Raw genomic sequence first — 68,754 nt, forward strand, 5'->3', positions numbered from 1 at the left:
ATCGGAATCTTCCCCAAAAATCCTGTCAGTCGAGCTCTTTACAAATGTACTATTTTCTATTGTTTGTTTAATCTTTAATAAGACCTCAATAAACACATCAAAGTTACAAATGCTGCACCAATCCATGTGTCAGACTCTCTCTCTTCCATCTGATCCTCACTCATAAACAAGACCCTGGAATAACTGTAGTCCTTCATTTCAGCAAAGTTGTTGTGGCTGTAGCTGCAGATTTGCAGGCGCAGACAGTCAGCACAACTACATCACCCTCGAGTGTGCGCAGGAGGTCCCACTTTGATTTGATGAAACCAGTAGAAATATCACAATTCTGCTGGATGACGAAAAGCTCAGATGCAAATGTTGGACACGGAGATTCTTTCCATGACAATACATTGGTTACATGGTTAACCTACCGCTGCTATGCTGATGACACTCAACAATTTCTTCACCATAAGCATTTTAAAAAGGAAAAACAAGAAGGTGCTTATTACATTCATTCTAAAACTCCCATTTGAAAAGAAAATATGCTCTCATGTCAAATCCTAGACAGGAGGAAAAAGGCATGACTGGCTTTTCCTTGACAAACTTTTTAAAAGTTGTGTACAAAAATGTCAGCAAAGTTCATTTGTGAAACTTATTTACTTGGTTTTGTGAAAAAAAAGGAATATCACAGATAATGCAGGATGAAAGGTGACAGAGAACAAAGTTGAAACTTCATATCAAACTTGTTTTATCATGATCTTTGCCAATAGTGTGATGTTAAATCATCCGAGGTCAGCTCTAATTTTGATCCAGTACAGTTTATCATTTACCAGGGTTTACAGTATCTAGAGGATACATGTGAGCAGGGTCAGAGTCAAGGTATACGAGGTAACTCCTCAACCTAGTTTCTGTCATATCTCTAGTGAGCAGGATGGTAACTGCTGCTGAAAGCTTTCCATTGAGTTTTTGTTGAAACTGTTGCAGAAAATTTCATTTTGCACACTTTTGTTCGCGGTGCTGTTGAATTGCATTACAGTCAGGATTTATTTGTCTCCTTTATTTATTACATTTTGATAGATCAGTGTATATATTGCTTTATTATCCCTCAGTCATTAGGTGCACTTAGGTGTAAGAATCAAATATGCATAATTGTTTAGAGCATCGGTCTTTTTTTGTTTTTTTGGTTGATTAGACAATTTTTTTATTTTTTTTCAAACATGAATCTGTCCATTATTTTAATAGTTCAGTATTGTATGCAAGATAACAGGTATGTTTATGCATGGCAGTGGCACTAATAGGCCATCACTCATTTTCATTTCCACATTTGTGTTTAAAATAAAAACGCCAATTTGAATAGCTTGTATATAAGGTGTGTTTCTAAATGTCAGTGGCACGGCCGCCCTGCTCACTGTACCTTTAAAATAAAAACATGAATATATGAACCTGTGTATTATTTGAATAGCTTAGTATTGAATGCACAATAACAAGGTATGTTTATACATGGCACTAGGCCCAGTTTAATATAAAATACAATTTTATACAATATACTGTATATAGTAGGGGGTCCCTGCTCCATCTCTCTATTAGTTTGGGGGTCCTTGGCCTGAAAAACGTTGAAGACCCCTGCTGTACAGCATACGAAACCCTGTGTCCCTGGACCATCGATAGTGCTATTCAAACATAACCAACAGCCATAAGTCATTGAAATGATGCATTTCAATTTGATGTTTTTAATTTACGTTAATTCTTGAGCCCATTTATCAGTTATTATTTTTCACTAGCTTTGTAATTACCAAGACAAATAATGTAAACTAACTATGTGGCAGTGCCTCCACTGGTGGGCTCTAAGGTATATATTGGACATGTTTCTGTGTAATGCGCTGAGCTAGTTCTAGCAACCTTTGGTTGAATGCAGGTAAACACTGTGGGCGACTGTGGCTAAGAGCAGGGCCGTTCTTCAATCAGAGGATTGGCGGTTCGATTCCCAGCTCCGGCTCTGCTAGTCGCCTGTTGATGTGTCCTTGAGCAAGACACTTAACCCCTAAAAATTTCTCCTGTACTTATGGTGTATGTAGATTCGATATTGTCTGATGATGATTTAGCTTGGGGAACAATCCTGTTTTTAACATTGTTTCTCATCTCCATCTTATATCCAAAGTTGCTAATCGGACTGTTAACAATGAGCAATGCACGAAAAAATAAGTCTTGATAAGATCCTGAATCCAAAACCGACAGACCGGATCGTGTTCATTCAAACTTTAACCTGCTTCAAACTCTATACAGACTTTGTCAATCAGTACCTGAAACAGGGCTTTTAAGGTAACACACGTGCAAACCTGTCTCGTTAAACTCAAACAACAATCAAAACAATTTGTTCTGAAAATTGACAACAGTGGTTTACTGATTTTTTTTTTTACTTTTCCATATCAGCCCCACCCTCAGGCTGGGTCATTTCTCTCATTGGGAGCTACAAAAGGCATATCTCATTACCCAAACACTCACAGAGGCAAAGGCAGCAGGACAGGAAACTTATTTTGTCAGTACACTGGCAAGGATATCTTTTCTTTTAAAGTCATGGGGATGTTAGATTTGTTTCTCCAGCCCTCCAGCTCTGTCTCCCTGTTAGGGGCTCTGCTGGTCCTGTTACTCGTCTACCTTGTCTCCTCCTCGAGCTTCAGCTCCCAGCAGGACAGGAAGGAACCTCCAGGGCCAAAACCACTTCCTATACTTGGGAACCTGCTGCAGCTTGATCTAAAGTTACTCTACAACACACTACTGAAGGTAAGAGCAGCTTCTTCTTTGGGGAGTTTGTTGTTTCTGCCTCCTAGTCAACTCTTTCTTCCGGTTTTCCTTCTGATGTTGGTGACTTATATCAGAAAATGCCATGACATTATGCTGTTGTTCTTAGCTTTCCAAGAAATATGGATCTGTGTTCACCGTCTATATGGGACCCACAAAAGTGGTGGTCCTGGCTGGATACAAGACGGTGAAGGAGGCACTCGTCAACTACGCCGATGAGTTTGGTGACAGAGAGCCACTACGAATACTAAATGAAATTAATAGAGGCCACGGTAAAGAAAGAAACAAGCTTTTACCACATTCATTCATTTTCTGTTTGACTCTCAGCAGATGTTTATTGACTGTACCCATTCCCAGTTTTACCTTAAAGACATGTTTAATCTCAGGGGTTTTGATGGCAAATGGTGAATCGTGGAAAGAGATGAGGCGCTTCGCCATAAGTAACCTGAGAGACTTTGGGATGGGCAAGAAGGCATGTGAGGACAAAATCATTGAGGAATGTGAACAACTTATTAAGGTGTTTAAGACATTCAAAGGTAAATCTTAAGCTATCGTAAGATACTTTTTTGGATGTTGAACCAAAACAAATCTGCTGTGATTTTGACTTGTTTTGCCTTGTTGCAGGAGAAGCTCTTGATACGACGCGAACAATGAACTATGCGGTCTCTAATATTATCTGCTCCATCGTTTATGGCAGCAGATTTGAATACGATGACCCAAAGTTTACGTCCATGGTAGATGGAATAAACAGAAGCATTGAACTATTGGGCTCTCCGTCGATACAGGTGCATCATTCCCTATTCAGCATAGCGATTTAATATTAAATACGTGACACTAAAACTGTCTTAATTGTATGAGAAAAGTAGTTACATTTCTTTCTCAACCGGTGAAAACATCATGTTATTTGAAACACTGGTATATATATCAGTATATGTATTTTAAAATACACATATATGTTTTTGACAGATGTACAACATGTTCCCATGGATCTGCAAATGGATTGTTAACCGAAGGGAAATCCGGAAGGCCGTCGCCTTCAATATGAAACAGAACTCTGAGCTGTTCAGTCGTTTGAAAGAGACACTCAACCCACAGATGTGCAGAGGATTTGTGGACGCCTTTCTGGTCCGAAAGCAAAATCTGGAGGTTGGCAAATGTATCATCTACTGATAGATTGATCTCAGTCAGAATCGATTTGTTTATGTCGAGTCCCGTGTAGTGCATATATTATCAAATAACTCAACATCTTTTTTAGTCAAAGGCCCCATATGATCTCAATTCATTTTAAATGAACACATTCAAAATGTAATATGTTGATGTTATTTATATGAATAACTGTGCTGATTCATCTATACTTGCAGGAATCTGGGATTACCAACAGTCACTTCCATGATGAAAACCTTATGATAACAGTTCTGAATCTGTTCGGTGCTGGTACTGACACGACCGGCACAACACTGAGATGGGGACTTCTGTTTATGGCCAAGTATCCAAAGATACAAGGTAATGACTTATAGATGTGCATGGCTCAAAGACTTAAAAACAAATGTTCCAAGCTATGTGCTTCATCAACACAAAAGTCATCTTCATGACAACAAGACAAAATCTATCACGAACACTGTACTTAGGCACAGCAGTGCTTTGAGCTTAATGCTATCAAAGGCAACGCTAAAGTGTAGTTTATGGTCGGAGTAGTGAAGCCAGCACGCCAGATAATTATGTAATCACGTTTACCGTTACAGGACATTCAACCTTCGTTTCTTTATAATGCTTTTAATACTTGACCTTTTTCTTTACAGGGCTTGTACAAAGGCAATACAGTAGTCCATGACAGTGAGATATGAGTTCACAGATAATTACAATCCCTCCTTGGCATTGTGGACGTTGGTTTACGGCGTTTTGCATAAACTCTTTTGTGCACCATCAGCGGAGGATCAAGCCAAGCGCGACTAATAAAGCTTAACATGCTGATGAAATGTAAGCGTCCATGTTTTGCCACGTCCACCGTCTTAGTTGGCACGATTGAAAAGTCAAGACGTGCCCAACGTTACTGCAATTCATCCTCAGGGGAGCATGAATGTCTTTACCAAATTGCTTTGCAATTCACCCAATATTTGGTGAGTCACTCAAAGTCAACTTCATGGTGGCACTTGTTAGATCTGGGGGTTCACGGGCCCTGTACGGGGCCACCTATTACACAGCTCTCTATTAAAAGATCGGCGAGCTGGTACTTCTGAGGAAACTCGCCTGACTCCGCTCACTACCGTTACTCCTGACGTCTACCCTGCTTCCTCTGGTAACGTGCACTCGGCCGAGGGGCCTCCTGGCCGGGAGCTTCTACCAGTCGCGTCAGTTATGGCAGCTTTCCTCCTTTGGATCCGGGCTCTTGGTAAATTGCCAAGTTTAGTTTTAACGGCTCGGATCTCTAAAACCGTAAGGGGTTGTTAAGTGGACTGGGAACCAGGATAACCATACAGAACTCGATTGTTATACACACAATAGATTTAACCTTTCACTGCCATGAGGAACATTTACTACTAGGTAAAATTAATATTCTGAGATATTTACTTTAAATCCAGATTATATATTTATTGCACTATAGTTTAGCAGGGGCACAGCAACAGCTCACACAAAATGATTACTTATTCAAAATAATACTGTTCATAGATTCGATTCATTATAATTTCTTTTGAATCATAAGGTTTTTATATACTCATCATTACGGTGCCGAGGCTCGGTGGAGCTGGATTGAAGAAATAATAAATCATTTTGGGGTTTTTAGTCGCTGAGGTCTGGCCGGAACATTCAGCTCCTCCTGCGTGGGACGACAAAGTCCGTTCAGCGATCCTTCAGGCTCAGTACAAAGTCTTTAGGGCTGCGTCCTTCTATCGTCCGGTTGTTAAAATCACACAGGGGGGAGAGAAAATCTCTGTCTTTTAATCCTTGATCACGAACTGCGGTCTTCTCTCCGTGAGCAAAGACGAAGTCCTCCGTTGCGGCTGTCGAACGAGGTCCAGTGGTCTCTGTTGAGCACTTGGAAGGCGTCCCGCGATGAATCCTGTCTTGCTTTTGCAAGTCACACTCTTTATAGCCCCTTTTGGGCTCTCTCCCCTTTTCCCCAACACTCCCTTTTTACTAGCACATGATTAACATTACTTCATTGCTTCTCTGCGTACGTGCTTGGTTACACCCAAATCTGGCCTCATCTCTAAGGCCCCCTCCCCCCACTTCTTCCTCATTTTGGTACTTTCCGTTATTCTCCTTACACATGTGAAACCCATTTTGACCTCAACAGCTGGGGTCCACATCCAAGTCTACTTCTTCTTTTTAGCATACTTCTTTTTTCAGCTCTTTACACTTACATTAGTGCTTCAGCACACACAGACTATTCGTTTTACTCAATCACGTTTACGGATACATCATTATTATCAGTTTATATTTGTTAAATCACTTCATATATTTTTGTAATACACACACTTTGCTTATAATGATTATTGGAATTTTACTTCCTTCTATAAGTATACGCTTTGTGTCCATTTTAGCCTGCTCTACATACCGATCATGTATTCCCTCTGTAAGGCAGTCTTCCTGGGATCTCAACCCCTTTTTGACACACTACAGGAAAAATCACCAAAGTCACTCAGATACTTTGTCTGGGAGCTAATGATCTGTACAAAACGTTTTGCCAATTCATCAAGTGAAAATCGAGATATTTCATTTTGAAAATGTGAAAAGTTTAAACTGCTGGTGGCGAGAGATGAAAACTCAGATGATTCCCAAAGTCGTTAGGCTTCATTGTCTGGGCACTATCTTGGCAACATAGCTAAAATACAACAGTAAGTAAGTAAAACAAAGATCATAATGTCGCTGACATAAAGGGGAGGCAAACTCTGAATTTGGATGACAATTTGGATGACAATGAAAGGATCAAAGTTTCTCATTTCATGTCCCAGACCAGGTCCAGGAGGAGCTGAGCCGGGTGATAGGAAGTCGTCAGGTGCAGGTTGAGGACAGGAAGAACCTGCCCTTCACTGACGCCGTCATCCACGAGACACAGAGACTGGCCAGCATCATCCCCGTTACATCGCACAGAACCAGCCAAGACGTCACCTTCCAGGGTCACTTCATCAAGAAGGTGGGACTGAAAACAGCACCGATGATGGAGGAACACACCTCATTTGGAAGAGCAAATTAAAGAGTAACTTCACACTTAAACATGTTTTTAAGCTAAATTATATAACTGCACTTTGATGGAACACATCAATGTTTGTGTTAATATTGACATTAATGTTAGCTAGTTAACGTTAGCTAGCTAACGTTAGCTTGCTAAGAATCTACTGCTATGTTAACCCTATGTTAACTACCCTATGTTAGCTACCCTATGTTAAAAGAAAATGGTTTCATTGAGGCTACTTCAGCTCACCATAGGGAAATATCAAAATGTCTTATCACACTTTTATTTTTGTCACTTTAACTGTACATTCTTTTCTTGTCCTGTTTGCTCCTGTTTTACAAAATAGAATAAAACAGAACGACAATTATTTCTGGGCTTCTATTTGTAGTTTGAAGAGAATGCTATGACTTAGCATGTAACAATTATTTTCAATGTCTATACCGTCTGCAGGGGACCACAGTGTTTCCTCTCATGTCATCAGTCCTGCATGATGAGAGTGAGTGGGAGAACCCACACAGCTTTCATCCTGCTCACTTCCTGGACAAAGATGGAAAGTTCATCAAGCGAGATGCCTTCATGCCTTTTTCTGCAGGTTTGTGAGCTGAGGGGAAACGTGTTGGTTAAGTGTTAGTTTACTTGCAGATGAACGGAAGACTTTTCATTTCTTCTCTCTCTCTCACACACACACAGGTCGCAGAGCTTGTCCCGGAGAGGGTCTGGCCAGGATGGAGCTCTTCATCTTCTTCACCAGCCTCCTGCAGAACTTTCGTTTCACTCCTCCACCTGGAGTTTCAGAGGATGAACTGGATCTGACTCCACGTATGGGCCTCACCCTCAACCCTTCACCCCATAAACTGTGTGCTGTCTCCTGTATTTGAGGAGGATGGGGGGGGGGGGGGGGGTGTGTCTTGGAACCAGTGGCATGAATTCAACTTTGTCAAATAACTTAAAAGTTTATATTGTAATTTGAGCAGCATTGTGGTGCAGACTGCAGATGTCGAGCCATTTGGCAAAAATGAGCTGTATTGCTATCAGCACATATGCTTTTCTAACTGCAGATAAAAAATCAGGTTGCTTGAAAACCAGTTAAAAGCACCCTGGTGTACCATATATTTGTGTTTGATAACCACATTTAAGGGACCACTGAAGAAACGTGTGTATATATATATATATATATATAGATATGTGAATATAATAAAATGTAATGCACTTGTCCTAACAATACAAAAATACAACAAAACAATAAGAAAAGAAAATATAGAAAAATAAATGTAAATATAAATATATATGTGATTTATTTTTACTCCCCAATATCTGCCCCAAAAATCCTGTCAGTCGAGCTCTTTACAAATGTACTATTTTCTATTGTTTGTTTAATCTTTATAATGAGCTACTGTTCCTCCCGGAGAAGGGTTGCCCGCACTGGGACCTGTCCATCACTATTGATGATACCGTGGTGACGCCAACTCAGACTGCGAAGAACCTGGGTGTGACCCTGGATGACCAACTGTCATTCTCAGCAAACATTTCATCCGTTACACGCTCCTGCAGATTCCTGCTCTACAACATCAGGAGGATTCGTCCCTTCCTCACTGACGAGACGGCGCAGGTTCTCATCCAGGCTCTTGTCATCTCCCGCCTGGACTACTGCAACTCTCTACTCGCCGGAGCCCCGGCGTCGGCCATCAGACCTCTGGAGCTTGTCCAGAAAGCTTCAGCTCGCCTGGTGTTCAATCGCCCCAAGTTCTCCCACACAACTTCCTTTCTCCGTTCTCTACACTGGCTACCTGTAAGAGCTCATCCAGTTTAAGACTCTGGTGCTAGCCTACAGGGCAGTGAAAGGAACAGCTCCTTCCTATCTCCAGGCCATGGTCAAGCCTTACACCCCCGCCCGACCACTTCGCTCTGCTGCCTCGGGGCAGTTGGTTGCCCCGTCGCTCAGAGGTCCCTGTGGCCGATTGACCCGGTCACGGCTGTTTTCTGTCCTGGCCCCACAGTTGTGGAATGAACTTCCCACTGACGTCAGGACAGCAGAATCGCTGCCCATCTTTCATCAGGCTGAAAACCCACCTCTTCAGGAAGTGCTACCCTGAGCCTTCCACTTAGCACTTATTGTATTCATACTAGCTTGTTGCACTAACTGTTTTTCTTTGTTTCTGCACTGTACTTTGGCTCTGAGTTATGCTCTTCTTCATGCTCTTAGATGCTTGTTTGGAAAAGGAAATGTACTTATGACTTCTGGTGACTAGTAGTTCTTTTGATTACCAATGTTGAATGCACTTATTGTAAGTCGCTTTGGATAAAAGCGTCTGCTAAATGACTGTAATGTAATGTAATGTAAACACATCAAAGTTACAAATGCTGCACCAATCCATGTGTCAGACTCTCTCTCTTCCATCTGATCCTCACTCATAAACAAGACTCTGGAATAACTGGAGTCCTTCATTTCAGCAAAGTTGTTGTGGCTGTAGCTACAGATTTGCAGGCGCAGACAGTCAGCACAACTACATCACCCTCGAGTGTGCGCAGGAGGTCCCACTTTGATTTGATGAAACCAGTAGAAATATCACAATTCTGCTGGATGACGAAAAGCCCAGATGCAAATGTTGGACACTGAGATTTTTTCCATGACAATACATTGGTTACATGGTTAACCTACCGCTGCTATGCTGATGACACTCAACAATTTCTTCACCATAAGCATTTTAAAAAGGAAAAACAAGAAGGTGCTTATTACATTCATTCTAAAACTCCCATTTGAAAAGAAAATATGCTCTCATGTCAAATCCTAGACAGGAGGAAAAAGGCATGACTGGCTTTTCCTTGACAAACTTTTTAAAAGTTGTGTACAAAAATGTCAGCAAAGTTCATTTGTGAAACTTATTTACTTGGTTTTGTGAAAAAAAGGAGTATCACAGATAATGCAGGATGAAAGGTGACAGAGAACAAAGTTGAAACTTCATATCAAACTTGTTTTATCATGATCTTTGCCAATAGTGTGATGTTAAATCATCCGAGGTAAGCTCTAATTTTGATCCAGTACAGTTTATCATTTACCAGGGTTTACAGTATCTAGAGGATACATGTGAACAGGGTCAGAGTCAAGGTATACGAGGTAACTCCTCAACCTAGTTTCTGTCATATCTCTAGTGAGCAGGATGGTAACTGCTGCTGAAAGCTTTCCATTGAGTTTTTGTTGAAACTGTTGCAGAAAATTTCATTTTGCACGCTTTTGTTCGCGGTGCTGTTGAATTGCATTACAGTCAGGATTTATTTGTCTCCTTTATTTATTACATTTTGATAGATCAATGTATATATTGCTTTATTATCCCTCAGTCATTAGGTGCACTTAGGTGTAAGAATCAAATATGCATAATTGTTTAGAGCATCGGTCTTTTTTTGTTTTTTTGGTTGATTAGACAATTATTATTTTTTTTTTTCAAACATGAATCTGTCCATTATTTTAATAGTTCAGTATTGTATGCAAGATAACAGGTATGTTTATGCATGGCAGTGGCACTAATAGGCCATCACTCATTTTCATTTCCACATTTATGTTTAAAATAAAAACGTCAATTTGAATACCTTGTATGCATGATTATCATGCAAGGTGTGTTTCTAAATGTCAGTGGCACGGCCGCCCTACTCACTGTACCTTTAAAATAAAAACATGAATATATGAACCTGTGTATTATTTGAATAGCTTAGTATTGAATGCACAATAACAAGGTATGTTTATACATGGCACTATAGGCCCAGGTTAATATAAAACTCAATTTTATACAATATACTGTATATAGTAGGGGGTCCCTGCTCCATCTCTCTGTCAGTTTGGGGGTCCTTGGCCTGAAAAACGTTGAAGACCCCTGCTGTACAGCATACGAAACCCTGTGTCCCTGGACCATCGATAGTGCTATTCAAACATAACCAACAGCCATAAGTCATTGAAATGATGCATTTCAATTTGATGTTTTTAATTTACGTTAATTCTTGAGCCCATTTATCAGTTATTATTTTTCACTAGCTTTGTAATTACCAAGACAAATAATGTAAACTAACTATGTGGCAGTGCCTCCACTGGTGGGCTCTAAGGTATATATTGGACATGTTTCTGTGTAATGCGCTGAGCTAGTTCTAGCAACCTTTGGTTGAATGCAGGTAAACACTGTGGGCGACTGTGGCTAAGAGCAGGGCCGTTCTTCAATCAGAGGATTGGCGACTCGATTCCCAGCTCGCATGTAGATGTGTCCTTGAGCAAGACACTTAACCCCCAAAAATTGCTACGGTGTTTGTATGTGATGAAAGCATCTGCTAAATGATTGTAATATAAACAATCTATGTGCAGATTCAATATTGTCCGATGATGATATAGCTTGGGGAATAATCCTGTTTTAAACATTGTTTCTCATCTCCAATTCCAGGCTTATCTCCAAAGTTGCTAATCGGACTGTTAACAATGAGCAATGCACGAAAAAATAAGTCTTGATAAGATCCTGAATCCAAAACTGACAGACCGGATCGTGTTCATTCAAACTTTAACCTGCTTCAAACTCTGTACAGACTTTGTCAATCAATACCTGAAACAGGGCTTTTAAGGTAACACACGTGCAAACAAAACACTTTTCTCTGAAAATTGACAACAGTGGTTTACTGATTTTATTACTTTTCCATATCAGCCCCACCCTCAGGCTGGGTCATTTCTCTCATTGGGAGCTACAAAAGGCATATCTCATTACCCAAACACTCACAGAGGCAAAGGCAGCAGGACAGGAAACTTATTTTGTCAGTACACTGGCAAAGGATACCTTTTCTTTTAAAGTCATGGGGATGTTAGATTTGTTTCTCCAGCCCTCCAGCTCTGTCTCCCTGTTAGGGACTCTGCTGGTCCTGTTACTCGTCTACCTTGTCTCCTCCTTGAGTTTCAGCTCCCAGCAGGACAGGAAGGAACCTCCAGGACCAAAACCTCTTCCCTTACTCGGGAACCTGCTGCAGCTTGACCTCAAGAGACCCTACAACACACTACTGAAGGTAAGAGCAGCTTCTTCTTAGGGGAGTTTGTTGTTTCTGCCTCTTAGTCAACTCTTTCATCCTGTTTTTCTTCTGATGTTGGTGACTTATATCAGAAAATGCCATGACATTATGCTGTTGTTCTTAGCTTTCCAAGAAATATGGATCTGTGTTCACCGTCTATATGGGACCCCAAAAAGTGGTGGTCCTGGCTGGATACAAGACGGTGAAGGAGGCACTTGTCAATCATGCTGATGTGTTTGGAGACAGAGATCAAATGCAAATTACACATGATGCTAATAACGGACATGGTAAAGAAAGCTTTTCCTAAATACTTTCATATTTACAGCCTTTGCCCACAATGTGCTAATTTGTTATCATATTTTGCTGAACAACTTTTTCTCAGGGGTTTTATGGTCCAACGGTGATTCGTGGAAAGATATGAGGCGCTTTGCTTTGACGAACCTGAGAGACTTTGGGATGGGCAAGAGGGCGGTCGAGGAAAAAATCATTGAGGAATGTGACCAACTCATTGAAGTGTTTAAGAACTATAAAGGTAAATGTCTTATCACAACCAACAGCATGACATAACATTTCATCAGTCCTCGTGATATTGATTTTTTTCCTCCTTGTTACAGGAGAAGCTTTTGACTCAACACAACCAGTGAACTACGCAGTCTCTAATATTATCTGCTCCATTGTGTACGGCAACAGATTTGAATATGATGACCCACATTTTACATCTCTGGTAGATCGAACAAACAGAATCATTGAACTTGTGGGCTCCCCGTCAATACAGGTCTCATTTCATTTGTATTAAGCTTAGACCTGTATTATTGTGAATTTACTATAGATAATACAGCTTAACTAAATTCAAGAAATAATATTACATACTGTTTTTTTATATGTATATACTGTATATACACATATATTTTTTTTCAACAGTTGTATAACCTGTTCCCATGGATTGGTAGATGGATTGCTGACAGGCAGGAACTCCAGATGTTTACTACCGCCAACAAGAACCAGAACTTACAGCTGTTCAGTCATCTGAAGGAGACCCTCAACCCACAAATGTGCAGAGGCTTTGTGGATGCTTTTCTAGTCCGAAAGCAAAATCTGGAGGTTTGGAAATGTATCATCACCTATCAAAATTAGTTATTATGGCCATTGCTATTAAGATGTAGGTTCAACGAAAGATGTTTGAACTAAAGTAGACAGTAGATTTTTGATTGACATGTTTGAGTGTGATGTAGTGTACAGTTTCAGATATGAAGCCTAAAATAGGGCATTATATGTAGAAATAGACTGTACATACACTCCATTTCTGTTAATGCTGGCTAGCAAGTTTTGTTGGTGTTACGGCCTATATAGTGTGCCTATAGGGGTACACCTTGGCAAAAGTTTAACAAAAACAAACAGAAAAACAATACTGAACTCCCTAACTAGTCACAAAAACAGGAGAACCCCTTCAAAGCTTCCATTAAGGTTGAACCCCAGGTATGGCAGCAGGTAGACCTGAAAGACAAACAGAGCTCTCTTCTAGAAAAGAGGCATCGTTAAGTCAGGGGGCGTAACACCCCCTTCCATTAAACACGCATAACTTTTAAAGTTATGTCACACTTTTTACACAAAGATAGAGATCGTGTGAAAATTACAACCTAGATAAAGTATCGGTAATAATGTTGTCAACCCCCTTCTTGTGTCTGATCTCAAGATTATATTCTTGTACCAGTAATGCCCAGCGCATCAGTTCCTGGTTGTGGTTGTGCATCCGGTTGAGGAACACCAAGGGGTTGTGGTCCGTATACACAACAGCAGATGAGCTCGAACCCACATAAATTTCGAAATGCTGCAAGGCAAGTAGCATAGCAAAGGTTTCCTTCTCAGTGGTTGAATAATTAAGCTGAGGACGCTTAAACTGAGTAGTAGGAGACCGGATGGCTGATCTTGTCTGCTCCCCTCTTGAAGCAGCACCGCTCCAGCTCCAGTAGCACTTGAATCCACCTCAATCTTGAAGGGCCTGGTGAAGTCAGGGGGCAGCAAATACAGGAGCGCTACAGAGAAGAGACTTGGCACATTCAAAGGCATGTTGACAGTCATAAATCCACACAAAAGGTTGATTTGGACTACACCTAGGAACCACCGAAGATTCCGTCCGGTGGTGGGTACAGGGTAGGACAGAATAGCATCCACCTTTGCAGTCACAGGATGCACTTGCCCAAGGCCAACCTACTTCCCCAGATAGGTCACGACCACCTTTCCGAAATCACATTTTGCCAGATTCACAGTCAGAGATGCTTGATGCGCTATCACCAGGCTGAAAGGTATACGTTCAACTGCTTTCTTGTCATAGTGCCGTTTCATATTGCTCTGGGAGGAGGAGAGAATCTTTTCAATGGTCCACGTACACTATCGCCAAACACCAGTTCAGCCGGGCTGAAACCAAGAGACTCCTTGCTTTGCTTCACGGGCAGCAAAGAGTGAGAATGGCAGACCGTCATCCCAAATTTCTGTCTCAAGGCAGTATTTACGCATCATTGCTTTTAGGGTCTGATGCCGTCGCTCTAGCACACCTTGTGACTGTGGATGGTATGGACTGGAGACACCATGCTCAATACCCAAAGGACTGTAAGATGCTGTTAAATACGTTGGACTGAAAATTGGTGCCGCTATCAGTTTGAACCACTCTGGGGAGACCAAGGGTTGTGAAGAATTTCAGCAAGGCTTTGGTTACCACCAGAGCAGTGATCTTGCGGAGATCACAACTGATTACCAGACTTTGATTTAGGTAATGGTCCAACACAATCAACGATCACACGCTCCAAATGTTCACCAACAGCAGGTGTGGGTTTGAGAGGAGCAGATGGTACCACTTGATTAGGCTTACCACCAATTTGGCAAACTCTACGTGTTCTACAGAACTTTGCTACGTCAGCCTTTAGACCTGGAGGATACGGTCATGCTATTTCCACCATGCTTTGATGCTACACTGTCTTTGTTCATTAGCAATATTTCTGTACATCTCTCTTATATGTTTAGCCTTGCAGCCATGACGACTTTTTATCTTTGAAAAACAAAAGATCCTTCAGTCTGTGAATCATGTAACGTAGCAAAGATTTTAATCATATTTGTTTGAATAACTGCACCGATTCATTACCTGCAGGAATCTGGGAATACCAACAGTCATTTCCACAATGACAACCTTATGCAGACCGTCATCAATCTCTTCACTGCTGGCACTGACACAACCGCAACCACGCTGAGATGGGGATTTCTGTTTATGGCCAAGAATCCAAAAATACAAGGCAAGGAGATAAAGTTCCCCACAATTTTCATACAACAAACCAACAAAAAAACATCTGATGTTTTCATGAACATCTTCATGAAAACTAAAACGTTTTCATCTTCCAGACCAGGTCCAAGAGGAGCTGAACAGGGTGATAGGAAGTCGTCGGGTGCAGGTTGAAGACAGGAAGAACCTGCCCTTCACCGACGCCGTCATCCACGAGACACAGAGACTGGGCAACATCCTCCCCACGGCACTTCCTCACAAAACGAGCCGAGACGTCACTTTCCAGAGTCACTTCATCAAGAAGGTCGAACTGAAAGAACGGCGTAGTATGCAGGACCCAACCTGTCAATACATATTATGACATAATGAAATAATAATATAAACCTAAGCTTTTTTTAATTTATGTGCCATTTTCTTTACTTAGTTGCATCGACTGGCCAACATTAAAGTATTGATGTCTCTTCAAACTTGAATTTGCTAACTTTAATTCCGGGTTAAACTTTATCTGGATTATCTGGATTTTTTTTGTAATCAGTAACAATGACACCTACTTTCGCAGAGGCGGAGCTGTCCGGCCCACTGGTGGCGCTGAATCCTGACGTCTTTGTAGTTTGAAAACAATACTATTGCTTAAAATATAGAAAACTTTTCAATTCATGTGTCGTCCACAGGGAACCATAGTGTATCCTTTCTTGATGTCAGTCCTGCATGATGAGAGTGAGTGGGAGAACCCACACAGCTTTCATCCTGCTCACTTCCTGGACAAAGACGGGAAGTTCATCAAGCGAGACGCCTTCATGCCTTTTTCTGCAGGTTTGTAAATTCATCCGTCTCTTCTTCATATTTGCATTTTGTTGCAGATGAAATGAACATTTCCATTCGTTCTCTCACACACACACAGGCCGCAGAGTTTGTCTCGGAGAGAGTTTGGCCAGGATGGAGCTCTTCATCTTCTTCACCAGCCTCCTGCAGAACTTTCGCTTCACTCCTCCACCTGGAGTCTCAGAGGATGAACTGGATCTGACTCCACGCACGGGCTTCACCCGCAACCCTTCACCCCATAAACTGTGTGCTGTTCCCTGCATGTGAGCAGCTGCCTGCTTGGCCCGCTGTCATTACTTCAACTCTGTTGCAATCAAGAGAGCAAATTCTAATTTGTACAGCATGTTCAACATCAAACACCAAAAATCAACTAAACAATTAAAGTCTGTCTTTTTGAAACTGTACAAATACTGTCAGCCTTCTCAGAACCGTGTGCTGAACGTGACGAGGTGGAGGGCTTGAAGATTTAAAAAGTACTTTAAAAGTACTGAAACAACAGCGATGTAATTAAGAAGAAAATTGCTCTAGAATCACTCACGTCACAGCAATGGAAATTCTTTATTGGCTACTTACTGTGTCCGCCTGCAGAGAACAAACATCTTGAAACTATTACAAAAACGGCTTTCATGTAACTTGAGATGCAAAATAATAAACAAGACCTCAAGATATCTGACCTTTGTGTGAAGTTGCCCAACAAAGTACAAAAGAAGAATAATGCCCACTGCCAGTGGTTTGTCCAGTCCATGAAGTGCTAACTTCTTGGTCGTAAGAAGATAGTCGTGGTTAATGTGTATTATATTATTTTTTTGGGGTCTTTTTTTTTATTACTCTATTTGGCAGTGGAGCTGAAGATTGGAAAGGTGTGAGAATTAGAGAGGGGGTCACCAAAGCACAAAGGGCCAGGGGTCGGACTCAAACCCACGGACTCAGCTTTATTACATGGGCTACTACCAGGAATTGAGTCACTTTTACTTTTGACAAGCTAAACACACACAATGGAGATCGATTTTCATTTGAATGTCTTTATTGGATATCACAGCGGTGCCGTTGAAACAAAATTACAACAAAATAAAAATGCCTCAACCAGCAAAATAACGTAAAAAAACAGGAAGTCAGTCCACCCCCGAACAATGCTGAAGCCCACCTTTTGATGCCACAATATGCTCACACAAAAAAGTGCAAATTCAAATATGGTAATTATTTTTTGTTGCAAAACATCTGGATATAATATACACAATAACAACTGCATTGTTCGGCAACTCTTTCTTTTTGCCAATAAACAAACAGGTTTTCTCGCCTACAAAGACGAAATTTATATCCATAAAAACTTGGATAGGGAACAACCATGCTGCCAATTCTGGTTAATGGGTTTTTGTCTTTTTAAAACCCTAAACTGACTAAGTGATAGAACACCGACTGTAACCATCAGTGTGCAGTCGAATAGAACAACCGTCAACACAAGCTAGAAACAATGTTTGATCAGAAGAACTGACGCACAAATCCAACAGTCCACTCCCTCACAGACAGACAACACTCTCGACAGCAGGATGTATGAATTTGTTTCATTTCCTCTGATTTATTTTTGGTTTGCTGACGTAGCTGTAGAGGCTGCTGGGACCATCGTCTGCTTCCGTCTTCACCAGAGTATTGACTGTAGAATACGTCACCTCCTCCTCTTTGATCTGGATGACACAAACCAGAGGTTTTACGTGATTCACGCCATTCCAGAATCATCTATATTTACAGAAAACAAAATGTACTGGACACCCACACCCATATGTTAATTACAAAATCATAAATAGTACTCTGGATGGGGTTGAAGTCAGGGCTCTGTGCTCAGGGTCACTGTCACGTTGAAACATTGTTGAAAGGGTCGACCCAAAAATGTAATCACACAATTCATGAGACAATAATTTGTCTCTTGCAACCATCACTAAAATGTGTTTTTAGTTATTATTCAAACTGCAAAACATTTATTTACAAAAAGAGTCCCAAAAAGGTTGCGTGAAGCGAGCCTATCTGGACCTAATTGAACCCCCTTTGGACACATTTAGTGACGTGTGTGCAACGTGTGCACAGACTAGTGTCCTTGGCTTGCATCCATGAAACCACCAAACATACCTTTGGCCCCTCATACATCTGTGCGTTAAGTAAATACCTTTTAGATCTGCTCTGCAGCACAAATGTAAGACTGTGTCTTTTCATCAGTAGGAACCCACAGCTGGATGAATAGAGGCGTATCAGATCACTCACCCTGATGTAAGGAGGGGCCTGTTGGTTAGCATGGCTGATGGTCACATAGGTCAGACTGCTCTCTGGCTCATCCTGAGTGCAAACAAAACAGCAGTTTTATAAAGTACAAAGTGCAAACTGTTTGTCTGTAGTGTTTCTCAACCTCATCTAAAGATACACATGAGAGCAACTTAACTTTTTAAAGTGGAGAGAAATAAACCTTCTACGTCAGCATTGCTGCAATATAACTTGTGGCCACCAGTGGCAGCACTGAGCACATAATATCGTCATTGTAATGTGCCACTTTTGGATTATACACAATAGGGTTAATAGAAACATCTCAGTGTAAGTAAGTCAATTTTTTTTACCAATCAATGTGAAGTCCTTGTGTAAAGCAAAGTTCACTTTTCTCTTTGGTGTTTTATTTTCTATGATTTTTGTGGATTTCATTTGACAAAAACAGAGTGAATACACTGATCTTGGGACACAGCTTGATTGGTATTTCTCTTGTGACTGTATCACATTAAAGAACATGTTGCTCACGGGGTGTTGGGTCGGTTTCTGAACATCTGGAACAAAAGAGAACATTTCAAAAGATAAGTCTTCAAATATCATCATTTTGTACATGATACAATTCATGATGTCATATCCAGCTGATGCCGTCGAGATACTCTCTCAACAGCGACGCGTTTACAGAGACTTTGCTCCAAGCTGATGGACAATGTTTTCCTCATGTCGAATTTTTAATATGAAGATGTCGGCCATATTATCTGCCCACAGAAGTATTTTTTATGATGCAAATGTAAAAGATGCACTACAGGAATGCACTACTGATTTTGTTTTCATGTTTTTCTTGTGTTGCAAATGGGCTACAACCACAGACTGTATGTAAGAAGTGGAGGTAGTCATCGTGACGTCACCTGAAGCTTTGAGTTCGGAGATTTGGCCGTTGCCATCTTGACTTTTTGCAACCGATGAACAGGAAGCGACCATATATGGACTGAGGAAGAGTGACGTAGAGTATACGTCTCTGGTACAGACCTGTCAATCAGCGTGTAGCCCCATCCCTAAAGCATCCCCTGCTTTATGGTCTGTTTGACTCTAAATGTTCCATAATGTACTAAATGAACATCATGCTGTATTGAAGAAGACTGTAAACTAGAGATTGAGACCATAAACTCATGTTTACAATGTTTACTGAGGGAATAAATCAAGAGAGAAGTAGAGTCATTTTAGACTAGACTTCTATACAACCAGAGGAGTCGCCCCCTGGTGGACACTAGAGAGAATGCAGCTTTAACACATGAAGCATCAGCTTCCCTCGGCAGAACCGGAGGTTGCCGCCTGGCTACAACTGCATTTCGTTGTGATTCCATGTGTTGCATAATGAGAATAAATGATCCTTGAATACCAAGGCCATGTAAAATACTTGTTTTTGATTGGCTGGCAGAAGTCCGTTGAAATTGGGTCACCTCGAGCAAAGCTCCAGTGAACAGTTATACTTTATTTTCTATATTAATACTGCAAGATATACTTCACAGTAGTAACAGTACTTACAGTATGCTTAATGCAAGGACAATTCTCTCTTAATTCTGTTCTTTCAAAGACTGATATAAGAATAATGGAGTAGAAGGACTATGATATCTACTTATTTTCATTGAATATTTTTTTTTTGAATCCCATATAATTAAGTGGAACGACTGTTAGTCACATATAACAAGAAATGACCATGCACTGATGAAAATGAATATCCATACATTTATCTTTAGCGGGCTCAATGTGACATCTTATCATATCATATCATATATCCTATGTGTATGACATCACTGACCCTCTGTCTCTTTGCCTCTCTTCCTGTATTTGATGAGAGCTGCAGCCACGACGACCAGGACGACCACCGCCCCGACCACGGCGACGATGACGATGATGAAGGTGTGATCAACGGCGGCGTCTGTGGTCAGAAATGTAACGCGTCACAAAATATGCAACTCGCTTGTTTGAAAATATAAGTAAACCCTTCCTCTTAAACCTCATCTGACGACTCATTAGTCGATGGTTGCGTAACTGATCAGATACCTGTGAAGCCAGGTGTGTATTCGGCCTCTATCGCCACACGGCCGTCATCAACGAACTGGCAGGTGTACCTCCTGTTGTGGTCGCTCTGACGCTTCACAGTCAGAACAGAGACACAGTGCGTCTGTCTGAGGAAACTGTCGGCTTCGTCGAGCAGCTTAGTTCCCGTCTCGTCGATCCAGCGGACGCCGTCCTGAGGACAGTGAAAGAAGTCGCTGAGTCTCCACAGAGTGCACGTCACCTCACCGTCCCTCTTTGGATCAGCGTCTGGTGGAGAAGGAGAGACTGAGAGGAAACAAGTCAGTTAGGGGCCGTGCGCCTTTTGAAATGTCTTTTCATGGAAATGACACTCACTTGTCAGAACGTTTGGTAATATATGTTCATCCAGATTAACGTCCTGCCCCTGACGACAGGTGTAGAGACCAACATCCTCAGCTGTGATGTTCTGAATGACCAAAGAGCACTTAGTGTCCACACTCAGCCTGGCTGAGCTACTCGCAACATTTCCATTCTCAACTAAATAGAAATAATGATGTTGATCTGTGCTGTGAATCCATGAAACAACGGAGCATGTTGTGTCAGCCGGTGATGCATTGGCACAAGGCAGAATGGCATCTTGTCCACTCCTGAAGAAGAGAGAGATGCTCGTTCCACTGATAACCGCTGGAAAGAAAAGAACAGATATTCTGTAAGAAATGACACATTACACATGAAATCATCTGCATGGGGACAATTAGTATCATTTATGTATCTACAACACACACAATCTGCATATATATGCTGAAGTCTAATACACATTTCATCTAAAAATAACAGATTCGTAAATTGCTATTGTCTCTCATTTTTAAAGCTTTTATCAAAACTTATCAAAATGGCCTCTAGATATTGGCTTGTTTGGTAGCAAGTGTTCACACTAGCCTTTATTTTAACATCATGAAATTCTCCCGTTTCTGTAAAATTATAATAAACAGCTAAATAAGAAAACAGGTTTACCTTGAAGCTGAAGCACAAAAGTAAGGATTACCACCAGTAGACCTTTGGTGTCCATTCTCTGTCCTTCTTCTCTGCTTCAGATCTGTGTGTGTGTGTGTGAGCCGTTTCCTTTTTGTGGTCGACTTAAGAAGAAAAACAATTTGTCTTGAGAAACAGCTTCCCCAACCAGCTAGCCTCTCACACGTGACTTCTATGTGCCTTCAACAGAATGCACACGACAGCTACGAATAAAAGGAACTCGAGTTTCACAAACGACAGTTTGAATCTTATGAAGAATTGTCATTTTAAGAGGATTCCACTGCCTTGCTTTGATATACTTCTTCAGCAGAATGACTCATATTGAAGTTTTAAATGATTGAAGGTACATTTGAAGTAATTTATTTTCTCTAAATGTACACATAGCAGTTTCTATCTTCACATCTCCATTTGTAGGTTGTAACATCTTCTCAGGTGTGAACTTTGTATCTCCAAATGTTAAGATGCTGAAAACATAATCCTTATTTTTTTTTTGCGGTGGTTGTTTTTTGTGTCATTCAAAGCACTTTATGAGGGTTTTATTCAGCCCAAGATGGAGATATTATAGGAATATTACACGTCTGTGCCATCAGTGAACAATCTTACTGGTTATATCATTCTGTAGAAAAGGGACAACAGACAAAGTTCTGCCCCCCTTCCACCAGTTCAACTCCTGACCTAAGATGTTTTAAACATGCGATCAGTTTTTTTTCCAGTGAAACCAAATTAACTTTTATTTCTGAGATCTATGTTGCTCACGGTGTGATGGAAACGCCGTCATCATCTATTGAGTCATTTCCGTGGTGTACTCAAAAGAGGAAGTGGCATGTTAGATACGACGGCAAACACAGAACAACAAGACGAAGAGTCTGCAGTCGACGCTGGCAGCTCTGCGACAGCGTGGCGCTTTGAGCTAAATGCTAACTCATCTTAGTTTAGCGTGTTAGCATGCTATCGGTAGCAGGAAACCCAAAATGACTAGCCTTCTTGCACAGCCTCAGTACTACAGTAGCTTCATTAACATAGTATTCATCAGCACTACACAGCCTCAGTACTACAGTAGCTTCATCAACATAGTATTCATCAGCAGTACACAGCCTCAGTACTACAGTAGCTTCATCAACATAGTATTTATCAGCACATTTATTTGACAGAAAAGAAGTAAAAGAAAGTGTTTAGTTCAACAGAAATCAAATAGAGAACGACAGCAGTACAATAATTCAAAATCCTTTGAAGCTCAATTTATCAATTTATGTCACTACTTTAAGGTTGAAAAACACATTGACATATTAAAAATACATTTTATTTTGTACAGAGGATAAAGCAAAGGAAATAGTGGCCTTCTGTATTTACACATCCAGCAGACCAGCCTGATCGATGTAACATTCACACTCTTTTAGCTCTACTTTTGGTCTCCACCAGCTCTTCAAGGAGAACAACGGTTTCTAAAGCTGCTGAACGCTCCGCTGTGTTCACCAGATAACTGTGTTCTCTGTTTGCTGCCTGCCGCTGCTGGAAGAAAAGGGTTCAGGGCGTGCCAAAAAAAATAGCTAGCTATTTTAGCTAAATGAGGCTAAAAAGATCTGCAGAACTGCAAAGTTTATGATATTTCTCTATATGTCCGTCGATATTTGACTTTCTGTTGAGGTGAAGTTCAGGGCAGTCGAGCAGCTGCGTGAGGTGCTTCTACGTTTTCATACTGGACGCCACCATCATCATCATTGACCTGCGAAACACAACATATGAGATTCTGGAAGAAATAGTTTCAAGGGAGAGAACCAGAGCGACTGCAGCCTCTGTGGTCACAGAAGCGGCTTCAGACATGAGTGAGAAAAAGTTTTTACTCACTTTGTCGTCATCATCAAGTGTTTCTTTGTTCCCTGGAAGAAAAATTTATAAAAAAAAGTTCTCATTAAAAATCCTAAACGTATGATTTATATTAACCAGCTCTACCAAAATTATGATCTGAATGTCCTCACATCTGTTTCTGATGACAACAACAGTGATTGCAATCATTAGAATCAGTCCTCCAATGCGTAGAGTCAACATGACGTAGCTCAGAGGAGACCCACCTGTGGAATCTGTTCAACACATGTCAGTTAGTAAAAAAGAACAACATTAAATGTCCTGCAGAACAAAAGCTCCAACATCTGAGAAACCAAGAGGCAAAGCTTTGTACCTGGTGGGATGCCTGTTATTTTACCTGGATGAGCTGTTGTCCCACCTGTGAAGTCAGGTGTGTATTCGGCCTCTATCTCCACAGCTCTCGAATCAACGAACTGGCAGGTGTACCTCCTGTTGTGGCCGCTCTGACGCTTCACAGTCAGAACAGAGACGCATTTTCTCTGTCTGCGTAAACTGTAGCCGGGGCCTTTAGCTCGCAGCACGGCTCGCGTCTCATCCAGCCAGCGGATGCTGTCCTGTCGACAGGAACCGAGGTCGCTGTGTTTCGACAGAGCGCACTCTAATGTGACTTCGCCGTCCCTCTTTGGATCAGCGTCTGGCGGGGATGGAGAGACTGGGAGGAAATGAAAGAATGTTAGCGACTTCACTAGAAGACCCTGACGAGTTTCTGTTCGTCTTCGGTCACAGTAGTTTTACTGAGTTGAGCTGAGCTGCAGGAATAAGTCCTAAAACCATTTTGCACTTCATGGTTTCCCCGTCCTAAAGTCAATGGAGGTTTTCTTCATGGGTTTTTGGTTAGATATCTGAAGTAAAAGCAGGCTTACCAGATTTTATCGCGTTCTTCTACGACAAACAATATGCCAGTAAATACCCTACTTAGCTAACAAGACTACAAAACGTTCTCACGCCGACCTGTCGGCCTTCACAGCCTCGGTGTTTATACTCGCGCTCATGTGACCGCGGGGGAAGTTTTGGTCCAATTTGATAGAAAGTATCAAATCTTATTACGTCTTATTAGTGTGCCGCGTTTTAAGGTGCGACCAGTTTAGTTTATAGCTTAGCGTTAGCTTTTTACTTCTGCCGATTGCATTCAGGCTTCAAAAATCCTAAATGTGGTGCTCATTTGTGGAGATTCTCTAACGGAAACACAACATGTAAGTTTCATAAACGTTTGTTTGACACAGAGCTTATTTTCTGCTGTGATCTAAAATCCAATTGAAAAAAAATCCCACTGGCTTTTTTGGCGGGTAAACCAGCGCGATGCTAACTTCAGGGGGGTTGGCCTACAAAATGACGTCATCCCTGCAGCACTTGATTGCGGTGGCACAACGAGAGTGCTTGTCTATTTAGTTATACTTATTTTACCCTTGCCAGGTGTCCTTAAACACACCGTCTTTAGATTCATAAGCTCATGTCTAGAGTGTCTCTTTCTGCCTCCGTCTGTTAGGAATGAATAGTCGAAGGCTGAACGTCACCACTTCCTTTTTTGACAGCATTGCCTCAAGAACATAATCATGAGATAAAGTTTTTAAACAATACTATCAATGGCTTTTCATGTACTCACTTGTAAGAACATTGAGATACACGTTCTTACTAACTCCCCTCCCCTGCTGACAGGTGTAGAGACCAACATCCTCAGCGGTGACGCTCTTAATGACCAGAGAGCACTTGGTGTCCACACTCAGCCGAGCGGCTGGGACCGAGCTGTTGACATTTCCAATCTCAACCATATAGTCGTTCTGGGATGACTCTCTGTTGTAAAGCCATGAAACGAGGCGGCAGGTTGGGTCAAAGGAGGATGCAATGGCACAGGGCAGAACGGCATCTTCTCCAGGTCTTTTGTAGATTATCTTTCCACTGATCAATGCTGGAAAGAAAAAGCAGATTTGTATGGTTTTTTTTGCCCCATCACAGGAAATAGTGCGGTGTGCAACAACCACAATTTATTAAATGATCAAATAAAACAAGATAAAGACGCTGGCAGGCGAATAAAGTTACCTTTGGACAGTCCAGCTGTTTTCACCTGTTTTCCAGTCTTTATGCTATGCTAAGCTAACCTTCTTCTGGCTCATATATATCCATATTTAATGTATAGATATGAGCATTTAACACAAAAGCAAATTTCCCAAAATGTCACACTGCTTCGCTAAAGAAATCTTATCTGATCTGATGTAATCTTTTAAAAACATTTATCATTATGTGCAAGTGAACAACTTAAATGCATTCAGATAAAACACACACTTAATATTCAGTAAGATGGACTGAGTTCAAAAGGAAGCTCATGTTGCTGAATTTACAATTTGTAAAAAAAAGATGAACATTTAAACAACAACAGAAAATGTGAGCAGTTACCTTCAAACTGAAGCACAGAAATTAGGATTAATTCCAGTCGAGCCATTCTGTTTGCTCTCTGGACGCAGACGGTGATCTGTGGGGCTTTTTGTCTTTTCTGTGAGCTGATGATGATGATGATGACACTTCCTTCCTGTGTCATTATTAGACCGTCACAGCAACTGATGAATAGCATAAAGATAACGTCACCCGCACTCTTTTCCTAAACCTCACTAAGTGGTTTTGTTGCCTCAACCTAACTTTGTGTGAAGACACTGTTCATGCACCGAGTGGAAACCGACACGCCGCCTCCGTCACGTCCAAAACGGACGTTAGAGGGGTTCGTACTGCGTCAGAGTTTGAAGCGTAGGGCCACTGACCGAGCGTCAGTATTTGACGAATTGGGAGTAACAATGTGTTGCCTTAAGCCATGCTTAGAGTTTACCTTCGTCTGGCTTGATCAATGATATAATTGGGCATTGTCTGCATAACAATGAACGTTTGAGAGTTTTTCCTAATAATAATCCGCAAAGGAAGCATATGTAAGGTGAATAGAATTAGGAGGATTAATTGTTGACATTAACAAACTGAAAACAATCTGATGAATAGAACTTAAACCAGCTTATGTGGTTCCTTTAATGTGAATCAAATGTCTCCAAAATTAGTCTCCACCCAGTCTCTCAAAATGATCCAAGCATTTTGTAGGCGATCATTTCAGTGTATGTGTCTGTATGTGTGCATCCTTAGAGCACTGGTCTATTTCTCTCAGTAAAATGTATTAATGGGAAATTTAAGTCACAGCATTTTGGAAAAACTTGTGTGGGTGTGTTGCTATTCATTGCGACAATCATTGCGTAATCACAATGAAGCAACTTGGATTGCAGCATTTTATTTCCTTCATTTGATTCCCTTAAGCGGTTACAGCAATTCTACAAATTCTTCCACTTTTGTACTGATTGCGGGTAAGATCTGAGAAATCTGTGGTCATTTTATTTCTAAAAACACACGCGCGGACTCCACCACATCAACTTGGTACTATGTCATTCTCAGGTGAAAAGCGTATGTGTCCAAAATGTAAAAGTTTGAAGAACATGGTTGCTTCAGTTGCATAAAACAGTATATTATATAAAAAATTACTAATTTGACTCTAAATGGAGCATAATTTACTAAATGAACATCATGTTGTATTGAAGAAGACTTGAAACAAGAGATTGAGACCATAAACTCAAGTTTACAATGTTTACTGAGGGAATAAATCAAGAGAGAAGTAGAGTCATTTTAGACTAGACTTCTATACAACCAGAGGAGTCTCCCACTGGTGGACACTAGAGAGAATGCAGCTTTAACACATGAAGCATCAACTCCACTCGGTAGAACCGGAGGTTGCCGCCTGGTTCAAACCCAGAACCCTGTTGCCCTGAGGCGACAGTGCTAACCACTACATCACTGTGCCATTTTTGAGCATACTTCATTGGACTTCAGAGTAAAACACTGGAGAGAATTGGAGAACAATGCTTTTATTGTTGTGATTTGACCCAGTGTCTTCAGAGTAATGTCATCTGCGTATAGAGTGATTCCAGTATTTAGACTCTACATCCCACAGTGTCTGGATCGCTTAGAAAATGACACAAAACAGCAGCTTCACAGATAAATTAAACATTTTTAAATATTGTAATACAATTAATGCAACAATCTGCACAAATGTACGTATCTCTACGACAGGTTTGGGTCAGTATATACATAGAGAAGGCTGACGATATTCTCCATTTTCTTATTGTGAACAAATCAACAATGAATTAATTCTGCTAACAAGTGTGTGTATCAAAGACACATCGTCCTCAAAGACACATCGTCTGCAATAGAGCTCCATTGTTAAAAAAACACATACGTAAGACAGCTGTTTTAGGAAATTAGTAAATTAGTAAATTTGTGACCTGTTATTTTACTTAATGACTTACAGCCCCAGTAGACAACTATGGGCTTTGGGATGAGTCCCACAAGTCAGAAAGCATTAAGAATTAATATATATTATATATTAATAATATGTTAAGTATTAAGAGACAGACTAGATTTGTTGACAGTATAGCTGAATGGAAAACGAGGTGCTCTGTCTTAGATTTCAGTTTGACCTCTTCCATCAAGTTGGTTTGTATCAGATAACACTGTTACACTGTCAATTACAAGCTTCCCCTCATTCAAGCCACTGAGGAAATGATTCATATGAGGTCACAAAACAGCCTCTGACTCTAAAGATGTGTTTCATGGAGGCAGTGGAGTCAGGAGAGGAGAAAGCATGGCGACGAACTAAATGGGTTTAATACATAAATAGTCTATCGGCAGGATCACACAACATAACATGCTTTCATGATGTCACTTGAAAAATCTATTTTGGTCATGAAACAGCATGGAGATAATGTAAAATACATCAGAGCAGACCGTAGACTGAAGACACCATGAAACATATTCAACGTATCAAACAAGTGGAATCCTCAGCATGTTTCTGACTAAAGCCTATTAACTAACATGTTAATAACCCTTTCATAATGAATTAACAAATACATCACATGACCATATGATAAAACTTAAGTGCTCTATAAAAGTTCCTGTTATAAAAATTAGAGAAAGACAAAGAAATGTACAGTTTGTTCAGAACCAGAAAATAGAAAAATGTATCGGACAATCCTAAAGCACACATGAAGTAAAACAGATACATAAGGCTGGAAGAAATAAATAGAGAAGCAGAAGATGTAATAAGTGGTTTAGAGAAGCATGCGACCACATTAAGAAAAGTAAAACGTATGTTCTGACAAAATAAGTAGTATAGTATTCTCCATCAACCAACAACAATAACATTTCATTGCCAAGTATTGAAGATGATGATGTAGCATTACAAAGGGGGAAGTGCTGCTATGCATTAACAAAATAAAAGCCCAAATATGGAGATCAAAATAAAATAATTTGGTTGTTTGTAAGTTATTTTTGCATTTTTTAAAAAGGGATAAATATAAAAAATATATATAATTTAGCAAAAAGAATTGAGTTAGCCTATTGTGTTTTACTTTAAGCCTGAAAACGTCCGTTATCTGAGTCAGATGTGTCAATTAAACAACTTGAAACAGACTAATTACACATTTTGTATCTATTTTGAAACTATTAAGTTGGCAACTTTTACTCAACCGAACTGAAAAAAAGTACATTTTTACTTATAAATGGCTAAAGAACGCTTTATGTGACTGAAATCAATCAGATTGAATTAATAAGCATCTTTTTTCTGTTACAATAACACAGTTGAACTCTGTTGGGCTCCTCCTGTCCTCCTCTGCTTTCTCTGACACTTCTGAAGAAACCCCACAAGGTGGCGCTGTCCCTCCGTGGTACGGAGGGTAATAAACATTGAAAAGTCATCTGAAGTCATGCCTTTCAGTATAAAACTTCAAGTTGTGCGTGTATTTTCTTATTTATTGTGCACTGAACTGTTCATATTCTGTTTGGTCCCTTGTGGTTTGTGCAGGGAGGACATTTTTACAACAACATCTATTTTAACTACTGCAGATGGTTACTTCTGTAATGTCATAATCTTCATAGTGTTATACATCAGGACACCTTCATCAGCAGTTTTAAACGTCCTCTCATCGATCTAAAAGCCAAATACAATTCTTCGAAACATTTTACTCTTATTTTGCGTCACATCCAGCTTTTTATGGATTCCAGCAGGTAAAGAGCGACATTCATAAGCACACCGGTGTCCAAAAAGAAAAAGCTCCGCGGGTTTCCGTAGTTGTCGAGACTTCCTCGGACTCACTGTCGTCCCATTTATGACAGTAAGCGCGTCTGATATGCATCGTGCAGCATTTATGTCGACTAGTTCCTGTCGAAGGCGGCTCAGAACCGGATTTCAGATGGTTTCACGTAACTACGAAGAACTCAAATGAACAGCTACAGCGCGTTTTACAACTTCAGTCCACAGCGCGAAAAAGTCAAATTCAAGTAAACTCAGGAGACGTTGGCCCTGTGCGGCGGTACAAAAAAGCAAACGGAATGTCTCTCTAGCTGGTTCTCCAGGACCTTGTGATGGTGACGTAGGAACTGGAAGCGTGTTTTTCTTTGAAGAGTGCAGTGGAGCTTGTTCTGCATGACATTGCCTGCATGCTTCTTCTTTTTTTTAAATATATATATAATCCACAACTACCTCTCCATAACGAAAGACAAAGTTCTGTAAGTTGGAGGAGTGTTTGGGAGAACGAGGGACCCTGGACCCCGCTGCAGGCTTTAGATGGAGAACGCGCCTCGTTGGTTCACCCTGCCTGCCTTGAATCCGCTGCTGTGCTTCAGAAGACTTGGCATCAAAAAAAAAATGAAATAATCAAGTGCGCTTTTTCGGTATCCCGGGGCAGCGGGGAGACCTTCTTAGGTGGATCCGGTGACTCGGCAGGCTCACAGTGAGGTTTCACGGGAGAAGCTGATCGAGGGCTCCAGTTTGACGCCGTTGGTTTTCGTCTCCCCGGGACACTCAGCAGGAGGCTGTGGAGGAAAGAAAGACACAGAGACATTTCAGATGGAGACCAGCAAAGATCTGGGTCTTCTGATATTCTGCTCAAAAAGAGACTTTCACCTTCTGCTGGAGAAACCCAACAACTGTCAATCACAACACGTCCCCAATCCAACTTTGGGGAAAGGAATCAACGGCTGCAAATACAAATCCAACATCTTGAACTGTAGAGATGGCTTTGAACCCGATGAACGATAAGATCATAAATAAGAAGAGCCTGTGTCTGTGATCGCTGGTGTCTCGTTTCTACACCATTAGAGACAATCAGCCGGTGGAGAGCAGAGAGTCAAAGTATTTTATGGCTTTGTTTGTGGAGAGGACGGTTTATACGCCGATCGAGACACTAACGTCCACACTGAAGAGGGACTCTTGTTCAGGGGAAGCAGAGGACGGTTCAAGAATGTGTCTCGTCTTAAGGTCATGCCATGGGACGCCAGTGAGAGGAGAGACACTGAACAAAGAGACTCAATGCTGTCCTCTCTAAAGGGCAATCCAAAGCAGATGAAGAGAGACACTAAGGAAGAGAAAATGATAGATATGAATGACGATGTTGTGGCCATTTGTCCCGAAAAATCTAAACCAAACATAAATCAAAAGGCCACTGATGCACCATGGGGGATGTGGCGCACAAATTCCATGTTTCTTATGATTTATTACGCAAAAACAGGCAAGCTAACGAAAGAACAAATAAATCCCACCGCTGCCTCTCCTGCCCCGGTGCATGCTGGTCCTGGACCTACCTACTCATATATAGAACCGCGGGAACCCACAGTGCTTCACACACACACACACACACACACACACACACACACACACACACACACACACACAGAGCAAAAACTAAGTATAATAAACAACAACAAAATAGTTAAACCAAGCAAATAACTAAGAAAAGAAAAAGCGATTGAAATCTATCAACATTTCTAATCTAAATAAGCAGAAATCTACAATAATCAAACAGTACAACTTATGAATAAAATATCTAAATACTAGACGTGGTCTGAAAACTACAAGATGCCTACAGATCGGATCGGTGTGTGTGTCTGTGTGTGTGTGTGTGTGTGTGTCTGTGTGTGTGTGTGTGTGTTTTAGTGTACTCACTGCTTTCATGTGGTTGTTGTCCACCTCCATGTTCATATTGTGTCTTTTCAGCTCAGACTTAATTAAGGCTGAAACATAAAACAAGGAAATATTACATCTCTGATATTTGGCTTGACATGCACAAAAGAACACACACACACACACACACACAGCCTACCGGTGAGCAGTATTCCCAAGAAGATCCAGGCGCAGAGGAAGATATTTCCGATCCGCGGACTATAGTCTGTGGTCAGTTTGCCCTGAATCAGAGTGAAAATGATCCCAAATAGCTGCACACACACACACACACACACACACACACACACACACACACACACACACACACATATGCATAGTTAGTGGATGTGAGAGCTCTACATGTAGCACCTTCGGGACACCTTTGAGGAACTCGGTGGTACCTGAGCAAAAGCATTGAGGAGTCCTGACGACGTGCCTTCGGACTCTGGGTAGGTGATCTCCACTCCGAACTCAAAGCCCAGCGGCAGGTAGCCCGTCATGAAGAACCTGAAACACACACGGACGTTTCAACTTCAATATGGTCACGTGCACAACGATACACAGGAGCAGAAGACCCAGCTTCTATCCTGGAAACAACAACAAAACACCAAAATGTGATTCTATATATATGTACCGTATTTTTCGGACTATAAGGCGCACTTAAAATCCTTAAATTTTCTCAAAAATTGACAGTGCGCCTTATAATCCAGCGCGCCTTATGTATGGTTACTTGTTGTGCTTATTGATCGATTTTATGTGGTACAATGCGCTCAAAAATCTGTTGAAATGTGTAAGTACGACTTTGGGAAGCAACGAAGCCGCTCCGCTCAATGGATATTCGGAGCATTACGGTACGCTGTGTCACTACCTGATCGGCCCCGTAACAGGAATGTAATGTCTAAACTAAAAGTCAAAATCGATCAATAAGCACAACAAGTAACCATCGGTCGCAACCGTCGTCCGAGCTTTCACCAAAGCTGGAATCATCACTGAACAGCCAAGTACCGATAACGGCAACAAGACTGACTCGGAAAATGACGAGAGGGATTCGGGCATTCTTGATGCCGAAATCGCACAGCTGTTTCACTCAGACACTGAAGATGAAGAATTCGATGGATTTGTGGAAGAGGAATGAATCGATAAGTGAGTGTATTTTTCTGTACCGGTATTTGTTGTTACAACTGAGTTGAATAAAGTTTGATTTACCGGACTGTGTTGTTTTGCTTAATGCGCCTTATAATCCGGTGCGGTTTATGTGTGAACATAGACACGTTAATTCACAGTGCGCCTTATAATCCGGTGCGCCTTATAGTCCGAAAAATACGGTAGGTGTAAACACAGCTGCTTGGTACAGCGGGTGTGTTTACACCTACAACAATATGAGAGGAAGAGCTGACACTCTGTTTCTTCCTTTGTTTTGAAAGCAGGACTGTGTAGTTGTGAGATTTAGAAACGCTGCAGAGCGATGCGGCCTCAAGGTTATGAGACAACCTGTCTTAGCAGCTCTGACAATGGCAGTATAACACAGGCAATAACAGGTGTTTAGAGACAGCGTGCGTTACCCCAACCACGAGCGGCCCCTGAGCATGCAGCAATAAGTGGGCGCCCGAAAATATGATCCAGTTTGCCAGATTATCCGTGGACAGACAAGGAGGCGCACACTCACTCACGCACAAACGCAAACTATATGAAAACGTCCGTTTACGAGACTCTCACACGACTCGTGTAGCATTACCCGAGTCTCATTTACCCGGTCGTACGCTCTCTACGTCAGTAAAAACAACAGTAGTCATTGGTCTTCAGGATCCCTCTGACGTGACTGGAGATGGTCTACATGGGGACCCTGCTTTCAGGGTAAAACTGGGGTATGAAGACACTGTGCGGCCTGGAAACATGAAAGCATCTATTGAACGTGCGAGTGACTGGGATCCAGTCGTACCCCAGAGCTCCGGCCGTGAAGAAGACCAGAATGATGTTGTCGAGCTTCAGAGTGAAGGTGAAGACCACCATGCCCAGAAACGACAGGACGTACACCGTCAGGGTCGTCATCCTGTAAAACACAAACATGGCAGCGTTATTTAACTACTTTGATTGACGGTGTTTCCAATCAGAGGCAACGTGTTGCTCCTGTGATCGCTCTCTGATTCCTCTTCCTCCCACTTTAGTCTTTGCGAAGTTGAACGAAATCCCATTCCTTTGATCTTACCGGCAGTAACTACGGCGACGTGCAGAACTCGAATTTCCTGTCACCGTCGCGGCCCGACGTGTCTAAGTGGCGTCAGAATCTATCGTTACTTAGCTCCCTTCAACTTGGGTGTCTCAGGTTTCATTTCCCCCTCATCTACTCTCCCAGCTGGAGGACTTGTTTTGTTCCGGGTCACCTTTTCAAGGTTTTGGGACCTCTTAGCTCCAATGAAGTGAAGTCTTAAACCTACGGAAAACTAGTCATTAGACCCTTTCCTTTGTCACAATAACAATGTCCTGAACTAATCCAGCTCCATAAAGACATGGATTTCCCAGTTTGGTGTGGAAGGAAATAGGCTGTCCGGCACAGAGTCCTGACCTCAATCCCCCCCCAACACCTTTGGGATGAACTGAAACGTTTGCCAAGTAATGAGCCACTAACTCTTTTTCCTGACTATTCACAAGAAAAAGGACTACGCTACAAATTAAAAATGATGTATAACACAGGTTGTAACCAATGGATCTGAAAAGTGAGGCCCTAAACCTGCATTCTCTCTAGTGTCCACCAGGGGGCGACTCCTCTGGTTGTATAGAAGTCTAGTCTAAAATGACTCTACTTCTCTCTTGATTTATTCCCTCAGTAAACATTGTAAACATGAGTTTATGGTCTCAATCTCTAGTTTACAGTCTTCTTCAATAATAATAAAGCAGGGTATGCTTTAGGGGCGGGGCTTCCCTGTGATTGACAGGCCTCTACCACAGTTCTACCGTGTTTTCGTCTTACAACTTTAACCCTTTTACGGTGTGACTTCAGCAAATGAAAGTTAATTGTAACATTTTTGATGGCCCAAAAATAGTATAACATGATGTTTTGTAAATTCAGTGAGACGTTAAAGCCTAAAATGAACGGGTGGGGAAAGAGCGTGTGCGTGTGTGTGTGTGTGTGTGTGTGTGCATGTGTGTGTGTGTGTGTGTTGCCTACTTGTACGTCTTGGTGTGGTCCAGCCACACGCCACACAGGATGGAGCCGACCATTCCGGCGACCACCAGAGTCAAACCGATTCTCCCAGCGTTCAACTCCTGGTGCTGAGGACAGGAGAGGAGATGAGATATGTTACTGATGCATCATGGGAACAAACCCGCTGACTGAAAAGCTTCTTGTGCAACTTTAAAACTCTTACAGGTGGACTATAAGCCGGTCACAAGTTTTGTAGGTGTGTGTATATGGTGAGGGTGAGGGGGGGGGGGGGGGGGGGCTGTTAAGTCATCTGAGAGAGTTTTATAAGTTCATGCAAGGGTGAACATCTCTAAGTGTGTGTGTGTGTGTGTGTGTGTGTGTGTGTGTGTGAGAGAGGGTTTGAGAGTGAGTGCCTCTGTCGTTTTGCTGTGTGTGTGTGTGTGTGTGTGTGTGTGTGTGTGTGTGTGTGTGTGTGTGTGTGTGTGTGTGTGTGAGTGTGTGTGTGTGTGTGTGTGTGTGAGTGTGTGTGTGTGTGTGTGTGTGTGTGTGTGTGTGTGTCGCGGTGGGCAGCAGGCATGCGTGAAAACAGCTGATGAACTCAGACAATGAGCTCACGTCTCATCAAAGCCATCAACGCTTCTTTGTTCTTCTCTCTCTGTCCGTCTTTCCGCTCACCATCCAGTTTCTACTTAATGCACATTTCAAACATAGATGGTGGGAAAGCTGTTGACACAGATTTTATGTTTGCTTGCTTTGTGTTTTGTACCTCATAGCAGGCCATGATCATCTGGTTGAGAAGGGTTGAGACTGAGTAGAAGGAACCAGTCATTATACCTGCAAGCAAGCACAAATAAAGAGTCTAGAAGTTTGTCATTTTATTTGTTAAATCAAACTCTAAATGCAAACGAAACATCCGCAGGCTTCTCACGCGTTGAGAGAATTAAAGAGAGCACATTTCTTTCCTCTATTTGTCCCGACTGGCTGCGAGCGTGTGCATTCCTGATTGGCTGTTGCCGGGTTACAGAGTCGGAGTCGTTTACGCCTGCGGGCCAAAATGACGTTAAATATGGCCTCACCCTATTCTGTAAAGGCCGCACCGTGAGGGGCGTGACGGATCCTTTATATACATGGTGAGTCTTATGAAGTGTCCCTCCACACACACACACACACACACACACACACACACACACACTCACCGTAGCTGATGAGGAGGAGCACGAATGCTTTGTTCTTCATCAGGTTCACGATGGACTGCTTGTAGGAGTATTCGGCGGTGGGGGAGTCCGGTAGGACGGCCTGGGCGTGACTGGGAGGGAGGAGGGGGCGGTCCTTAAACACTGTATGGGACGCACAAGAGGGTTAGCTCGCCGGGCCTCCGAGGCTACTAACTCCAGAACACAATGCAGTGTTGATGTACATAACACCGTAACACTTCACCACAACCTCAACCTAATCCCAGTCTACTCTTAATCCCAAACTCAAGTCTTAATCCTGAACCGGTCGCCCACAGATTAAAGGAGCGGCGGTGAAACGTCTCCCCTTTTGGAAAGTTTCAGGACTATCCTCCATCCCTCGTGAGGACATCTGGGTCCTCAGAAGTGCAGGAACAAGCACACAAACACACACACACACACACACCTCTGTTGTGCAGCTGTTCCTGTGGTCACCTCATGGGACTACGAGGTCACCGAACCGCTAATCTGTAGCAACTGGAGCAGACAGCACCACATGGTATGCAAGGCCGCTGTGTGTGTGTGTGTGTGTGTGTGTGTGTGTGTGTGTGTGTGTGTGTGTGTGTGTGTGTGTGTGTGTGTACCTATAACTGTGAGGAGGAAGAGGGCGGTGGAGACAGCGGCGGTCCCGTAGAACATGATGCTGATGTTGTGACCCGTGAGTTCATCGTCGTCGGGCGTGTTGGGAACCAACACTGGAGGCAACAGGAAGCCTATAGCTGTTCCTAACTAAAGAGAGAGAGACAGAGAGAGAGAGAGAGAGAGAGAGACAGAGACAGAGAGAGAGACAGAGAGAGACAGAGAGAGAGACAGATAGAGACAGAGAGACAGAGAAAGAGAGAGAGAGAGAGGGAGAGAGACAGATAGAGACAGAGAGACAGAGAAAGAGAGAGAGAGATATCATTATTTACTCCATTTTCTTCTCCTCCACAGGCTCCATCTCTGATCCTCTTCCACCACTCTGTTCTATTCTACTCTTTTCCATTCTACTCTATTCTATTCTATTCTTTTCTATTCTATTCTATTCTGTTCTATTCTTTTCTATTCTAGTGGCGATACCACGGTGACATCCTGCATTCAAAATGTATTTAAAACTACAAAAGTATCAAAGTAAAACTATTCATTTTATTTTATTACAATCTATAATAATACATCATAACGTATTAGCTTGTTGATTGTTATTGTGTAGTATTCTGCAGAGTACAGTAACTAAAGCTGTATAAATCAAGTGGCGTAGAAGTATTAAGTTACATAAAATGGAAAGTACAACTACCTGAAAATTGCACCTCTGAGTAAAAGTACTTGGTCACATTCCAGCACAGTCTGCTGGCTCTCTCGTTCCCTCCCATCCACTTCTTCCATGACTCTATACTACTCGTCTTACCTTAAACACATTGTAAATTATAGCCTTATAAATAAGCTGTGCCATGCGCGCGCGCACACACACACACACACACACACACACACACACACACACACACACACTGACCTGGTTCCCCAGCACGGCCGCGGCGCACGCGGTGGAAACCTCCCGGGGCCCGAACCACACCGAGGCGACGCGGGACGGCAGGCCGAGGATGAACACCTGCGCCACGGAGCAGACGACCTGCGCGGCGACGGTGACTCCGAACAGCCCGGGGCTCACGCTGGCGCACTTGAGCCACGCGCCGGCGCAGTTGAGGCCGGCGCCCAGCAGGGCCGTGAGCCGCAGACCTTTACGGTCCAGCAGCCAGGTGGCCGGGAAGATGAGCGGCACGTAGGCGATCATGTACACGATGGAGAGCCAGTCCACCATGCCGTTGGTCACGCCGTAGTAGCGCGTGAACACGTTGGCGATGATGCTGTACTGGATCCACTGGAAGGCGTTCACCAAAGAGTACAGGCTGAAAACGGCCAGCACGGCGAACCGGCGCAGGTACAGCTTCGTCTCGAGCTTCGCCTCTCCTCCTCCTCCTCCTTCTCCGCCTTCGTTGGGCAGCATTGCCTCTCTCTCATCCGGCTGCAGCTCCTTCTCTCTCTCGGGGTCCGTCTCTCCGGCCCCGCCCGTCGGCGCCGCTCCATACATCGGATCCGCCGCTCCCTCCGGCTCGGGAGTCTTCCTGCTGACCGCGATGTCGTCAAGTTCGCCGGTGTCTGCGCGCAGATGCTCCTGCACGAGCTCACCGGCGACCATGATGCCTCGTTTTTTGACGCCTTTCTCTATTTCCTGCTGACAAGACGCGAGCCAGGAAGCGATGTAAAAAAAGCCCGACCTACACGATGCTGTAGAGGACACGGAGACACGGAGACACTCACACTGGATACATTTTACAACAAAACATTCGGTTGTTCTCTATCTCTCTCTGACGTACTGCGCGTCTCGTGCGCGTCTCTCCCTCTGTGAAGTGGTTCCTCTATCTTTTGTTCTTCCGACGATGTCGCACGAGCTTCTGATGAGCCAATAGTAGAGCAGCGAGAGCTGGTGGTGTGTTGTACTGCTGCGTGGGTTTATATATAAATATATATTTATATTTATAAGAGAAGCATCGGTGACCACGTGGAGGCGGACATGCGACGATGCAACAGCGTGTACAGAAGTTTTAACCGCACGTTATTAATACTTCAGTTGAATTACTATATTTCCTTGTTTGGTCCGTCACGTTAATGTCTTTGCAAACATGTATTATTATTATTATTAAATGCATGTTTAAGAAAACTATCATTACTCATTTCTGTTTTATGACTAAATAAACATATTAATTATGTGTTTCATCTCAGTTTGTTGTTGCAAATGGTGAAATATGAATGTGAAAACCATGAAACGTCCCCAGTTGATTACTCACATTAAGGCAATTTTCTTTTGTGTTGCAAGTTTTCAGAAATTTGATGTTTCAATATGCAAATGAGGCGTTGTCTAATATAGATTTAGTGGAAATCTACCGAGGCAAACAGACAAAGTAGTAAAATAAACGTCTAAATGTGTATTTTGAATGTTTTCTTTCCGCTAGTCTGAACATGCGGAAAGAAAATAGACAAAAATCTGAAATCTGAAATCTCCTCTTGGATAATTAACAGAACTAAAGTGAACCCCTGAGTCCCTGTGACAGCGCTGCTTGGTCCTCAGTCAGTCTGACCCGCTCAGGCCGTTATCTGCTCTAATCCTAATCATCCGTTGACCCAGTGGGACTCCTCTGCAGCAGGCATAGTACCACCCTAACCCCGCAGGAAACACACACTTATCATACGTTCATTTCATTGTTTCATCAACATCTGAGAAATAGAAGTTAAACCCCCCCAAAAAATGGTTATTTTAGGCCCCGACCTACAATGACACATTACAGAATGGCTGCATGTCACTGGCCTGTCTTTGGGCAGAGGACTGAGGACTGAAATCCCAAAATATTCATCCAAATATATGAGTTCCATTGAAGGGCAGACACTGGTCAGTAAGGAGTTATTAGTCAGGTTGTACTGTCAGGTGAGGCTGTAGTACACTCATGTCTTTCCTTTGTTGTGTGTATATATCTCAGGAGGATTAGATGACCTCAGAGTGGAGGAGCTCTCACTCTGTCTCTGTTTCAAAGCACCACAAATATAATTTACTCTCAGTGGACAGTTTGATGAATCCTGTCATATATATATATATATATATATATATATATATATATATATATATATATATATATATATATATATATCTATATATATATGTTGTGTAAGAAGAGACTCTGAGTCGTGACATGTATCTGCTTATTATGGGGTGGTGTCTGTGTTATGCAAACAAACAGGAGAGGTTTGAGAACAAAAGTACTGACAATGAAATTCAACTTTATTTTACATAGAACAAAATGCCGAAACAACTTCAACTTGAACTTGTTTCAGCGACTTTAAAAAGAGCAAAACAATGAGAGAATAAAAGTTTAGAGAATAAAAGTTTAAACAAAGACAGAAGCTCCGCAGAGTCTCTCCTCTTTCAGGACATAGAAGATCTTTGGGACGCTTCTTCAGGTTCCCCGTTGCCATTGAAACAGCAGCCTCACAAACACACTTTAGATCGTTTATAGCAACAACACAACAACAACAACAACAACAACAACAACAATACAAACACGCGCAGCATGTCTGGCGCTGAGGAGCGGGCTCTCCTGGAGCTCAACCTGCGGAGGGAGACGTGGTGCCAGGTGGAGGCGAACCCCCAGCGGTCCTGGGAGAGGACCGAGAGGAGACACTACCGGGGACACCTGCGCACCGGCCCGGTCCTCCTCACCGCGCTGACCGGCGGACCGCAGCGCGGGTCGGCCCGCACCAGCGAGCGGCCGCCGCCCGCCTCCAAGCTTCCGGAGAGAAGGCACTTCGAAGAGAGCTGTGAGATGTTACTAAAATACTCCCAATGAATTAGATTTGCACGTGCACGTTGCAAATATAATATATTCCATGATTAACTTCTATAAACAGTTGTGAGGGCCTGGAGGGAGGAGCTACCTTTCCTCAAGGACTCCATTCATTTTAAATTGGTTAAGGGAGTGTCACATTTCAAAAATCCAATATTTGCAAATGTATTTATATATATATATATATATATATATATATATATATATATATATATATAAAAACCATATGGATCATGTACTATTGTTATAATAATAGTTGTGTATTGCCTCTGTTCTTCTCCTCCAGATCAGTCACAGCTGATGTAAACGGCTACAAACACACACTGAAGAATCCATGTTCGATGGATACGTCATAATAAAATATCCATTCATAAGAGTTACAGGAGTGTTACAAGTGTTCATCTTTGCCTTGTTTGTGGTGGTTTCCACCTCTAAAAAATAATAAAAAAGTGATGTATTTGTCCTGGGTAACGTGAGTTGATGTGGGTCCTGTTAGTCCAGAACTTCTCGCTGTGCTTCCAACCCGATCCATAACAATAACGTTTGTTGAGACGGGGGTCAGCGTGGGACTGTTGACTTGAGCCCTGTGGTGCCTGAAATCTGCTCTGACAAACACACACATTCCTCAACAGGAAGCTACAGAATCAAGGGTGTGTGTGTGTGTGTGTGTGTGTGTGTGTGTGTGTGTGTGTGTGAGAGGACACTTTGTCTTCATTCCTTTGATTGCTGTTTGAGGGTGAGATTAAAGTGACAGTAAGGGGCTAAGGAATGTATTATGTCAGGTATAGAAGTACAAACTAGCGTCTATGACAGAGGACTTCCTAATTAATCCAATATTAATCTGGGTCATGGTTTTAGGGGCGGGGCTACACAGTGATTGACAGGTCTCTACCAGAGCTGTATACAGGCGTCTCTACGTCGCTCCTCCACCGTCCAGATATGGTCACTTCCTGTCAAATGTACATTTGAGTTAAAACATTGGAATTTTGAAGTTTGGGCTTTTGTCCCAAATTCCTCACTAACATGCTATTTTTCTGAATTGTGTGCCTATAATTCTATTATTTTCTGTCTATGAAATAGATACAAACTGTAATTCAGCATTTTCTTTTTTCCGGGAATGTTCACCACAAGTTTGTAATACTGATAATATGTAAATATTGCAATACTGTCATCAGTGGGCCGTCGGCTCAATCAACGTAATGTCTCCTCCCTCAGAGACAGATACACAGTGACTGAACACACATTTATTTAAAGTATTTTGTCCATAAGATCAAAGAATAATCATGATCTCAATATTGAACTACTAAATGAACATCATGCTGTATTGAAGAAGACTGTAAACTAGAGATTGAGACCATAAACTCATGTTTACAATGTTTACTGAAGGAATAAATCAAGAGAGAAGTAGAGTTGTTGCATCTTATACCTTTGAAATGAGCAGACATCATTTCACTTGTGAATGTTTTATTTGGAGATTTAAAGTTGTAAAAACAAAAAAAAAGTGTTTTTAAGAGACGTTGGGGAGCTACTCCCTATGTCTACATCCTGACACCCAGAGGATTATGTTTTTGTACTTATAATAATAGCTTAACAGGAAAAATAAACACACATCTTCATGTCCTCCAGAGGCCTCCGTCTCACCTCCTGTGCTCCTCACCACAGAGGATACAGTTACTCTCAGAGTGAGTCAAGTCAAACAATCAAAGAGACGGGTGAGGCGCAGACCGCTGTGCTGTACCTGAGGCTTCACGCCGCGCTGCTCGGGGCCCTCGCCTCCCTGCAGCGGATGGAGGCCCGAAAACACGGAGCCACCAGATGTGGATCACTGTGAGAGGAGGATTCAACTGTAAACAAATGTAATAAACGGCGTTTGATCCAGCTGAGAGCATCTAGTGCGGCACGCTATGAAGCACACTTTACCACATACGCTCATGAGAACGTGTCACGGAACACTGAAGACGTACACACCGTCCCTGCAGCTGGAGAACTCTGTCACACACACACACACACACACACACACACACACACACACACACACACACACAAATATACAGTATATATATATAAAGAAAGTCTCTTTTCAAATGTTCCTTGTGTGTGTGTGTGTGTGTGTGTGTGTGTGTGTGTGTGTGTGTGTGTGTGTGTGTGTGTGTGCATGTTGAATTGTCATCGTCTTGACCAGACAAAGGCTGTAACGTGTTGTTGTGTACATACAGCTTTTATGATTCAAAGTACATATTTACAACGTCAACACACGCTTTAGTTACTTATAATTAGTCTAACGGATGTAATGAGGGCTGTACTGTTAAAAACAACGCTACTTGTTTAGTGTCATCTAGTTAACTTTGCGGTTACTTCTTCTAACTCACGGGCTGACATGTGACAGTGACAGTCAACGAAGCCAAACTCCATTGATGACATTTAAATAACTAAGTGTTTGCAGCGCAAACTACGCTGAAAAACCGCGGCATTTATTCATTTTTTTACATTCGAACGATCGCTAACAGCTGCCGCGATTCTAGAAGTGTTGTTCCGGGGACACATTAGCAGTCGGGACCAGGAAGTTACACATCCACTTCCGGTTTGCGGCAAAAATAAATATAAACAATTTGGCGGTAAAGATGGAGTCCGTGGAGAGCGGACTGTTACCGAAAGATGAAACAAATCAGGAGTACAGAGTGCAAGTCACGTCCAAGAAACACGTGATGGGACAGATACACAAATATAAAGACATTTTGAAGACGGCGCTTGACGGACAACCGGAAGTTTCCGAGGAGACGAAGCGAGTTTTATTGCAGGAGCTGCTGGCGGTGGGTCCTGTTGTTTACATCCTGAGGGTTCAGCTAGCTGTACATTTAGACAGTTAAAGGATCAGAAAAGTGTTCAAGTCTAGTGTCAACAGACTGAAGACTGTTGACACTAGTGCGTCTCTGTGGTGACTTCCACACCAAGTCCCGTTCACAAAATGTGGATATACACGTATATATGTGTGTATATACGTGTGTGTATGTATGTGTGTATATACACGTATATATGTGCATATACGTGTGTATATAGATGTATATATGTGTGTATACATGTGCGTGTATACCAGTATATGTGTGTATATATGCGTGTATACATGTATATATGTGTGTATACATGTATATATGTGCGTATACGTTTGTATATATGTGTATATATGCGTGTATACATGTATATATGTGTGTATACATGTATATGTGTGTATATACATGTATATATGTGTGTATATATGTGCGTATACGTTTGTATATATGTGTATACATATATATATATATATGTGTATATATATATATATATATATATGTGCATATATATATGTATATATATATATATATATATGTGCATATATATATGTATATATATATATATATATATGTGCATATATGTGTGCATATGCAGTGAAACTGTGTTTTTGTATCCGGGCAGAACTTCGAGGCAGCCGTTCAGGACAACGTGCTGGTGAACGGACAGCGGTGGGAGGAGGCCCCCGATGCTGACGGTGATTCACACACCATTTAAAAAAAATCACTTTCAGGAGCTTCAGGCTCCTGTCGTCTGAATTAAAAGTCTCTCCTCTCCCTCAGCCGAGGACGGGGCGATGGATCTGGAGAGCGTGCTGGATGACGCCATCGTCGAGACCGCCAGGAGGCGCCGCGCCTACCCGAAAAAGATCCTGCCTCACGTGGTCCACTCCCTCAGAGCCGAGCGTAAACTCACGGTGGGTGCCGCGGGAGCTTCGTCCTGGTTCGGGGGCTCGATACACGTGCGGTGAAGCCTCCTTCGTGGGATAAACGCAGCCGAGTGGGAGGAGAAACCTGCGCTTCAGGGCTTAAAGACAAGAAATCCATCATTTCACAGATTTTCACATCTGCCGTGTTTGTGTTTCAGGGGCTCTACGAGCACGCGGTGAAACCTCAAGAGCTGCTCAGAGATCCAGGTCAAGGTTGTGTAACACACACACACACACACACACACGTTTACATTTGATATTCTGAGGGTAGTGACAGATCAACGGAAACATGTTCAGCGATGTTTTTTTGCACAAAGCATGGGAAGAAAGAGACTAAATATTCATATTTTGTGTTGCCGTTTGTATCATTTCTCTCCGGTTTAAAGCACCTGAAATGCTACACACACACACACACACACACATACTTGTTTTCCCCCTTTGTGAGGCCCGAACTTTTTTCACCCAAATGTGGGGTACACCCTTTCCAGTGGCCCTACACCACTGTAAAAATCAGGCAAGATAAAAAAGAAAATGTGTATAATTATCATTTGGGCCCCACTTGGACGTTGGGCCCCATTAATGGGTGTTCTCCCTGTCAATGGGCCCAACAAAGTAACAATTAAGAGTTTCACACACACACACACACACACACACTCCTATGGCGTCATATACATTATGTTCCTGTCTGATTGATAGGAAGAGCTACTTCTCTTTTAGCTGGACATTTGAAACACATACATGAACTGAAACACTGAAATGCATCAGTGCTTTTATTTTGCTCAAACATTTCATTTCATTAGACTTTGGGTATATATATATATATATATATATATGTATGTTGTGTAAGAAGAGACTCTGAGTCGTGACATGTATCTGCTTATTATGGGGTGGTGTCTGTGTGTATATATATATATACCGGCGTAACAATGCTCTTCTTGTGTGTGTGTGTGTGTGTGTGTGTGTGTGTGTGTGTGTGTTCTCCAGAGAGCATCATGAAGGACTTGTCAGCAGCAGCTCCTGTGATGGTGAAACAGGCCATCCAGGTCATAAAGGTAGCGCGCGCACCTGAACGCACCATATCGTGTTATAGATGGACATAAAGAGGCTTTGTTGATGTATTTGTTCATATCTCTTCTTCTTCTTCTTCTTCTTCTTCTTCTTCTTCTTCTTCTTCTTCCCTCTAGTCAATCAACGCTCTGCAGAAACAAGCCGAAGGCCTGTGTGAGGTCCTCGACATGAAACCGAGTCACGCCACTCTGGAGATCCACCGAGAAGTGTTCGGCGTCCACGGCCAATCGGACGCTCCTCCTCCCCCTCCTCCTCACAGGCGGCCAATCAAGAGAGCCGTAGAGGAGGCGGCGGCGGCGGACTGCTACGTGCCTCTCGACAAACCGGAGTGACGCTTCCTTGTTCCCTCGACCACGTTCTGGACTTCTACGTTCTCCTTTTAAACAGTAGAAAGCAGTAAAAGCTCCGTCGCGTCTCACATTTGGACATATTAATGTCGAGACGTTACTATGATTTCACGTCAACTGTTCGCGGATTGATTCATGGAGCACAAGGGCCCCAAAATGTTCAACATATGTCTTCATTTTAAGATTTTTCTGCCACTGAAACTATCAACTTTTTTTAAACGAATTACATAAAATAACCAAAACCAGCATCCTGTGAGTCTCAGTGCTTGTCTGCTCTGTCTCTACTGAAGACGTTTGATGTTTGGGGCACTATTTTTATCCGTGGATTGACACACATTTGGTTCCCAGCCTGGGGTCCCGACTCCAAAACTATATTAAAGTAGATTAGAGTAGGCGGGGCTTCAGGGAAGCTGCTCAGGTGTGTGTGTGTGTGTGTGTGTGTGTGTGTGTGTGTGTGGGTCATGTGACTTATGTGAACCGCCCCTCACTGCTGCTGCTGCTTCTGCTAAAGCGGCAGCGAAATTGAAAAGTGAAAAGAAAGCTGAAGTGAAACTGCAGCCTGGCTCTGTAGTTTTAGCTCCACTGGACCCTCGGTGCCCAGTCCTCAAAGCACACTCTTTATGCTTCAGACCGAGCCGGTGTTAGAGCAGTTTAAACACACACACACACACCCGTGATGTCAGACTGTGATTGTTCCTGCACACCTCCTCCTCCTCCTCATCCTCAGAAGAAGAAGAAGAAGTCCCTCCTCTGTGAAGGCTGTGAGGTGAGACCACACGGATGCTGCGTTGTGTCTGTATTCTCTTAACGTCAAAGGAAACGAGTTGCGGTGCAACCAGCTGCTGACCCCACAGGGAGGTCAGAGGTGATGCGAGCAACATTTTCAGGATGTTGAAGAAGTATAGTATAGTATAGTGTATATATATATATATATATATAGTATAGTAGTGTCTGTGAGGCCTCAGATTAAAAGTTGAATGAAGTTTCAATGAAGCAATGGAATAAAGTTAAACTACACAAATGTGACCTGCCAATTGAAGTGTGTATGTGTGTCTCTCTCTCTCTTTCTCTCTCTCTCTCTCTCTCTCTCTCTCTCTCTCTCTCTCTCAGGGTTCAGAGGATGAAGACAGGAAGTTGAAGAGGAGAGAGAAGAACAGAGTTGCGGCCCAGAAGAGCAGAAAGAGACAAATGCAGAGAGCTGACCTTCTGCACGAGGTGTGTGTGTGTGTGTGTGTGTGTGTGTGTGTGTGTGTGTTCCTCACTGCGTCAAATGGATGTTTGAGGGTTGAGACTTGGTTTTAGGGTTAAAGTTACTTCAGTGCAGACGATATTTAAAAGGCATCATGTCTTGGTTTTAATCTGTAAGTATAGGTGTTAGTCGCCAGAGACACAGAAGTCTCTGGAGACTAACACCATTTAAGCCTCTTCCTGATCTCCTCTCTCCTTTCCTTCCTCCCTTCTCTCCTCTCCTCCAGGCCTGTGAGCTGCTGGAGCAGAGGAACAGGAAGCTGAGGAGAGAGGTATAGTAACAGAGTACTATACTTGTACTCAACACATCTCTACTTCAACATGAATGTGGTGTACATAGGACTATGTGCATTCAAACAACATGTGAAAACACAGACCTGGTCTACACTGTGGTGACAGTAATAACATGCCGGTTTGTCTTCAGGTGGATTCTCTGCAGGAGGAGCAGCGAGCGCTCTCTGAGACGCTCAGGGCCCACGAGCGCTCCTGTCCCATCATGCACTGCTCCTTTGCGCCGTGCAGTTTGCAGGCTGACACCGTGGAGGCCTGCTCGGTCCGAGGCTGAAGCAATGCACCAGGGCGCCCTGCAGAGGGCGCCGCTCGCTGAGAGGAGACCTCATCGTCTCACGTCCTCTGGTGGTTCAACCTGTTATGCAGCAGCTCGTGTCCATACTGTAAATACAGTAGTCAGTCTCTGTGTAGGATTACTTCTTACATTATTATTATTGTTTTATTTCTCGTCAGCTGTAGCAAAGAACCACATTTTTCCCCCATCTTTCCCCCCAAAAAAGTCAATCAAATAATTTCACAATGGGTTCAATTTGACAAAAATGAAACTGATAACAATCACTTTAAAGTGAACGTGAGTGGAACAAAGAACTTTTTCAGTCTTTATTAATTTATGTTATACGAACATTTCTATTAGAAAGACAGCGGTAATCAGAGTAATAACGTCGTGATATGATATTAATAACAAACCTACCACTTGTTTAGTGCAGTGCGTCCTTTATAAGGGGTCTTTATGAATGTTATATTAATGTTAATAGATTGTGATTGGTTGGTGGAGACACATTACTCTTTAATAACCTCTTGAATCCTGATGTCCTCCTTTTAAATCTTCGCTCTTGTCATCTTTTTCCAAAAACGTCATTATATGATTAATACAGTGAGAGAAATATTAAAAATAATGGAGATATTCCAGATGCCTTTTTGCGTCATTTACACATTTCCGTCACATCTCGTGCGACACATTCTAGAACGCTGATCACATTTTTTTTATAAAACATAGAAAGAAATATGACTCAACACAGAGAGCAGAAACCCTCCCGGTGATTAATAGTGTCAATTGATGGTTGAAAACTAATAAAGAAAAAACCTCAAGTGTGTCATCGGCGTCCTGCGGTCGTTCACCAGCATCATTGAGCACGTTCCTCCGGGACGCTTCCTCGTCTTGCCGAAGCTCTCAAGGTCATGTTGAAGTCTCGGACGCGTCACGGAGGATCCATGAGCTCTGTGCTCTGTGGTCTGGTTACGCTCACTGAGAGGAACACTTCCCTACACTTTGACCACGATCACATCAAACTTAATCTCGTCTTCATTTGTCCTTCCTCTTCCACAACGAGGGAGGGGGGGGGGGGGGGGTGCATTCTCTATATGGAAGATGTTGATGACGTAAACCAAGTGGAACTTTTCTCTGCTGCAAAGTTCTGGAGAAAACTTGCACTGATTCTTGGAGAGCGTGGCGTTTATGTTTATTGGAACTTCTGGAATGACGTCCAAGACCGCGCGTCCACGTCTCAGGCGGACAGACGCAGGGTGTTGTGGGAAAACAGTACTAAACAAGACTTCCGCTGTGAAAACTGGAGCTCGGATCAGCTTCTAACCGAGGGACCAAAAAGCACTGCCGTCAGGAGAACGCCGGCCACCTGAAGCAGGAAACACCGCGGGGACAGGAGGCAACTTGTCAGAGTGGTTCTGAGGAATACAGTAGTCTGCACAGATGCCTTCCACTGTAGAGCTGTAAACAAAAACAGATGCAATTATACACACACACACACACACACACACCTACACAAACACGCACACACACACATCAATATTTCCAGACTTCTGGTGAAATTCTAATTCATTTCTGGTCCATTTCTCAGAAAGACTCCAGGAAACATGGTTTAGTACGATGAGGCTTTCTTCAGGCTGCGTTCAGACAGAGCTCTGAATGAGGTGCGGCCCTGATGCCTCAGGTGCTGAGAATTAAGTTTATTTCCCAACATGAAGATCTAAACGGTGTTTCAAAGCCTTCCCACGGTGCCAAAAATACAATTCTAGTGGAGAAAATGCTGAAGCACCTACTTATTTGATAAAATACCGTAAACTGTATAAAATATGCACGTCGCCCAGAGGTTTCTGAGGAGTGCTAAAGTGGGTGGCTGAGACGGAAGCCAAACCTTTTTTTAATCCAAAAAGTGGCTTTTTATGCTCTTTTTTGTGTCTCTTTGTGGTTGTTTTGCGTGTCTTTGTAGTTGTTTTGTGTCTCTTTGTGGTTGTGTTGCGTCTCTTTGTGGTTGTTTTGTGTCTCTTTGTGGTTGTTTTGCGTCTCTTTGTGGTTGTGTTGCGTCTCTTTGTGGTTGTGTTGCGTCTCTTTGTGGTTGTTTTGTGTCTCTTTGTGGTTGTTTTGCGTCTCTTTGTGGTTGTGTTGCGTCTCTTTGTGGTTGTTTTGTGTCTCTTTGTGGTTGTTTTGCGTGTCTTTGTAGTTGTTTTGTGTCTCTTTGTGGTTGTTTTGCGTCTCTTTGTGGTTGTGTTGCGTCTCTTTGTGGTTGTTTTGTGTCTCTTTGTGGTTGTGTTGCCCCTTTTTTTATAATCATGTTGAGTCTCTTTGCAGCTGTTTTGCATCTCTTTGTGGTTGTTTTGGTCTTTTTATGTCATGTATATGAGCAGGGATATTAGCTATAGAGACCAAAACCGCTTGTTTTGCTTCATTTTTCATCTCCGGAGGTTGCCGATTGTAAAATATTATCAATGATGGAGTTTAAAGTTTCCCAAGTTTACTAAAACCTACAAATGAACACCAAAAAAAGGCTCTTCAAAAGTAGCTGTAAAGTAGCCTCTGATGGTCCTCGAGGACGCAGACAGGACAACTTCAGGGAGAAAACAAAGACACACACATTAAACACACCAACTTACATACACCTCCCACCACTCACACACATACACACACACACACACACACACTTCTACTGAATTGTCAAGTGGATTCTGAATAACTTCTCTGGAAGAATTACACAGCAGTGCAAATCGTTCATCAGTGAGTCCACCGTTAGTTTATTATTGGAGTTAAAGGCTTTTATGAGCTTTTATGAGCTTTGTGATCAGTGTCACAGATATCCTTCTCAATAAATGATTACAAATGCTTTCAGTGTTGTTTTCAGATACTTTACCGAAGTCAAAGTACAAACACCACACTGTGACGGTATTCCTGCAGCCGCCGCCTCCGCAGCCCTATTTGTCCCTGATTACGCTACATTGTTAGCATTGTTAGAGCTAGTTAGCGTTAGCTGCTAGCAGCACAGCCCTGCTAACGGAGGTTGCATTGAGTTCCACTTTTGAGTTTTGAAAACGTCTCGCTTGTTGCTTCTTCTTCTTTTTCTTTTTTTTACCTTCCTGTAATATTTAAAGCTAATCTACTGCCTCAAATGTTTGGATCTTAATGTGATGATTGCATCTTGTTAGCACTGGGCCCTCATTAACTAAAGCTATAACACGACCGGTGAAGCCCCGTGTGGCATCGTACTGCACGTTCTCTTTGGAGGAAAAATATAATGTTGTGACTGGAAACACGTTGCGCTTTTCTCACCTGTTGCACAACACTTTTCCTTGTTACACTGTGTGAGACAAAATGAGGCAGAAATACAACCTCTGAGGTGATCGGTTTTCCCCATCAGAGTCCCTCCACTGTTGACTTTAACTTCCTTGTCCTCTTGTTGTTTTCATTGCTCCTACTTTGTATTTTTGTGTTATTCCTTGTTTTCACTTATTCTTCTTCCTTCTTATGTTTTCCCCTCACCAGAGATTCTATCAGGGATTACGGCCTCTCTTACTTCCTTGTGTGCTAAATGAAGAACACCGGTGTCGTCACATCACCGTTGTTAAACTCATACGTTAATCGTAAGTGAAACAATGCATTATGCTTAAGGTTGGCACACGCTTCATTTACCTGGTGCGTTCTATTCAGTTCAGGGTAACTTCCTCAAACAGAACATTTGTTCCTTGTACTCTGTTAATGTGTCAGTACGTGAGTAAGCAGTTCCACGTTCCTTACAGTCAATGTACTGTGTACATTATGCATTTGTCTTTTTTAAGGAAAGGGACAACCAGCCTGCAACGTATTGCCTTTAAAATAGGATCGTCAAGGAAGTCTGGCAGATAACTCAATGTGATCTCACCACTACTCATCATATTTTGTCTTTTTTTTTGGGGGGCGGGGGGGTTAGAAAGCGTCACTATAATGACGGCAGCCTCTTGCGTAGCGTCTGAAGGGTCGTGGTTAACGTTGCGAAACATTCCCGGTTAACGTGTAACGTGCGGCCTGTGCTGTGAAACTCTCACGGTTAGATTTAGGCATCGAAACTGCAAAGTTAGGGTTAGAAAACATCACTCTTCAGCTTTAAGCGTGGATTAAATGCAACGTAAGATACGGATGTGGCGTAACATCACTTCATTCTGTGGTCAAGTGACACACGAAAGTTACTTCTTATTTTTTTGGTGCGTTTTCCTATGACAGTCCAGAGACAGGCATCACTTTCTGCTCATTGCATGCAGGCTTTTCAAAATAAACTTCTGTTTTCAAAGGAAACACCATAGTTTTCATTTACGCAACAAAACTACTTGGTTACATTTAGGAATACGTTGTGAAATACTTTAGTACTGTGTACTTCTCCCTCGTCATACTACTTCTGTTGCCCGAGGTGCATTGTGGGAGTGAAACCAGGCTGGATAAGTTGTCACATTTACTGTAAAATAATACAAATACATCTGATTCAAAACCAGCCTCTATATGCTGCAGCAGCATAAAAGAATACTTGAGCAGATAATACCTGCTGGTGTGCTCAGCTGGGATCTTTGACCCACCGCACAGGATGTTGCCAGTCAAAGATTATGACACCGCTGTTGCATCAGTCACTTGTGACTGAGTTACATCAGGGTTTTTTCCCTCCATGACAAAACCTCTTCCCTCTCCCGTGTGTGTGTGTGTGTGTGTGTGTGTGTGTGTGTGTGTGTGTGTGTGTGTGTGTGTACACTTTGGCACCATATTGGCCAACATTCCCGTGTGTGGAATAACAGCGAAGAACAAACCTGACTGGAAACATCTTGGTGTGGAGTCGATTGGGATGAAAGTCAGTGATCAGTTCCTGGAACAAAAAAACCTGGCGACTTACAGCGCGCTCAACTTGTGACCCCCGAGCTGACCCCAGAATCAACTGCACTGTGTCACAGAGTCCTGTTGAAACTTCCCACTTCTGCTTCTGCTTCAAGCGAGAACCAGCTGCACTTTAGAGTAATCCGTTCAGTGCTGTAGTTTGGTGACGGACCGTCTGTGTAAAATGACGTTGATACATTTAATGGAAGTTAGAATCACAGAAGTACATTTACTCAAGTACTGTACTGAAGTACACATTCCCCGTAGTCTTACTTTACCTGATTCTTTTAAATTCAATACTTTCTACTTCGCTACAGTAAACGGACAGTAAAAAAATGTAGTTTAATTTTGAATAAACAACCTAGTTACCCTATTAATACATTAATGCATGAGTAATAATAATCTAATCATATAATAGTTAACAGCATAACTGTCACAGGGGATATACTTTTATTTTTTTAATACATTTTTTGGTGATAATCATGTGGTTCTACCGATTTTCCCCAATTTTCAGCTGATCGGGAAGAAGCCTGAGAACCAGCTCAGAACCACATGATACGACTACATCTTGGAGAAAATGCCTTCTTAGTAATAACGACAGAATGCCTAATTATAATAAGGACATGTGAGTGTTTCAATGGAAATACACCAATAAACAAAAATAGCTAAATATAGCCTACAGGCTCACTAGAACACACCGAGCCCATCTGAGTGTCTCCACCTGAAGGCTGGAGAACTACCTTTGCGAAGGTGTTGTAAACACAAATATGTGTTCTCGTGAAAAAAATAAAGTGTTTTTTGAATCTGTTATAACGAGGAACCGAATACCCGGACTGTTCAGTTCTTCACCTCTCTTGAACCCTAAAGAAGAGGAAGTAAAAAGTAAAAGATCTGAACGCTTCCTCCACCATTGCTTTGAATTTGCATACTAGAAAAACAGGGACTAAGGAGTTGTGTTTCAGCAGGATTTCTCATCGTAAACAAAATCAGATAAACAAGTGTCATTTACATCACAAACGCTTTCATGTCAGATCCTGTTTGTTTCTCCTCCCGGCGATCCCGTCAAACCATTTAATTAAAGCCTGCAGAAAAGACAGCTGAACGTTGGCTCACCTCTGGAAGCATAATCAGATGAAATATAAGAGACATTTTTAAGCCGTCCCTTTGCAAGACAGTACAAGAGGAAATGCACATGTATCCATATTTGAGGATGTTTCCTTTCAGTTTAACGTTTTGACTTGTTAAAAGCAGATGTAATCATAGTAAAAACATTCAAATAGAAGAAAACGCCCATCTGCATTATGTTCCTTCTGAATAAAGTTTAGTCTGAGCAGCCTTCTTATCATAATGGTTAGCTTTAGCCAAAACCACAACCATTATATTTCAAGTGAATATAATGTGACTTTATACAATTGGCCTCCCCAAGTTGACATTTGTCAACTTGGGGAGGACAATATTTTTAAGGACAATCTTACTAATCCAACCCCCCCCCCAAAAAAAAACAAAATAAAATTATGGCATTGTACATTTCTAATAAAATTTGTTCATGATTAACGACGTAGCGTAACAACGAAACTGAAATGACGTGGCGTAACGACAACGCCCTTAGCAGAATTTGTTATGTCAAGTTACGTAACAAGCATAAAATCAACGTTTACTTTTGGTTTTCACACACGGGACACAAACGTACCAATGTAGCCTAACGACGTGGCCTAACGACGTGGCCTAACGACGAAGCGTAACGACGTAGCGCAACGACGTAGCGCAACGACGTAGCGCAACAACGTAGCGCAACAACGTTCAAAAACGGTCTCTCGTTGTACTTTTGTTACTTGCTCTGACTGAATGCAAAAACATCCGCATGCCATATATATATATATATCCATGGTTTGCAGAAACGCCAACTTTTCTCTGGCGACCGGGCAGATCAAAGAAATCAAGTAAAGGAAGAAACCAGAGGAGAGCAGAGGGCGATGTGATATGTAATACGTTATAATTAACATACCAGTTGTGTATCAAACAATACTGAAGCAGGTTGAAACACTTCCCTTTCAGCACCGCCCACATTGTCAGTGCTGTAGTGGATCTGAGCCGCAGCATGTAGTCTTATGACAATAATAATGTTTTTGACTCTTTGAACTCTTAAATTGTCTTTAACCTATGTTTAAATGAAGTGAAATGAGTTTTAGTGGTTGACATTAGACAGAATGACTTCAACCAAATATGGTGTTCTATCCGGGGTCGAACAGCCAATAGAATTATAATAGAAATGTGTGATAACGGCTGCACAATAAAAACAACCCGCGATGACGTATTTCAGTGTTTGCTTTTATCACCTTTTCGTTCTAGACAGGCGGGGTGAAACCACATTAGAGGTAACCTTTCAATCAGAAACCGGTAAACCTGGATCGTGTGTTTCTCATTGTTTGTTAAATAGTGGTGAGGCAGGAGGGTGGAGTTCACTGCTTCAGGCCAATTAGCTGGTTGTGCAATTGGGTAATTAGCTACAAACCCCCAAAGAAGTCCATTAAACTGAGCGTCAGAACCTCATGCATGGTTGTACCACCATGGTGGACCTCACTCAGTCAGCATGTGTGAAGCATATCAGATTTCCCACCATTTTTGAATCCCAGCTTTTTCTTTATAGACACATCTCCAGTGGTGGAAGAAGTATATATGCTTATAGAGGTATATATAATCTCTTTTGTAAAAGCTAACCCTCCACAAATGTAAAAGTGGTTGAATAGAGAGTGTGTTATACATCCAGTGTTAGTCTGAGTCAGTGGGTTTGTTACTCTTTGAACAGTATTTCTCAGTTTATCTTCACAGATAACAACGATTAGGTCATTCTCTCTCTCTCTCTCTCTCTCTCTCTCTCTCTCTCTCTCTCTCTCAGATGACATGTCCAGTCTTGTCTCTCTCTGCCGCTCTGAAGTCCCATGCAGGATGTTTGCTGGTGAACTCCTGTCACTCTTATGGAGTTTTGTACATGAAGTGCCTGGAGGGATGACCCGCCAAAATAAAAGTTAATTTCCTCTTACAGCAGCTTCCCTGTCTGGAGAAATACATTTAGAAGAAACAGTGGTGTTATTCCCCTTATATTTATATATCTTCATACGAGAAATTGGACGTTGCGTGACAAATGACGTTGACTTCTTGTTTCACACGGGGAGCGAACAACAGTCTCCTATTGGTGATATATAGGTGATAGAGGCGATATCTAGGTGATATAGAGGCGATATTTAGGTAATATATAGACGATCTATAGGTGATATCTAGGCGATATATAGGTACGATCGGTTCTCATTTGAGTCTGAAAGAAGACATGTTATGAAAGCAAAATAGACCAAAATCTCAAATTGATCAGTGTAGTTGTGCACCGACTTCTATTTCCCGTATGAATCAAATGAAACAACGTACTTTAACTTTAAAAGCAACGTGATTGTCCCCCCCCCCAAAAAAAACACACCGTGCACGGTCACATTTGCAATACATATTTTTAATTAACGAAGTATCAAAAACAAAAGTTGACAGATCACAAAGATGGAAGAACACATTGGTAGTAGAAGTGCGGTTGTACTTGACAGCCTTTAGGCCACGGTGCTCCAACAGTCGAGCAGCTGCAAAAAAACAGCAACAACAACAACACAAAGACAGCCAGTAGAAGTAGGCACAATAGAATACATACGCATCAAACTCAGTGCTCATTAGCTATCTAGCCATGACAGGACAATGAACCACAGAAGCATCAAACACACTGTGAACGCCTGCGTCCCTTTGACCATGCGACTCTGCTTACGTACCACACGATCAACAACACAAACCTTCTACCATGCAAACATCAAATATAAAACTTCAGTCCTCAACGTGACAGTAATGTGCTGCATGAATTATTACTCTTCTATTAGGAACAGACGATATCCCCCCCCCTAACAGTGGCAAACATTTAGGATAACCTGAAGCTAACAGGATGTTCAATGTTCAGTCAGGCTCACTGACGATTAATCAAACACTGAGAAGCAGAGTTTCCCTTTTGAGAGGGTTTCAGCTCCTCGCTTCGCAGATGTTTAGAAAGTTTCGGTTGACGCCGCGATTAGCGATCGACATCGTCTGAACTCTTATTTGGCAGTGAGTTAAAGCCTGGATACCGATGAAGTTCACAACACCTCACGTCATCGTGCGTAACGCAGCGCTGAAGGTCCGGCCGAAAAGAGGACTGACGAACACTTCTGATACCTAGCTAACGATATCAAGCGAACACAACTTTCAAACCAAAATGTTGTTGATAAAAAATACATTTTAGAAAATAAACCATCTTTTTTTTTTCTTTTGTTTCTGACAAGATCAAAAGGAGGCATCCGGTGTTTACGTACAGGAGCACAGAATAAACGCACAGTCGATGCAATGTTCCATACTTTATGTAGAAAACAACGGAGTCGTTCTGAGGCCGACATCAAGTCATCGTATCATTTATCAGCTCACAGGAACGACACATCACCCGCTATCTGATCCGTACTGCACATGTACAAACTAGTGCTACACACCTGTGCTTAAACAATCATTGTGCACCCTGTTTTTTTTTTTTCTGCTACAACGGCAGGAGGAGAGCTAGTTAATGTTAGCCGTTAGCAGCCGGCGGAGCACAGTCCTGTACTGCTAAATAACGGAGCCGACGGCCAACGTATGGAGGTTGAGTTATGATGCGTTCAAGCTCTATTCAGTAAAAAAAAAAAAAAATTTGGGGTGAAGGTGAAGTATCTTGTCTTGATGATTTGTTCAAATACAATCTTGTAAAATTCAGTTTTGACAAGGAACTTGAATGAATATAGTTTTTTGAGATAAAGATATTCGAGAGGAAACTTTGACTTCTTTAACTTTATTTTGTTTTTAGCGCACTGGTATCGGATCTGTACTTGGTACCAGCCAATGTGCAAGTTCAGGTATTGAAATCCGTACCGGGAAGAAAGAACTGGTACTGGAACGTTTCTAGAAAACAACATAACTGTTTTCTGTTTGTCTTAAGAGGGAACGCAGTGATACAATAAAGTGTACTTCTATACAGGTTTTTTGGGGACAAGTTTGCTTGGCGGCAAATTGTTCAGAAAAAGTAAGCTATCATCTGCATAAAGTATTATATTGTAATTTTAGTGCATAATTATAAACCCTTGCCTGCAAAAGTACATTTCCGTTTTGTAACTGCCACTGCTGCCCTGATAGCAGACAACCTGAAACTTCTACATGAACAGCACAGGTCCTGAGCGGTTAGTAAGTAGCAGCAAATTTAGTAGTTCACGTCGTACGAAGGACAAGCAGGACAGGGTTGATACGGCAATGACATGTCATACAGTAGTTACTAAATAAATATACAATTTTGCATACACTAAGCACAAAGAACACACGGTCCATCTGCTTTCTTCTCAGGTGAACTTTTACCTGATGTGCGTTCATCACCTTGAAATCACACTTTGGTACAAAAAAGAAAAAATGCATCTATTTAAAATACCAGTAAATTAAAAACAAAAAAATTAGATGTTTTTGTTTTTTTAGTGCTTTGGCATCTGTCCTTGGCCATGACTATTTGTAATGTTTAAAACAAAACAAAAAGGAGCAATGCATGTCAAGGTGCTGCGGACACTTCCTGTCCAATCAGCAGCTTCGGGGAGTGGGAGGTCTCTCGAGCAGCTTCGTGGACAGTGAACGAGACAGAGGAGACGTCCCGAAATGGCGTTCGTGAAGAGTTCATTCTCAGGTCTCGTAAGTCTGCTTGGCGGCTCCACCGGCCTCTCCAACATCCTTCGCTGCGCCATTGCAAGTCTTAGAAAAGTGGCACCCGGTCGCTCATCATAGGTGACCGGGACAGTGAATGTGATCGAGGGTCAGAAGTCCTCCGTCGAGAGGCGACAGCGTGGAGATGGACGAGGACGAGGAGGTGGTGGTGGTGGCGGCGGCGGCGGTGGTGGCGTTGATGGAGGAGGTGAGGTTGTGGAGCTGCAAGGTGCTCTCCTTGATGTGTTGGAGGAAGAGGTTTCTCTCGTCCTCAGGCGTCTGGCCGTTCTGCGCTCGGACGATGCAGGTCGGCCGGTGCAGGTTGAGCATGTAGACCAGCTGCTGCTTCTGTTGCTTCAGCTCCTCGATCTGAGCCTTCAGGTCGCTGTTGACGCTCTCCAGCTTCTCTGACTCCTGCAGGAGAGGCAGAGGGAGAAATCAATTAACGTTGTGCTTGTATGTCGGATGTTAAAGCTTTGTTTGGCGAGCTTCTTTGTATTTTAAGCAGGTCTGAACATTGTTGTAAATCAGCACTAAACACAGAGCAGGGTGGAACTTTAGGAGCATCTCTGAACCTCTCTGAAGGGTGCATGTGAAAGCTACCTGCTGCAGAGTCTCCGTCTTCTCCTTCTTCTTGTTGCGGCACTTGGCGGCAGCGACCTTGTTCCTCTCCCTCCGTCTCTTCCTCCTCTCGAGCTCCTGAGGTGTGATCTGAAAACCAAGAGAGAAAATGTCAAATACACGGCGTCAACAAGCCCCACGTGGAAACGCTCTGAAGCGGGTTCCTCTGCGCCTCACCTCTCTCTTCCCACCAGAGCCACCGGCGCGGCTCTCCCAGGCTCGGTCCGAGCTGGAGCTGGCGCCGTCGGAGCTCATGTCTGCGCTGAGCCCGTTGGACAGACGCTTGGTCTGGATGGCCAGACGCAGCTCCTCCTTCACGATGGGCGTGAAGTTGGTGAAGTCGTCCAGGGTGAGCGTGCCCGGCGGGGACAGGCAGGGCACCAGGGCGGAGCAGCTGATGTCAGCCAGTGAGGGACCCGGGTGCTGCAGCATCATTCTGGATAACGAGCAACAACAAGAGTCAACAGATTATTATCATGAAAGTTAAGGTAGACACAAACAATACAAATTATAAGGATATTTGGCAAACAAATGCAATAAAAAGTCACAATAACCTCAATATTACACCACAAGTGCCTTATAAAACAAATAAATAAAACTCATTTAATCTCAATATTAACTTACACAAACACACAATAGCATGTTACAAGCATGTTGTTAATAACTTAGAGTGATATTGATTTTGCTGAGTAATAATGACAAAGCTCTTACATATTGCACAACAAGTACGACATGTAAACAAAAGTCAAAGATGGCACGTTATCTGATGCAACACGGAGAAGGCGGAGGAACAACAAACGGGCTTCGATGGAGAACCACGTGAACTTAAACACATATTTGACTTTCTGGGGCATAAACAATGAAAGAGGATCATTGATGTGAGTTATCTCCACAGAGCAGTGGCAGCTCGGCACGATGATTATCAGCCCCGTGAGACCAAAACAAAACACGTCCATACAAGTTAAAACAGCTTATTCTCCCTATAAGGTGTCATAATAAGATTCACCATTTCTTCTACAACATCTACAACTGATTTGATCATTCCGTGTCCATGATGTTCCTCAGGTTTTGTTTTATATGTGCAGGCTATCATTTAAAGAAGAATAAATAAAGTTGTTTTCTATTTAACTTCAAATAAATAACCTCTAAATATTTGTCAAAAACGTTTAAAATAAAAAACAGCAAAATAAACTTTAACTCGCCAAATATATAAAACACAAACATCCGGAGAACCCCTCAATCATCACGTTATTATTTTACTATTATTTGTTTGACTTTATTTCTTTATTATCACTATGCGCAAACTAAGAGTCAAATCTCCCAAAAGTGTGATAAACAAATAAAAACCTGCTTTATAATCACAGATGACAGTTGAAGTCTGAGCCGCGCAACTTTTCTCCTCCGTTTTCATTTAATCACGAGTAGAAGCAACTTTCAAAGTTTCGGTGAAGTGTCCCGGGACAGCGGCGGGACGTCTCCGCTCCGCCGTACGCACCGGGACAACACACCGGTCCTCTCTGTGACAGACACACACACACACACACACAACACACACCGCCAGAACCCGGTGAACACACGGCCGTCCTACCTGGTACAGGTCCGGGGGTTCGGATGAACTTGTCGTCGGAAGAAAACGAAGCTCTCTAAAAGTTGTCCTCTCGCGTCTCTTCCTGTCGGTGCGTAAAGTTGCGCTTTGTGGCCGGTGAGTTGCATCACCCGCTTTATATAGACGGACGACGGAGGCGGGGCCCGGTGACGCAACCAGGAATGCTGTACGAGAGAGGGAGGGAGGGAGGGAGGGAGGGGTGAGAAAGGGGGGGTTGGGGGGGGGGGGGGGGGGGGGGGGGGGGGTGGAGCGAGAGCAGCGGGGTGACGTCACCCTATTTATAGAAGGCTTATCCTGCGATGATGCAATCGAGCAACCCCGAACTGCTCAGCCTAAACAGGGCAGGCTTCCCCCTCCCTCCTCCTCCTCCTCCTCCTCCTCCTCTTGCTTAATGCTTCCTTCCTCCATCTCTTCAGTCGTTTCCTCTTCCTCTCGTCTCCTCTTCTACTTAGAGCACTTCTGTCCTTTCATCCTCTTTTCTACCTCTTCCTTTCCTTTCCCTCCGTCCCTCTTTCCTTTTCTTCTCCTCTCCCTTGTCGTCCACTTCTCCTCGTCTCCTCTCCTTTCTTCTGTCCATCCCTCGATCTCCTTCTTCCTTTCTTTCCCTGCTGTGTGTTTTCTTTTACTTCCTTTCCTCTTCCTTGTCCTCTCTCTCTTCCTTTTCATCCATCTTTCTTTTTATTCCCTCCCCCTTTCTCAACTCTTTTTTTTCCCTCACTCATAAATGTATCCCGTTATCTCTCCTTCAGTCCCTCGCCTCCTCCTCTTCTTTTCCACCCTTCTTTCCATCCCTCCATTATCTCACCATTTGTTCTCTCCTCTCCACTCTTTTTTTCTGTCTCTTCTTCTTCTTCTTCTTCTTCACTCTTTCCCTCTCCTTCCTCCCTCCTTTTCTTCTAACTTCTCCCACCCTTCTTTCCATCTCTCCATAAATCTTGCCTTTCACCTCCTCTTCTATCTCTTCCTTCCTCTTCTGTTTTTTCAAGTCCATCCCGATCCCTCTTTCTTTCCCTCCTTCTGTTTCTTCTCTTCTTGTATCGTCTGAACTCATCATTTCCTTTTTTGTCCCTTTCCTCTAGTCTTTCCTCCTCTCCTCCTTCCTCTTCCTCTCATTCCCTTATCTTCCTCACTCTCCTCCTCTGTTTCCTCCCCTCTTCTCCCCCACAACTTCACACTCAACACTCAGATGGATAGAATTCCTCTATATGCATGATCGACTGATCTGACTCCTGAGTGATAACCTGGTTCTGACTCTTCTCCCTCCCTCCCTCCCTGTTTTCACACTGACATGGATTTCCATTGCAGCCATTCCTCACTAACGAGTGAATGACACGCGGCGGTTATGTATTCCATGGTTGCGTCTCATCAGCCGGGTATAAAACCCACGAGGTGAGACAGACGGACAGGCAGATGGAGGCCGTGTGGTCGACTGTGCTTCTTTTAATTCATCACTTTGCTTCATGATCGTTCGGTGGACTCGTCCTGAAGATCAGCTGGAGGGTAAATAAAACGTATTCGTCTATACGAGCCGTTCTGTCGTACAGCCGGCTTTACTTTAATCTACTACTCTTGCGTGTCTTAATTGGTCTTAATCGGTTGATCTCATTTGCTCACCTGCTGAGACAGACGGGGATTTCCTGAGAGGAGCAGTGAGGCGTCTCTACCTTTAAAAATACACCTTTAGTACTAGAAAAGGTACACGATAAAGCAGCAGTACTAGGTGTAATACTACATGTGTTACACTTACCGGTACTAGTGGTCTGTTCGAGTTGTATAAAAGTGTTCGCCGTAGTTTTAGTGGTGACATTTTTGAGTTTTTTTTGTGTACAAGCTGCTCATAACTAGTTGCTTCTTGGTGGGATCCATAAAGTTGTTTTGAACTTTTAATATTAACGGTATAATCAGTATAATAACTGGTGGATGACATGTAGCTAACAGGAAGTCATCATCTCCGGTTGCCTCCACGATGTTTAAATATGCAAATGAGGCTTTATCTACCGGTAACTTTTGGTGGATTAGTAGTGAAACAAACACCTAAATGTGTCGTTTTGGAGGTTTTCTTGTCGCTATAGTCCAAAAGACGACGCGTCGTGGAAGAAAAATAAACCAAAATATCAAAATTGACCCATGAAAGAAGAGAATAAACTTTTTAAAAACTGTGTTTGTTGTCCTTCACATAGAAGAGCAGCTTCACTTTAACTCTCTGGAACAATCCACCACCTTCTTCTCTGCACTCCGTCCGTACGCTCAATCGGTTACGCTTTCACCATAAGATGACTAGAATTATGCTCTGAAACTGCGACCGCGCCTTCTTCTTCTTCTCACTATTTCTGAAGGAACAAATTGCAAATTTCTTCGTCACTCACACCCTGTCACTTCCAGCTCAAAGCCTCCGGCTGCTGTAATCTAGAAACTTCCAGTTTATGCTGCCTTGCCTTCCGAAAAAAAGAACTTTCACTTTCACTGAATCTTTCTCAGAAGCTCATAAAGGAGTTTAGAAATTGTGAAATGTGAAAATCAGCCCCTCTATATGTTGGCATCTTTACTCAAAATGAATTGTACAACAGGAAATGTGACTTTATGACCGCCAGGACTGACGTAGAAACTTCCACCTCTCCCATCTGGGTGCGGGTGTGTGTGTGTGTGTGTGTGTGTGTGTGTGTGTGTGTGTGTGTGTGTGTGTGTGTGTGTGCTTCTCCACCCCGGGTCATGCATTGTTTCCAGGGAAGCCTGGAGCGGCTGATGAGAACACCTCCATGGTGACTTTCTGATCAGGAGAGCCTCCACAGTCTGTGTGTTAGGATGTCAGGCGTCACACCAGCCAGCCGTGAAAACGGTTAATAATCCACCGAAACGGTGTTTCCTCGCTGCTGACTGAACAAATCCAGCTTGAGGTTAAAGGGCTCAAATGTGGGACAGCGGGTTTGAGTTATACAAGCGTGAAACGTCTGTCCTCAGGAACAGATCCAGATCTAGATTTAAACCGCACTTATTCAGAATTGAAGTCGTACAGATAAGAAGACATTTTGAAATCTTAGGCGTGAAAGATATTTTATAAAAAAGGTAGAGTTTGTGTGTCTGTGCCTCAGTTTAAAGCAGTAGCACTTAGTTAGATTTGGCTAAAGGTTAGTCTCTACATGAGCTCTACTTCATGGTCCCAGTTCTGGTTTAGTGTTTGTAGATGTTTATAGCCGTATACGCTGCTAGCAACACAGTCAGTCACGTAATGTCGAGCGCAAATCAACCGGAAGCCTCCGGTTCTGAAAACTGCAGTACCTCAAATGGCCACTTGAAGCTCTAAAAGCGAGTCAATCCCCATAGACCTCTATGTTAAAATGACATCCTGGTACATTTTGTGATACTTCAAGATATTTTTGAATTTTTAAAAATGCAAATTAAACACATACATAAAAACAGGTGGATGGAAACACGTTGTTTTTTTTCGGGATGACGTTCCTGTAAAAATGAAAGTTAGGTTGAAGGCAAAAAAAAAATTACTTTGTTAAGGTTTTGGAAAATGGTTAAAATATTAACTACAGATTATTATCACCTACTTATCCAAGTGTAAAATATTGTATGTGACATTTCAAGATTTTTTGAATTTTTTCAACGCAAATTGAACATTTAAAAACAGTTGAATGGAAACGCATCTGTCTGTCTGTCTGTCTGTCTGTCTGTCTGTCTGTCTGTTGGCAGGCAGACGGGTGTTGACACGTTTAAGAGGTCAGTGTGGTAATCCAGATTGATGCTGCGCCGTGAAGTCATTGCTGACCCGGTTGACTATTAATACCACATGATCGGAGCGCTAACCCGCCGGCTAAATATCACATTCTCTATTTTTATATTTGAGGGGTTTTCATACCGAGCTCCGTGTGTGTGTGTGTGTGTGTGTGTGTGTGTGTGTGTGTGTGTGTGTGTGTGTGTGTTCACACCCACCAAACTCCAGTGTTGGTGTGCCAAGATTGAACAGAAAGTCATATTCATTTTACATTATTTATGTCAGGATCAAGATTTCAGACATGAAGTTCGTCTTTTGTAAATAAAACAGAGTAGAGTTTAAATGATGGAAGTGGGAGTTAAGGCGGATGTAAAACTGGTTCTAGATTATTATTCTTGTTACGTCAAGGTTGTGTTGCCTATTTTCCAGGAAATAATAGATGATGAATAAACTGTAGGACGGAAAATATATTATTTAATCAGTTACATTTAAGAGACAAACGTCAAATGTCTGTCAATAATTACAGTAATGCGAGTGTTACGTCGTCTGCTGTTTTCCGACCTTTTGAAGTTGTGTTTCCCTTCCGGACAATAAACCTTGTTCTATCGTGTCACATCAGTTGTGAACCTTAGTCTCAAATAAACAATTCAAAGTTGATAGCGGAGCAGGTGACGACATGTAAGACCTCGTGTCGGTTCACCACCGACACCGACGCTCTCACTTTCACCCGCCGTCAGCGTTTCATTTCACTCGCGTACTGCAGAGTTTGTTTGGGTTCGTGAACTTACGGCCGCAGACGCTGGTTTTCATATGATTCACTATGAGGGAACGGAGTCAGGATTTCTCATAAAGACAAGAGCAGTACTGAGAGCAGACATGACCTGCTCTCAGTAGAAAAGAAAGTGAAAAGAAAAAGAAGCCGTGCATCGGGTCATGGTGACATTTCACAGGGACACATCATCACATCCTGTAGTGAATATTTGAAGCTTGTTGTTCAAACTTTATGCCCTTTTACAGAAGCCATGCGATTGTTTCTTTGACATCTTTCAGAATATATTCTTTTTATTCACACGCACGCACACACACACACGCACGCACACACACACACACACACACACACACACACACACACACACACACACACACACACACACAAAATGTAAATACGGCCATGTGTCCTTTTATACAACTGCTTAACACCTTTTATTTAACTTTCATGATTCTGATAAACACAAAAGACATTTTATCTCTAATGGAAACAATCTTCAAGTAGACCACGAGACTTTGTTTAGCACTACATTTATAATTTTGACGTTGTCACGCAACGTTGTCACATTAAGTTGTCACGGTAAGTTGCTACGTTAAGTTGCTACGTTGCCACGCTACGTTGCCACGCTACGTTGTCACGCTACGTTGTCACGCTAAGTTGCTACGTTGTCACGCTACGTTGTCACGCTACGTTGTCACGTTAAGTTGTCACGTTAAGTTGCTACGTTGTCACGTTGTCACACTACGTTGTCACGTTAAGTTGTCACGTTAAGATGTCACGTAATGTTGAGTTTGTTACGTTACGTTGTCACGTTAAGTTGCTACTTTGTCACGTTATAACGCTACGTTGTAAAGCTACGTTGTAACGCTACGTTGTAACGCTACGTTGTAACGCTACGTTGCTACGTTGTCACGTTGTCACGCTACGTTGTCACGTTAAGTTGTCACATAATGTTGAGTTTGTTACGTTATGTTGATACGTTCCGTTGTTCGGTAACGTACTTTTATAAGCTGAGTTGTCATTTAACAGAAGAGAGTGGAGTTCCATTTCATTTAAGTGAGCGGAATTGAAGCTGTGTGTCCAAATGAATGATTCTATTATTAATGAGTTGAGTTTTTGGGTGTGGGTTTGGTTAAGAATTCTACAGTTTTATTATTATTTGGTTCCACGTTCCACTTTCAGATAATGAGCAACCCCAGTCATCCATCCCATTTTGGTCTGAAGGCGCTCCTTACAGTATTTTAGCAGCGTTTGAGCTATTTGTGTGACAAAAAACAGAAATAATGCTCAATTTGTTACACTTTGCTTTGCTTCCCGGTGTTATAACAACCTTCTCTTTTTATATGATGTATATAAAGATGATCTGCTGTCAGAGCAACATCTACAAAAAGTAAAAAGTGCAAACGTAAATATGTATAAATAGGGATGTTTGTGGATCTAGTTCAATATATCTGAAACAGGAAGAGCCCAAAAACTAAAGTGATTGTGAAGCGTCTGCAGGTTGCTGTGGTCTACTTGATAATCCGCCCCTCCACCACCAGATTCCTGGATTAACAACAAAGGATTTGTTGTTCTATCATTGTTGGAGAAAGTGGTCTTTGCTGTTTCCTGCATTTCCAAATGAGACTGCAGCTTTGAAGCGTTCTGATAGTAAAATAAAAGTGCTTATGGTGATGATGGTAAGAGGAGGAGGAGGAGGAGGATGAGGAGGCTTCCCGTCCTCCCGGTGTCTTTTCCCGGTTCCCTGCTGGTTGCCCGGTAAAGCCACCGGGAGGATGAGAGGCATTATTTCCCGGAAAGGAAGAGGGTGACGTAATCCGCTCCTGCTGAGAATAAAAGAGGAGGAGGAGGAGGAGGAGGAGGAGGAGGAGGAGATGGAGGACAGAGGAGCTGTTGTTTACGCCTCTGCTGCTTTAAGAAAGATTTGTTTCTATTGTTATAATCTTTATAATTGAGCTGCAAAGTGGCAAGACGATGAATTAATTATTTTATAAATTAATTAGATATAATATTAAATCAAATACATTAATAAAACATATAAAACTAATACATATGAAATGCTTTTATTAGTATTATTATTATTTGTATTATATATTATATTAAATAGGATATTTCTATTCATATAATAATATTCATAGTGATTATAATGAGTACTTGAGAAAATAAATTGAGTAATTGAGTACTACTGCTACTAATAATGTAAATACAACTGCTATTAAATAATAATAATAATAATAATAATAATAATAATAAACTTATATTTTATTTCTATATTGCATTCTTTTGTTGTTGTCTCCTCCTCTCTTCCTATTTCAATCCGTACTGCAGGTCCAGGTTTCGTCATCCTTTCCGGGAAGCTCTTCCTCTTCCTCCTCCTCCTCTTCTTGTTCTTCTTTATCACGGGGGATCCGGGAAATCCCCCTCCTCTCCTCCTCTCCTCCTCTCCTCCTCTCCTCCTCCTCCTGCAGCATCACGCCGCTGATGAGCAGCGGGGCGGGGTGTGACACGCGGCCGGTGGATGGATGGGGATCGCGGCTCTTTGGTGTTCACGTTAATGTGGCAAAACGGAGGGTTTTGAAATGTGACGGCAGCCGGCCGGGATCATTTGCACTTTCGATCGGAGGTGAATCATCGCATCCCGGTAAATGTGTGAAGCGGAGCTGCAGCCGGACCGTAACACTGCAGCTTTATTACGGTCCGATGCTGCTTCCAGAAAACAATAACTGCTGCTCTCTGTTTATCGAACACTGCATCCCTGATGTCTTCATCCTGTGGTTGATGGGAACCTGAACTCATATTATATACTTTACAGAATCCTCATTATTATCCTTGTAATATCCCTTCATTGAAATAAACACAAGCTGCAGCAGTTTCACATTATTGTTTCAGTGGTGCTGAAACAAGAAGTCAATTAATCAATTAACTGATAATTGATTAGACTAGTTGTATTTTAATTGTAGGTTCAATTTCTTCCATTTCGTTTAGCTGATCTGGAGCTTTCGAGCACATCACATGATCTTCCTTTTTCAACTAGTGCCCGTTTGACTTGAACTGTAGTTTAAATTGCCGTGTTTCTCAGGACTTTAATGAGTCGTTTAAATGAGATTCAAAAGTTCACTCCACCATTGAAACAGCAATTTTCTTTATTTGATGTCCTTTTATTATTAAATATGAAATGAACTAAAGAGTCTGAATCCTCTTCTGCTGCATGGACACACATCTGAGTATCGGTCAGACCTTAGTTCATTCTGTTTGCTTTAGTTTTTATTGTCTTATAGTTGTGGTTGTTTATGGTTTTATGCTGTATGCTATTATTTCCCTTTATGACACAGTGAAGTTGAGTTGAACCCGGTTTTACAGATTATCTTAATGGCTCGTGGTCAACTTGTACACATGAACCTATAACATAGTATAACTTCTGTACTGTGTATTCAGAGCTTGTAATTTAAAGTAAAATGAGTATTTATACACAGTAATATGTGTGACAGGTACCTTGTACTTTCTGTAAATCGTTACACCCTCATTTGTACTTCTTTCTTTCATAAACTCACATTCGTCCGTTTAGATTTGACTCCTGTCAGGAAGCCGTTCGGTTGAAAGAAAGAAAGAATTCTTATTCCTCACTTTGAATGTCTCTACAGCAGCGGAGACAAAGGTCAGGCCGGTCTAAAGATAGATTGGGCTGATTGTGATTCATCATAATTAGACATGCTATCAAAGTGATGATTCAGTGGTTAAAACACGCTGACGGGTGTAAACTGACGAGGTCAGCATCTTCACATGACACCATATGAGAAGCGGGACGTCGTGAACTTTGTCCTTGATGAGTTTGTTGGACTTTTTTTCTTGGAAATATGTGAAAATATGAACAATCTTTGACATATCATGTTGAATTTAAGACAGTTTTCTGTATTTTAAAATGAGTAAACATGTGTTCAGACTTCCAGAGCTCTGGTGTTTGTCAACAATACATTATTAGATTGTTTATTAAGTCTAAAACATCAATGCCAAAAAAATTATTGTAAAATATTGTAATATGAAATGAATATTATCTGTATCTCCAAACTGTCTACAACCATGAACGGATTATGAGACAATGAGCTCCTTGATCCAGAGAAGTAAAACGTCCACCAACCCCCAACATAAGAGCAGGACATCCAGACTGACAGCCGTCATTGTGCTTCTCTTTGAGGTCGATTTGAGTCTCTTTATGGTCTTTTTTGTCTCTTTGAGGTTGTTTTGTGTCTCTTTGTGACCATTTAGTCTTTTTTTAAGTCTTTTTGTGTTTCTTTAGATATTTTTTGTGTCTTTGTGGTCATTTTGTCTTTTGTAGTCTTTGTGTGTCTCTTCATGGTTTTTGTGTGTCTCTTTGTGGTTGTTTTATGAATCTTCATGGTTTTCGTGTGTCTCTTTGTGGTTGTTTTATGA

General features: G+C 42.3%; 9 protein-coding genes and 1 long non-coding RNA gene across 10 annotated transcripts in view; 6 read left to right on the forward strand and 4 right to left on the reverse strand.

Annotated features, from left to right (window-relative positions):
• The window catches only part of LOC137871423 (cytochrome P450 2K1-like), an 11,741-nt gene extending 11,620 nt beyond the window's left edge, over nt 1-121 (forward strand). The window contains exon 14 of the mRNA XM_068709235.1: nt 1-121. This exon is cut by the window's left edge and continues 488 nt beyond it. The gene's annotated coding sequence lies outside the window, so the exon portion shown is untranslated.
• A 2,432-nt stretch (nt 122-2,553) lies between these two features.
• Nucleotides 2,554-16,997, forward strand: LOC137871309 (cytochrome P450 2K1-like). Its single transcript, XM_068709083.1, has 14 exons — nt 2,554-2,760; nt 2,888-3,050; nt 3,165-3,314; nt 3,403-3,563; nt 3,745-3,924; nt 11,801-11,980; nt 12,108-12,270; nt 12,366-12,515; nt 12,598-12,758; nt 12,905-13,084; nt 15,126-15,267; nt 15,374-15,558; nt 15,926-16,067; nt 16,156-16,997. The coding sequence occupies exons 1-14, from the start codon at nt 2,554-2,556 to the stop codon at nt 16,341-16,343; spliced, it is 2,352 nt and encodes a 783-aa protein (XP_068565184.1). The 3' UTR covers nt 16,344-16,997.
• Nucleotides 4,242-7,846, forward strand: LOC137871308 (cytochrome P450 2K1-like). The gene is made up of 4 exons (XM_068709082.1): nt 4,242-4,281; nt 6,732-6,913; nt 7,403-7,544; nt 7,643-7,846. Exons 1-4 carry the CDS (start codon nt 4,257-4,259, stop codon nt 7,828-7,830), a joined length of 537 nt encoding a protein of 178 aa, XP_068565183.1. The 5' UTR covers nt 4,242-4,256; the 3' UTR covers nt 7,831-7,846.
• An 85-nt stretch (nt 16,998-17,082) lies between the features above and the next one.
• LOC137871307 (uncharacterized) lies at nt 17,083-21,469 on the reverse strand. The gene is made up of 7 exons (XM_068709081.1): nt 21,375-21,469; nt 20,736-21,044; nt 20,385-20,666; nt 20,140-20,259; nt 18,852-18,877; nt 18,330-18,401; nt 17,083-17,758 (listed from the first exon to the last, which is right to left on the reverse strand). The coding sequence occupies exons 1-7, from the start codon at nt 21,427-21,429 to the stop codon at nt 17,639-17,641; spliced, it is 984 nt and encodes a 327-aa protein (XP_068565182.1). The 5' UTR covers nt 21,430-21,469; the 3' UTR covers nt 17,083-17,638.
• A 1,206-nt stretch (nt 21,470-22,675) lies between these two features.
• On the reverse strand, nt 22,676-23,434 carry LOC137871310 (uncharacterized). The gene is made up of 3 exons (XR_011102793.1): nt 23,369-23,434; nt 23,238-23,269; nt 22,676-23,115 (listed from the first exon to the last, which is right to left on the reverse strand). It is a non-coding gene; the product is annotated as an uncharacterized lncRNA (long non-coding RNA).
• Nucleotides 23,435-27,063: 3,629 nt separating this feature from the next.
• flvcr1 (FLVCR choline and heme transporter 1) lies at nt 27,064-38,103 on the reverse strand. The gene is made up of 10 exons (XM_068709084.1): nt 37,136-38,103; nt 36,231-36,375; nt 35,611-35,751; nt 35,181-35,248; nt 34,439-34,542; nt 33,212-33,322; nt 31,674-31,779; nt 31,433-31,544; nt 31,276-31,343; nt 27,064-30,146 (listed from the first exon to the last, which is right to left on the reverse strand). Exons 1-10 carry the CDS (start codon nt 37,817-37,819, stop codon nt 30,060-30,062), a joined length of 1,626 nt encoding a protein of 541 aa, XP_068565185.1. The 5' UTR covers nt 37,820-38,103; the 3' UTR covers nt 27,064-30,059.
• A 1,527-nt stretch (nt 38,104-39,630) lies between these two features.
• spata45 (spermatogenesis associated 45) lies at nt 39,631-40,461 on the forward strand. Its single transcript, XM_068708309.1, has 2 exons — nt 39,631-39,990; nt 40,303-40,461. Exons 1-2 carry the CDS (start codon nt 39,744-39,746, stop codon nt 40,320-40,322), a joined length of 267 nt encoding a protein of 88 aa, XP_068564410.1. The 5' UTR covers nt 39,631-39,743; the 3' UTR covers nt 40,323-40,461.
• A 2,161-nt stretch (nt 40,462-42,622) lies between these two features.
• On the forward strand, nt 42,623-45,433 carry nsl1 (NSL1 component of MIS12 kinetochore complex). The gene is made up of 6 exons (XM_068708311.1): nt 42,623-42,826; nt 43,467-43,539; nt 43,625-43,758; nt 43,929-43,983; nt 44,755-44,822; nt 44,955-45,433. The coding sequence occupies exons 1-6, from the start codon at nt 42,638-42,640 to the stop codon at nt 45,168-45,170; spliced, it is 735 nt and encodes a 244-aa protein (XP_068564412.1). The 5' UTR covers nt 42,623-42,637; the 3' UTR covers nt 45,171-45,433.
• A 361-nt stretch (nt 45,434-45,794) lies between these two features.
• Nucleotides 45,795-47,631, forward strand: batf3 (basic leucine zipper transcription factor, ATF-like 3). Its single transcript, XM_068708312.1, has 4 exons — nt 45,795-45,951; nt 46,296-46,400; nt 46,661-46,705; nt 46,858-47,631. The coding sequence occupies exons 1-4, from the start codon at nt 45,862-45,864 to the stop codon at nt 46,996-46,998; spliced, it is 381 nt and encodes a 126-aa protein (XP_068564413.1). The 5' UTR covers nt 45,795-45,861; the 3' UTR covers nt 46,999-47,631.
• Nucleotides 47,632-55,324: 7,693 nt separating this feature from the next.
• atf3 (activating transcription factor 3) lies at nt 55,325-59,913 on the reverse strand. Its single transcript, XM_068709085.1, has 4 exons — nt 59,822-59,913; nt 58,411-58,669; nt 58,216-58,323; nt 55,325-58,026 (listed from the first exon to the last, which is right to left on the reverse strand). Exons 2-4 carry the CDS (start codon nt 58,666-58,668, stop codon nt 57,688-57,690), a joined length of 705 nt encoding a protein of 234 aa, XP_068565186.1. The 5' UTR covers nt 58,669; nt 59,822-59,913; the 3' UTR covers nt 55,325-57,687.
• Between the last annotated feature and the right edge of the window lie 8,841 nt (nt 59,914-68,754).

The sequence above is a fragment of the Cebidichthys violaceus genome, unplaced genomic scaffold (assembly GCF_023349555.1).
Source record: "Cebidichthys violaceus isolate CVI_PGR_0920_01 unplaced genomic scaffold, fCebVio1.0.p SCAF_14, whole genome shotgun sequence".
NCBI classification, from domain to species: domain Eukaryota; kingdom Metazoa; phylum Chordata; class Actinopteri; order Perciformes; family Stichaeidae; genus Cebidichthys; species Cebidichthys violaceus.

Bases quoted from the DNA above. Each gene is read 5' to 3' on its own strand.
- LOC137871309 (XM_068709083.1), top strand. From the start codon at position 2,554: ATGGGGATGTTAGATTTGTTTCTCCAGCCCTCCAGCTCTGTCTCCCTG. The intron at 2,761-2,887 runs GTAAGAGCAGCT...TGTTGTTCTTAG, and splicing joins TCTACAACACACTACTGAAG to CTTTCCAAGAAATATGGATC. The intron at 3,925-11,800 runs GTTGGCAAATGT...TTGTTTCTCCAG, and splicing joins TCCGAAAGCAAAATCTGGAG to CCCTCCAGCTCTGTCTCCCT.
- LOC137871308 (XM_068709082.1), top strand. From the start codon at position 4,257: ATGGCCAAGTATCCAAAGATACAAG. The intron at 6,914-7,402 runs GTGGGACTGAAA...TACCGTCTGCAG, and splicing joins AGGGTCACTTCATCAAGAAG to GGGACCACAGTGTTTCCTCT. The intron at 7,545-7,642 runs GTTTGTGAGCTG...ACACACACACAG, and splicing joins CTTCATGCCTTTTTCTGCAG to GTCGCAGAGCTTGTCCCGGA.
- LOC137871307 (XM_068709081.1), bottom strand. From the start codon at position 21,429: ATGGACACCAAAGGTCTACTGGTGGTAATCCTTACTTTTGTGCTTCAG. The intron at 18,878-20,139 runs GTCAGTGATGTC...CTTTTGTTCCAG, and splicing joins GAGAGGCAAAGAGACAGAGG to ATGTTCAGAAACCGACCCAA. The intron at 17,759-18,329 runs GTGAGTGATCTG...TGTGTCATCCAG, and splicing joins AGGCCCCTCCTTACATCAGG to ATCAAAGAGGAGGAGGTGAC.
- flvcr1 (XM_068709084.1), bottom strand. From the start codon at position 37,819: ATGGTCGCCGGTGAGCTCGTGCAGGAGCATCTGCGCGCAGACACCGGC. The intron at 33,323-34,438 runs GTAGGCAACACA...TGTGTTTTACAG, and splicing joins GACCACACCAAGACGTACAA to GATGACGACCCTGACGGTGT. The intron at 31,545-31,673 runs GTACCACCGAGT...GTGTGTGTGCAG, and splicing joins TCCTCAATGCTTTTGCTCAG to CTATTTGGGATCATTTTCAC.
- spata45 (XM_068708309.1), top strand. From the start codon at position 39,744: ATGTCTGGCGCTGAGGAGCGGGCTCTCCTGGAGCTCAACCTGCGGAGG. The intron at 39,991-40,302 runs GTGAGATGTTAC...CTTCTCCTCCAG, and splicing joins AAGGCACTTCGAAGAGAGCT to ATCAGTCACAGCTGATGTAA.
- nsl1 (XM_068708311.1), top strand. From the start codon at position 42,638: ATGGAGTCCGTGGAGAGCGGACTGTTACCGAAAGATGAAACAAATCAG. The intron at 43,759-43,928 runs GTGGGTGCCGCG...TTTGTGTTTCAG, and splicing joins GAGCCGAGCGTAAACTCACG to GGGCTCTACGAGCACGCGGT. The intron at 43,984-44,754 runs GTTGTGTAACAC...TGTGTTCTCCAG, and splicing joins GCTCAGAGATCCAGGTCAAG to AGAGCATCATGAAGGACTTG.
- batf3 (XM_068708312.1), top strand. From the start codon at position 45,862: ATGTCAGACTGTGATTGTTCCTGCACACCTCCTCCTCCTCCTCATCCT. The intron at 45,952-46,295 runs GTGAGACCACAC...TCTCTCTCTCAG, and splicing joins TCCTCTGTGAAGGCTGTGAG to GGTTCAGAGGATGAAGACAG. The intron at 46,401-46,660 runs GTGTGTGTGTGT...CCTCTCCTCCAG, and splicing joins GAGCTGACCTTCTGCACGAG to GCCTGTGAGCTGCTGGAGCA.
- atf3 (XM_068709085.1), bottom strand. From the start codon at position 58,668: ATGATGCTGCAGCACCCGGGTCCCTCACTGGCTGACATCAGCTGCTCC. The intron at 58,324-58,410 runs GTGAGGCGCAGA...CTTGGTTTTCAG, and splicing joins GCTCTGGTGGGAAGAGAGAG to ATCACACCTCAGGAGCTCGA. The intron at 58,027-58,215 runs GTAGCTTTCACA...CCTCTCCTGCAG, and splicing joins AGACGGAGACTCTGCAGCAG to GAGTCAGAGAAGCTGGAGAG.